Source organism: Canis lupus, chromosome 28 (assembly GCF_048164855.1).
Source record: "Canis lupus baileyi chromosome 28, mCanLup2.hap1, whole genome shotgun sequence".
Classification (NCBI taxonomy): Eukaryota; Metazoa; Chordata; class Mammalia; order Carnivora; family Canidae; genus Canis; species Canis lupus.
Window position 1 is genome coordinate 40,630,628 of NC_132865.1, and position 72,089 is coordinate 40,702,716.

The window sequence follows — 72,089 nt, forward strand, 5'->3', positions numbered from 1 at the left end:
ACTCCAGTTGGTGGGAGCCAGTTTTAATGAGCAAAGGGAACTTACATATGAGGCTTGTCTTGGACAGCTGCGAGATGAGTGGATGTCTTTTTTTTATAATAAATTTATTTTTTATTGGAGTTCAATTTGTCAACATACAGAATAGCACCCAGTGCTCACCCCGTCAAGTGCCCCCCTCAGTGCCCATCACCCATTCACCCCTACCCCCCCCCGCCCTCCTCCCCTTCCACCACCCCTAGTTCATTTCCCAGAGTTAGGAGTCTTTATGTTCTGTCTCCCTTTCTGATATTTCCTAACCATTTCTTCTTCCTTCCCTTATATTCCCTTTAACTATTATTTATATTCCCCAAATGAATGAGAACATATAATGTTTGTCCTTCTCCGATTGACTTACTTCGATGAGTGGATGCCTGCCCCAGCTGTCCAACCCTTTAAAGTTTATACGACCTTAACTGGGCTTAGTGAGGTATACTGTTCAGATAGCCTCCATACTACATCATTGTCTCAGGGCTGTGTCCTTCGGGCAGTTTCTGGGGTGGAAAGGCAAGTAGAATGCAAATTACAAGGATGGTGGAAGGGTAAGGGGTGTCCAAATTGCCCAGGGTCCAGCTCATAGGTCAACCAGCAGTCACGTCCCATCAATGACTTCCCCATAGACTGTCATCCCTACCAGCTTTTGATAAATCTCCTCACTCTTGTCAGTGAAGGTCATGAGGGGGCCCATACTTCCAACATTAATCAACAGTATCAAGGGGGCTCTCTTGCTCCCCACTGGGTGCTGCCAGTTGAGGCCAGATGGTGAATCAGGGCTGTGGGCCCACTGTGCAGTAACAGGGAGCTCCTCTCCTCCCATGTGTCAAAAAAGTCTAGTAGACAGCCTGGATTCCCACATACACCTGGCAGTGATGAAGAAGCACTCCATCACCACCTCTTGTAATGGTGTTAGAGGAGTCTGCTAAAAAAAAAAAAAAAAAATCTAAATAAGAACCAGTATTTCATAATGTAATACTCAAAATGCCCAGGGTTTGATCAAAAATCACTTGTAATACCAAGAACCAGAAAAATCCTAAACTGAATGAGAAAATTTTAAAAAGTCAACAAATGTCAACACTGAGATGAAGCAGATGTTGAAATTATCTGACAAGGATTTCTAAGCAGTCATTATAAAAATGCTTCAGTGAGCAATTTACACCATGCTTCAAACAAGTTTTTAAAAAACATACTCTCAACAAAGATAGAAGATATAAAGTAGTATCAAATGAAAATTTTAGAACTAGAAGTTACAATAAGCAAAATTAAAAGCTCAGATGTGAGTTCAGCAGTAGGATGAGGGGGACAGAGGAAAGCATCAGTAAACTTGAACATAGAACAATAGAAACTATCCTTCATGAACAACAGAGAGAAAATAGATGAAAAAAATGGATATAGTCTCAAGAATCTGTTGGACTATAACAAAAGGTCTAGATTTGGCTTATTTGAAAGGAAAAGGAGGATTCAGTAGGCTTTCCTTCTCTTGAGTTTTCTAAATGATGATTGATAATTAAAGCAAAAACTAGTACCACACACCTATCAAAACAACTAAAATAACATAAGCGTAATAATGTTAAATTTTGGAGAGGATATAAAAACTGAATCACTCATGTATTACCTGTGGAAATGTAAAATGGTATAGCCAGTCTGGAAAACAGATTTTTAATTTCTCATAAAACCAAATAACTACCATATGACCCAGCAATTTCACTTGAGCACTTACTCTCAAGAAATGAAAAGTCATGCTCACACACACAAAAATATGTACACCAATGTTTTTTTGCTGGTTTATTTTTAATACCGCTACCTGGAAAGGTGCCCTTCAGTGAGTGAATGGTTAGACAAACTGATAGATTTGTAGCTGAGGTTTTAAGCTTCATCAATAAAAGAAATGAGCTATTGACACATGCAGCAACTTAGATGAATCTCAAATCAATAATGATGAGTGAAAAAATAACACCCAATCTCAAAAGTTTATATTGCATATATACTATATGATTCCATTTATCTATAATTCTCTCAATGACAAAATTACAGAGATGGAAATAAGTTATTGGTTGCTTACTAACCTAGAAATTTTAAAACTTTGTATGAACACTTTCCAACATAAAAAGTAAATGCTTTAAATATTAATTTCCTGTAATTTCTGTAAAAGTTTATTCCATTTTTAGGAACCTTTGGGTGAGCATGGTATATTTTAGGAATTATACTTTTGGGAAGAATGCAAAACAATTAGTTTTTAAAAGAAGATCATTATTAAAATTTAAAATACATCATATAAATCCTTGTGCAAAAAAAAGTAATAAAAACAAATTCAATAATAAAACTTGTAAGTGTATTTTTCATTTTTTCCTCCTTTAAAGTTACTTTAAATATCACTGTTGTCTACTTTCTTAAAGTTTAAAGCCTTAGTGGTTATTTTTAACTTCAACATACTACTTATTCTTCCCTCTACCATTCCACAATCCAGAAACTTCATTAGCAGGCATTCAGGGACTCATTCCCTCAGCTCTGCAGGAGAACGAGTGTGATTTCCAGTCTGTGCAAGAGTCATAGATAGAATGTTCTGAACTCATGTGAAATAAAAATTTGGAAGACTGAAGTCTAGTTGAGTACCTGTCATGTGGTGAACAGACAGTAAATAACTATTGAATAAATAAAAGAAATATTTCCACTGGAATGTGTTTAGCAAAGTCAACACACATCTCCATTGTGTGTAATCTTCTTAATCTACAATGATAGAATTCATGTCCATGTCCTGCGATTTTTGAAAATTAAGTGATTTTATAAGCCAGTTTTCTATATGTATTTTGACAGCCATAGTACTATCACAGAATCACAGAAAAAAATTAAGATGATAAGTACAATAGGCATTTTATGTGACAGAAGTGCGCAGATAAAGAAAAATTATCATTCTTTTGGATTGTACTTATCTCTAACAGAGGCAATAAGTGACTTAAGAATTGAAAAACAAGAATTGCAAGAAGTGCATGTAATAAAAAATAGCAGTTATTGAAAAAAATAAAAATTAAGAAAGAGCACAAAAATTAACATATTTCTGTCATTAACCTTTGAGGATGCAGAAGAAAACTATCTATAAAAGTAGAAAATCCTTCCAAATTCCAGCTCTTTCTTCAATCTTTGAAGCTGATTGATTATGCATGTTCACCTCCAACGCCTTGTCACTTGAAATTACTTCTTTATATCAAATTATTTTGGTTCAAGAATTACGCACATACTCTCTCAGGCCAATTGACCTTTTCATATCTAAAATTGCAACCGTAGCAAACCATAGGCTTATTTCCCCGAGTTTGGGGAGAAGGACAGTTGCAGCTTTTGCCGGTGTAATAAAGAATTAAGAATTACTCTAGATATCATATACAATTTACCAGGAGCCCTTATTAAAGAATGAGATTTCTAAGCCTCAGCTCAGGACCATTGATTTAGGATTTCTGGAGATCCATCTGGAGATTCATCTGGAGAACCTAAGAACCATGTGGAGATCCCAAGTTCCTAAGAACACTGAGTTTTCAGAATTGCAGGGCTTCAGCTTTGCTAAAAAAGTATCTTCTCTAGGCAACAATCAAGGCTGTCACAGAGGTCGCACTATTATAATGCACCTCCAACCATTCTCCCTGTATCTGTCATTTTCATTACTTAGCACTAGAGAAGTTACTATTGCCATTAGAGGAAACACAAAGTGCTTCACCTAAGCACTGTAAATAATGAATTACAATAATTAGCTGGAGAGAGATTTTTCTTGAAATTTAATATTTTCTGGAATTTTGAAAGAACAAGGACTATGGAATAGTGTTAAAAGGTAGTTTTCAAAAGGAAAATATTTGTCGGTTCAATTGGAATTAATTGGTCAGTTACAGATTGGTTACACTGTTTAAGATATGTGTAAGAAAAATTAATTAACCTCCACATTACCCCAAATTTCTGTTTCAATCCTACTCTGCTGCTTTGAATGAAGCCTGCTTTGCTTTCAGTTTGGGACCCTGCTTCTGGAGTCCAGGATGCTGAGCAGATTGAGCTCCTATATTTGCCATCAAGCACACTCAAATGTACTTCTATCTTAGGGACCTCAGAGAATGTCAGCCAGATGGGAGGAAGCTAAAAGGATGCTTTCTGCACAATAGAAAGAATAAAATTGTGTCCTTCCAGAATATTAAGCAGTAATAGCAGTAACAGGAAATAAATGAATATGTGAAATCCATCTAAGATGATTAAGAAAAAGCAACATGAATCAGTTTATGAGCTTTGTCTGTCTTCTCTCTTCATGGTAAAATTCATCTTGAAATTTGAAGATAGCTCTCTTTAGAGCTTTTTAAGACTGTATAAATATTTTCAAAGGTAGTTTATCTGAAAATAAAATGTTGGTCATTCTTCCTTACAAAGGAATTTCAAAATTCTAATGTTTGTAGTCATTTAACATATAAATCTTATTTCCATTAACTGTTCATTCATTGATTAGAAAAACTCTGCTAGGAATGATAAAAAGATAAAACATTTATGAAGCTCACATTCCAGCTGGCCGTTAACCAAATAATTACTATAATGCAAAAGATTTAACATATTTTGGGTTTACAACCTGGACCCAAATAAATTTCAATCTATCTAGTTAAAAATGATAAAGCAAAACCTTTATATCTGACCAATTTATATAAAGCTATAACAAAAAAATACAAGTCATTTTTCCCGAATAGCTGCAATACATACTTGGTTAGAATGAATTTAATTAAAATGTACTAAAATGTTGAATGAAATTTGTTTGAAGCACAGTATTAGAATCACATACTTTTCTCCCTCTCTGCTTTTTGGAAGCCAGATACTTACACTGAAATGGGAGAACATTTTTTAGACACCCAAGCTGAAATGCATTCCTTCTAAACTATTAAGGAAGGAGAGTAACTATGCAGCACTCTCTTTCACTAGTTTTTGTTTTGTTTTTATGAAATAGTTATAAGATTTTTTAAGTGAAACTCATAAAGAATCTTTAAAATAATAGCCATTTGTTTATCTATTTGGTGTAAGAAGTAGGGTAGAAATGATGCAATAAAACTGACCTGGTATTCAGAAAATTATATCAGAGACAGGAGATGTTCATGTGGCTGTGCCCTACAGAACTCCAGGCATTCACAAGAGCTGTGGGAGATGTCCAGCAACTTTACATGCATGCTGCTATGCGGTGTGATTTTGGACAATTCGTAGGTCACCCTGAGCGACTTTAAGAAAAAAGTACACAGCCCCAAAACTGACCAGACCATCTCTCATCCCCATTTTAGTTGGAAAGAAACACAGCAGATAATCTGACCCCTATATAGAATATATCAAATTCTTCTCTTGAAAATAGTGCAACAGGAAACTAGATATACCACATAGAGTGTGGTAAATTGTACTGCCTATTTTTTCTGCCTAGAGTGCTTTTCACAAAACTGGCTGCTTCCCCTTTTTAGGATTCAGTCCCAAATCCACTTTTTAGTAAGGCTTTCCTTAAGTATACCAATTAAAGAAGCCCTCCCTCACCTCTGTCCCACCTCCATCACTCTCCAACAAAAGTACATCATTTCCTTTACAGTGCTCACCGCTGTTGGAAAAGGTTGTCTTTGTTGATTTAGTGTTTACCCTTCTTTGCCAAAGCTTAACACTTCTTGAGAGAGGGGCCAGCTCCAGCTAAAGAACCATTGTCATTCTTTTGACAAATATTTGTTGATATGTCAGAAGCTGGGTATAAAATGTTGAGTAGAGCAGACATAATCCTTGCCCTCGTGTAGTTTATGCTGCAGTTGGAAAAGCATACTATAGTGCAGCAGAGAAAACTAATACTTAAACAAATGTAAAATTATAAGTGTGATAAGAGCTAGAAAGGAGATAAATAGGAGCTATGAGAGCCTATAATGAAAAATTTAATTTATTAAGTAGATCGAAGAAGTTTTCTCTGAGGAAGAGACTTTTGAGCCAAGATTTTAGAGATGAGTAGATGTTAATTAAGTGAAGACAGTACAAGCTGAGGGAACAGACTGTGGAAAGACTATGTGGCAGGAAAGAAGCTGACACATATGAGAAACTGAAGGAGAGCTGACATAGCTGGAACACTGGAAGCTTTGGATAGTGATATACAAGAATAGATTATGGAGATCTGCATGGGCTAGAATATGTGGGGATTTGTATGAATCGTGACTATAATCTGAGCATGATGGAACTATTGAATATTGTGCATGTGCTAGTGTATGGAGGATGTGTGTTCACAGGAGAGTATAATCAGATCATGTTTTGTTAAGATGATTGTGATTGATCTGTAGAGGACACTCAATTGGAGAGATCTAAAAAAGGGTGCAGGTAGACCACTTAGGATGCCATGGCCATTTTTCTCAGGAGAAATGATAAAAGCCTGGGCTCAGGTAAGTGCTGGTGGGAAAGAAAATAAGTAGGTGGATGCAAAAAATAAAAAGAATAAAATCAGAAGGACTCGGTGTTGGCTTGGTTATAATTATCATGGATAATGAACTTGTTTGAACGGATGAATGGGTTGCCATTCTCTGAGAAAGAAGAAGCAACAAGGAAATATTGTGAGCTATTTGACCATGAGCTGGGCTTTGGCATGTTCATTTGGAGGATGGCATTGGGAGGATGGATAAATTATGACTACATTTTTTGAATTTCTATGAGTGAGAAGTTTAGTTACTCTATTCAACTTAATTATTTTCCATCATTACTTTTTAATAGGCAAATGGTATTCCTGAATTTTATTTCCTACAACCCAAACTTCTGCATAATGTATGAAGCACCAAGTAGTCCTAAAATCAAGCTAGAGGACTTTAACTCTAGTGAGAATTGATGAACTGGTTGTGGTTATTTTATCTGTAAAAAATGTGGGTTAATAACTTGGAACCTGCTATCAAAATCATACGTCAAAAAATCATCGGAACCTTAACATATAATTTCATAGAACTTGAGCAGAAATATTAAAAACCTAGTTGCATTTAATACAGACATCCAACCAAGTCAAATAATATTTCATAATTTCAAATTAGAATAACTATAGCAAATCTCAAGTCATATGGAGTTATGACACTCCTGTGATACATTCAGCCTCCACTATTTATTATCTAACCAGTAGGCAACAAAGACAGGTAGGGGATGTTTGAACTAAAATAATATACTTATGCTATTATCTATGTGTGAAGTACTTTTTAAACACAGCCCCAAACTAAACTGTAGGAAAATTATGTTAAAAGCAATTAACTAGAATTTATCTGGAAGGCATTTTGTTCTCTTTACTTATATCATCCTCATTCTATACAAACTCTGAGATAGCACACAGGAATCCTTTCAATCTTTAAAAAATTCACTTTACTATTACTTTTCTGAAAGATTCCTTACATATTTTTTTCAGAATCCCTATCTATCATCTATCTATCTATCTATCTATCTATCTATCTATCTATCATCTTTCTAATCTTCCAACCATCCCTCCATCCGTCCATCTATTCTCACATCTGTATTGTATACTAGCCACTCTAATATATTTGACTAAAAATCTCATGTAAAATCCAAGTACTTTAAAAAATAATAACTTTTTGCAACAGTAACACTAAACTACTATAAAACCAGTATTTTTGACACATTAAAAATATACAAATACATAGGCAAATGATGTAATTTAATAAATGCTATCTTTCTGAGTAAACAAAGTGAATATCAACTTGATAACCTATTTGGGAAAATTCATCAAATAACCTAAACAAGCAATATGTTTACACATATACCTAGTGGCTAAGAAAAAAGGAATTTGTTTATAATCTTAAAGTCTCACAACTTACCATATTTGTTTTGTCATTTTTTTCTTACTTTAGAAAAAAAAATGAGTGTTCTATCACTAATTTAATCTTTATACTGAAGCCAAATGATAGTCCAAAAATTTAATCAGCCTCTATAAATTATAAAAAAATATAAATGCAAGCAACCACCAGAAAAGTAGTAACATGAAATAATGATGTGCTATTGAGTGGGCCAACATGATATATGAGTCCCTTCATTGACAGCCAAGTGTTAGAGAAACACAAATATGTATGTCTCATTTGGAAACAGTAGTAAATAGTCAGTTGTGCTCATCATTGCAAATGGTCATTCCTAATATTTTCTTATGGTTATGCAGTTGGGTTAGAATACAGTCTTACTAACAACTGTGTGTGCTATCCTGGATGTTTAATGCAACAATAGTCACATAAGACTAGTGACATTGATCTGCGAGAATTCACCATCCCTAATTTCTAATGCCTCACATCTTACATTGAAAAATATTTGCTAGTAGTATACAGAAAAGTTTTAACTGAAAGTCATTTAATATTATCTACCCTGTATTGAGGAAAGTAGGGAATATTCTAGCCAAGGTAGGAAATATTCACATTCACAAAATGTGTCCAGTGCTTCTTTTTTTAAAAAAGATTTTATTTATTTATTCATGAGAGACACACACAGAGAGAGGTAGAGACACAGGCAGAGAGAGAAGCAGGCTCCAGGTAGGGAGCCCGATGTGGGAATCGATCCCGCGTCTCCAAGATCAGGCCTTGGGCTGAAGGCAGCTCTAAACCGCTGAGCCACCGGGGCTGCTCTTTTTGTCATAATGTTTATTATTCTCTAATTATACACAAAAACATCATATTAGAAAATTTGAAAAGATACAGAAAAAATATAAAGAAGAAAATTAAAATCACCTATAATTCCATCTCCAGAAATAGTTACTGTTGCCATTTTGAAATATTTCTTCTCAATCTATTATTATAAACATATATATATAACACAACTAAAATCACACCATATATAGATCATTCCACATTGTTAAATATTATTTAAAATCATGCATTGTAAAGTGTACACAATAACAAATTAATTGCACGTACAGCAATATATTTTTAACAAGCAATATGTTTATGGGGGTGTTTTATATTTCCAATGTTCATGATTAAAAATACAATTTTTGCCACTGTTGTCTACATTTCTGAATTCAATTCCCTTTAAACCATTGTTAGGCATCAATTTTTCCTTTCTAAGGCATAATAAATTATTCAACAGACATTTAGAGAGTCTAAATTTTTTTGAAAATATAAAGACTTTTGAAAAGTTTTTGAAAAATAATGTGGATAGGGAAAAAGCTACTTCATACAAATCATTACATTTGAAGACTTATTACTTTAAAAAGGTACATGTTTTCAAAGGCATACTTTTCCAATATTCTCCACGTTGCTGATACCACTCACAGCAATAGTCTGTATAATGAGGAAAATGCCTAATCTTTTGCTGTATGGGTGGCTGCAGAGATACTATCTCATAAATAGGATCTCCAGCAGGTTTCTGTCTTCTTATAATGAAGAAAAGTCATCTGGAATAGCTTAGTACTGAAAGGTGTGGTTCACAAATATAGCACCTCGGCAGGTGGAATCCTCTTGATTATCAGAGTCAGCTATTAACACTGTATAAAATAGTCATTACAACAATATTCATTGAATTTCCATACACAGATAGCGGAGAAATACTTAGCTATAAGGTAAGTTGTCTTTATAGTCAGAGTAAAGTGGAAAAATGAGTGAAACAGTTACCTAGATAATTCAAATTAATATACTTGATAGCATATAGGATACATGTTTTCAACAATTAACTCCACTTTGATCTTTTCTCTTTGATTTTTGAAAATATCAATATTTATTAATTCTATTTCAAATTTATTATATGTAAAAAATTCATAAAAGCCCTTATGTTTTATTAAGATCTATGAAATCCATTATTATTTACTCTTTGTATTACATTTGGTCATTAGTAGTGTCTAAAAAACTAAAATAAGTATTTTAGAAACCATTAGAATAACAACTGTACTATTCAGTGTGTTAGGATTCAAAATATGTAGAAACACTTGTATGCAAACCCACCAGTTCAATCTTCTGTGTAGTAATTGGCACCATATAGAAGCCAGTCAAAGTCAGCAGTGGAACTGAAATAAGTTGTCCAGGACAGGGACTAAATAATTGTTTTCTGTTTGTTTTTGTTAAGGTGGTATCTGATAGTTTTGTCCATTGGAAAATCACTATTTTCCCTTGTAATGAATAAGTATTTGGGGGGAGACACTCTGAGAAGAACTCATTTCTCATACTTGTCCCCATTTATTTTAGCACCCAATGATAATCCTTGCCTGAAACAATCATTACTGTAATATATGTCAAGTAGTAATTCTCTTTTTCCATCTACATTTATTAATTCCTTCTACATTTATTAATTAGAGTACTACAATAAAGAGCTTTCCCTTCTCTCTCATTTGTTTGTTCATTTACTTATTTATATCAATAATGATTAACAGATTTTATTTGCTCCAATGGGCAATTATCTGTTACTATCATTATTTTGTTGCTGAAATTGTCCCAGATTTGGCCAACTGGGTCGTATGTCATTTTGACATATCTCCTCACTTTTTGAGCATTTCTTTCTTTCTTTCTCTTTCACACCATAAGATTGTCCAAGTTCTTTTTTTTTTCTTTTCCTTCCCTGTTCTGGAGCCAACTATTTCATGTTTCCTTTTATTAGAGTAGATATTTTTGTTTCCTGAAAGTACCATAAAAACAAATTTAGAACCTTGCCTCTGACTCTCAGTCTGTTTTATCACTAAACAATGACAAAAATTGTCATGTGACTTTTCAGTTTCTCTTCAGTGGCAGAATTAGAAAAAGTGTTCACAAATTGACTGATGGTTAACAAAACAGGTGAGCAAATATCTTCTCCATCTCAATCCCTTAAGTATGCTTTATATTAAAGCCTTCATCACCATCAAGAAATAACTATTTTTTATCCCTAATGGTTAACATAGTAATTGCTACCTATATTGTTTCATTCTGGTAAGGAAATATCTTTTTTTTTAAAATATCTTTATCAGAGAAAAACTAAAACATACCCACTAGCAGACAGATCTTTTCTTCTTACATCTGAAGGCACAGGTTCAGAATGGAAAAAGGATTTAAACCACCAGCTAGATTCTGCCACATTTAGTAACCCTATCAAATAAAAGTCATATTACTCTCTTCTCAAACACATTTGGAAGACTAGAAACAAAGAAAATATTAAGAGTGATGCTGATAAGAAATAAACCAAATACCTTGTTGGGATTTGTCATCAGGTATGACATTAACAGAATCTGTTAAAGAGCTAACTGAAGATATACTGGTCTCTGAAGGAAACAAATGATAATCAATAAACAAATAAATAATTGGCAAACAAACACAGACATATTATTTATGCATAAACTTCCAAGTGGCAAAGTAGCATGGTTTGAAATTATTTACTCCTGGATCATGACTTCATGAATCAAAAAATGGATTAAACTGTCAATTAAAAAGTCTTCTGGAAAAAGGCATATTCCATGTTACTTTTTTTAAGTTTAAGATAGTTTTTTTAAAAGATGTTATTTATTTATTCATGAAAGACACAGAGAGAGAGGCAGAGACATAGAGGGAGAAGCAGGCTCCCCACAGGGAGCCCAATGCGGGACTCAGTCCCCAGACCTGGGATCACACCCTGAGCCGAAGGCAGACGCTGCTTATGATACACCTAGTTGGCAGTAGCACCCAGGTATTCCAAATAGTCATCTTTTTTCTCTTGTCTGCATAGACTTCTTCTCATTGGCTGTCTTCTGTTTTTGCTGCATTATCTCAGAGTCCTTTGTTTTCTCTAAGAGGTAGTTGAGGTAGTTATCCCCTTTTATTTTTCTCTTCCTAATTTCCGAGGATTTCTTCATGTTTTATGGCAGGAAAGTTCTTGCTGATTTCTGCAGGCCTTACTGACCACTAGACCATGCCTGGGAGAGAGATACTTGGAAGAGCAATGGTCACCTAGCACACTCTTACATTTTCTATTAAAAAGATATATTTCTTTTCATGGTGGATGATTCTTTCTCTCTCTCTCCATAGATAGATGTAGAACTTAAAATATAAATGTCACCAAATTCAAAATCTTAGTAAGTACAAAATCAAGAATAAATTTTATTGTACTACATTAGAAATATTACATGTGCATATATTTAAATGTTCTACAAAAGCTACAAGTTTAGAAGGAAAGGAATTTAAATAATAAAAATTTTATTTGTTTTATCATACGTATATTTTAAACCTATAAGTCTTTTAAATGATCTAAATATAAAAATAACTTCTATGGATATAACACTAAGTAAATGCAAATAGTTTAACAATTTTATAAAAATAATAAGTTAATAGACACGTCCAACTTTTACCTACAAACAATCCCTGAAATTAGAATTTTCTATATGTGGGCATATTTTCAATAAACGATAATTTGTTTCTGAAATGATTGTTTCATTCTATGAAATTTCCAAATTTTCCTTAAGAATCAGTAATTTTCTATTCAGCTATGAATACTCAGAAGTGGATAAATAAATAAAAATAAAACCGGCCAAATAGAAGCTGACCTATTATCCATAGCAGAAAATGGAAATGAAATAATCCTTGAAGCAGTCATATCATCCTTTCTTTTCTAAGAAACAGTCTTTTCTTCATGTAAAATTGTCAGCTTTTAATATATCCTATTAAATGCAAGATACATGAAATTAAAACATAATTATGAAATATAAGATTATTTTCACTTATTTACAAGTGTTGATGGTTTCATTAATATGATATAATATGGCATACTTAAAACAAAGAGATGAGCCCTGACAATATTGATTCAGAGAGGTCTGAATGATCTCTAGTCCTATTTTCTTCACTGTTACAACTGTCAACTTTCCTCCCTTAAGCTCTGACCAGGACATGATAGGTATGTCAATAATATCCCACCAACATCACCTCAAATCACATTCTCTAGGAATATCCTCCAGTGATGTTATAACTTACTTCGATAATACTGATTTTTGGCTAGCAGGCAACCAATGGAAGGTACTGATGCCATGGATTTCCCTGTGAACAAGCGCCCGACTATGAACAGCAATCTAGAAACACTGACACAAAACAGATGCTGTTAATCACATGGAGTGTCCTTTTCTTTTTTCCATACCTTTTTTTTTGGCAAAGCAACATAGTCTACCATGTATTAAATATCTGATAAAAAAAAATGAAAAGCTTACACAAAATTGTGATCATATATTCTACAATAAATAAAAAAAATGCAATTAATGTGGTTTTTGTTTGGAAAAGCAAGAAAAAACATATATATGTATACTTATATGTATATGTACAAATATATACGGATATGTGTGTGTATATACATATGTATGTATATGTGTGTGTGTGTGTGTGTGTGTATATAAAACTATCCAAGTACAGACAATGCCCACAACTTGTTCCATCTGAAACAAATCTAAAGTTCAGTCAAAATAGTGTTAACACAGCCATGATATAGTCACTCACCTTTTTGTTTTCTCCAATCTGTTCTTTTAAAATAAACATGTTCTAAGGTTTCCTGAGAAAGCACACACTTGAAGGGTGGACGTGACCCAGCAGGGACAGCAGGCAGGCCAGGAGCACTCTGCAGTGAATGTGGGCTTGCTTTGGGACCCCTGAGCACACCTTATATTTAGAAGGCTGAAACCTGAGCTTTGGGCACAGCACCGAGGGAGGTGAAGGCCTCTGCCTGTCTGCCCTTCCCTGGGCCAGACGCCAAGCAGGGCTGCGGCAGCAGGGACAGACTGTCAGGTCAGAGCTTGGACTCTGGTTTGTGCAGAGTGGAGGGTGACACCCACGCATCCCCCCTCAGCCTTCTCTATGTTCTCCCGCTCTGGGGACGCACCGTGCTAGGCTCCTTGGGAGAAGGGGTCACTGCAGGCCAGCTCACAGAACTGCTCATGCCCCAGACACAGTGATACAAAGCAGAGCCACAGGAAGAGCTCACAAGGAGGAGCTCAGTGAATTAGGAAGTCCTGTGGGAAAGGACATGCGCTGCAGGAATTTATGGACGGTGAATCAGAATTTCCAGGGAGAATGATAAAAGACAGATGGCAATCATGGGTAATGAGGGGAAATTAGTGACTGTATGACATTGTATCGATATTACTTATTGAGTCAAAAGCTCGATTTATATTCTCATTTTAGTAACATCCCTTCTGTGAGCTGTTTGCCATTTCCTGCAGTTTGTCATGAATCAAATTGTGGCTCACCTTATTGAGGGGGTGGGAGGATTCTCAATTTATTGTTTCAATTTATTTAGTGGCTATTGGTTTTACAAGCTTAAAACACAAAATTATTCATGTCATCTATGTTCAAAACATTGATTTTAGTATGCCATCATGGTTCTTTCTGACCATCTAGTCTACCTGATTATGGCTCCTGTAAGTTGCAAGTTCTGTTTACTTACACTTTTTCTTTTTGTCTTGATTAGTTTTGCTAGGGGTTTCCCTATTACACTAGATCTGTCAAAGAACTACTCTTCTGTTTCTTGATTTTATATTTCATTATTTTCTGTCTTGCTTTTATTCTTCTTCCTTTTACTCACTTTAGGGTTATTCTTATTGTCATTTATTTCAAAATATTTTTGTTAACTCCAATTATGACATTTTTTGAATGTTTGATTTAAAAGTGCTTTTCTTTTTCCAAATATATACATTTAAAAAATATTTTTTAGTTTATTTCTAAGCCCATTGTATTGTCAAGAGAGAATGTTTCATTTTTATTCATTCTTTGAGATAGTTTTTGAAAATAGCTTTCTGTGTATTTGAAACTCAGTTTGTGACCAAACTGAGCTTTCCAGGGCACAAGGGCTAACATTGCCAAGGCATACATCCCAATAGCTGCTGACTTTCCTAGACAATTCCTCTAAAAAGTGGGAACCCAAATCCAGTCTGCCTTCCAACAAGCAGTTGGTTTAGTTCTGCACTGAGGAAGTTGTTCCCATTCCCTGAGAAGGGAGAGCTGCTAGAACGAAATACATGTTCACCATAAAAACCCTCACCCTGTTTGCCTCTTACAGGAATAGTGAGAGTCTGGGCCAGGAATGTTTTCTCTCATTGACCCTTTGCTCACAAACTTTCCCAACAAATCCTATTTCTCAATCCATAACCATGCAATATGTACGCACTGTCCTGACAGCTATTGGACTCTGGGAAGCCATGCAGAAGGCATCAGGCTTAGAATGTGGCAGGAACTAATTAAACGAGCAGGGAAGCATCTGCTCAGGTCACACCTAGGCAGAATAGGAGAGGCCTTCTGTCAGCTATGACCAACTCTCCGATCCAAAGTGCCCAGTGGAACTGACCTTGTTGGTTAAGTCCAGGTCATGTGCTCACATCAGGCTCCATAGAGACAACATATCCTTGCATCAAAAACTGCTAACCATACTTCAGGAACTATTCTTTCTTTCCTTTTTAATATTTATTGGGCATAGTCCACCCAACTGGGAACTACATTTCTCAACCTCTCTTGCGGCTAGGAATCAGTGTGGGCCAGTGAAATGTGAGAATTGAGTGGTTCATCCTCAGGGTCATCTCTTTAAAGATCAATTCGCTTGCCCTGGACTTCTTGCACAGAGGTAAAGGTCATAACGCAAAGCCTGGTGCGACTGTTCTTACATCAGAATGAAATAAAATTCTCTTTTTAGTCATTGTATCCTGTTACTATTATTCAACTTATACTACATCCTGACCATTAAAAGCACTCTAACTTCTGTAGTGAGTGGTACAGAGTGCCAGATCCCCCAAAATAAGATGTGTCCTCAGATGCTGGACTGCCAGGTATCCAATGGACTGCCATTGTCCCTATTCCTAACATGCAACTGGTATTGAACAGTTTTAGGCACTTTCTTCCACTATGGCAATCTCACCCCACCACCTGCTCTTATTACATGTTTACCTGACCTACAAGTCTCTCTACCCTTTTCCCTGATCCTTTGAAGCAAAGGAGAATTAAGTTCAGTGACTTCTTTATGTCTGGGTAACTGCCAGGTGGAATAATGAGTCAGTTGCCAGTCATACAAATAGTCAAACATAAAAAAAAAAAAAAGTCCCAGTCTTTATCCTCCTCACCTTTGGGCCACATTCTCCCTAATCAGGCTCCAAACATTAGTCACAGTGCAAAAACACTGATCACTTATTAATAAACACTGATCTTGATTCTTGAGGTTCCTACCATCTGCAAAGCCACTGGGCAGGTGAGTGGTAGCCAAATCTGTGAGGGCAGGAACCAGTTCCTTCCACAGTGCTAACTCAGAGACAGGAGAAGATGGCTGTCTTTCTTGGTGCAAAGACCATTTCTCAGTGGGCAATGTCTTCAGGATTCTTAGTTGCTAGCTTCCAAACTGCTGTCAGCATTTTCTTTTTTGTGACAAGGCATCTAAATGAACATAATAACTGACAGAACTCCCCAAGGCTCAGCACCCTACATTCATCAGGCCTGGCATGGCACAATATGGAGAACTTATGAGGAGATTCAGGACAATTGCTTTGTCTTCCTAAATGGAGATACTTAGGTGAGCAAATACACTGGAAGTAATAAATATGCTAGAGCCAAAAGGATTTCATTTCAATTTTCTCTTATTTTTATGATTTGAGACATAGATAAATATTCATAATTATCTAAGTCAGTGTTTCCGTCTTGTGAATCCTATGCCTGCTGAGTTAGGTAGTTGGCTGTCAGCAATGATCAGTATAACAACTTCTTGGAGCCGAGTGAAACAGTTTGGAGACATAAACACACTTTCTCTTTCATGTCTCCCACAGCATCTGTAAGATGGAAAAAAATCATGGGATTATTATTTTTTTTAATTTTAGATTGCTTTTAGATATCAGATCAAAATCCTAAGCATCGCTTTTCTTTGCCTTAATCTAATTACTTTCATTTCCCACAAATTCCAAATCTAAATATGAGTCTGCTTATTTTGATATGCAAAAAGATCCTAATCTGAATGCTTGGAGTACCTTTTGATCTGACTGAGGTGTTTTAGTCTCTGTTCTTAGGAAAACAGATACATCTGCACACAGTTTTCTGGAGACCTCTCCTCCCCAAAAAACAAAAGAATGGAAGGGGAGTAGTGAGAAGAGGTGACCTGTGACCTTGCAGGCTGATTTCATGAAGAAAATAGGGTAGTGCATCTACATTGCTCCTAACTGAGGTAAGGCACCGGGTCTTTGCCCCTATATATCAAGTGAGTCTTTGAATGGGCATGCCAGTGGAAGGGTGAGTACATTCAGCTGACAGAGATCCTTGGAGAACATCTGCAACCTGCCAGCCAGCAAGAAGTCATGATTGTTGGGGATGAGCACCTTTCTCCTAAAGGGAATCTAGGCAGCACAGCCGGGTCCCCAGAGGCCACCCCTAACATTGCTTGAATCAAGTGCTTTCCAGTTTAAGTTCATCCTGTTTGGGGCTTCTTTTACTGTGAAAACTTACAAGAGAAAGGTGAGTGGAATGAATTGTAATTCCCACCAGGGAAACTAGACTTATGTCACATCAGGGAGCTATGCTCCCATCCTTTACTGTGCATCCTGTGTTTCCCTTACTCTTGGCTTGTGCCTCTGCTAGTCCAAGTGATCTGCCTGGAAGACTGATCCAGATCTTCATCTTTGAGTTTAATGAGCCACTCTTCATTATGCCCTTCTTAAGCTGAGGAAGTTTGTGTGGGGATGGCACATTCCCCAGAAAGACCTATTTTTATGACTGGCCCTTCTTGGCTGGCTCCTGAGAACTGAGCTCCTGGAACGTTCTGTCTCATAAGAGTGTTTTTGCATTTCTTTGGCCTTGAGCCAAACTGCACCAGTTGTTTGGAGGATTTATTCTAATAATGTGATTTATGAGGGTCTGGGGTTTCAGTAACTGAAGAAAGTCATGCAGGGACTATATGTGACTGGCTCTCAATAAAAACCCTGGATTTAGTATGTACCAAGTGAAACTATGAGAAGGAACACCTAGAAGCTTATGCCTGGTTTCTCCAGACTTATCCCAACCAGGGGAATTTTTGGAAGTCCATCATTACCTACAGAATCTAGCTGGTTTCTATAGAGATCAGGCAACTAGACTAAATAGGTATATGATGGTGACCATCACTTATACATTCTTCATAGCTTTAGAAGTAGAATTAATATCAACCATTCCTCCCAAGATACTGTTTTAAAATTTTGCTCTCTTAGGCATGGTGTGTGGGGAGCCAGTTTTGGAGGCTTCCACTGGCTTTTCCTACTAGTCAATCCTATACCACAGGATAATGACCAATATGGTGTTTCTGTCAACCAAGGAAATGGCCATTAGGTCCAGTGAACAGAGGAATGTGATCCAGACCTGGGTCAGGGCTACATTCATGACCTGAGTTCTATAGCTTTCACTCTAATAAGGATGTCATGAATGATGTTTCTGATTCCTGGGAATCAATTTTAATATAGTCCTTTGCTTAGAAGTCTTCAAAATGCCTATGTGTTTCCAATTATTTTCAAATATATACTCCACGATGTTACAGAATCCTAACTCATGGGAACCCAGCCCTCCTTAGAACAATGAATTCCAGGTATGATAACTGTCTAGGGTCCATAGGAATCAGGAGTATTTATTGACGAGCTGCTGTTACGATCATTGATTTTGCCTTAATTGTATAAATTAAGCAATGTTCTTGATACTGCTTACCTATATTGGACCTAGGACCACCATGTTCTACAAGCCATCTCACTGTAGATAAGACTCCCTTTGTGGCTACTCTGACCTTACCACCTATTCTGATTGTATTCGCTGTATTCTGATTGTATTCCGTGAATAGAATTTGCTGTTGTATTCACTGAGCTTCAAATGGTCAAGTGCTATCACCTGATCTCCTTTTGGGGATCTTGTTACCACCATTGCAATTAGGAAGACAATTATATAAGAACACCTTTTATTCTGAGTCTTGAACTATAGAGAAAAGTCCTCACTGCACTTCTTAGTGAAGCTGGTGATCCTCTCTCCCATGCATTCCTTCTCATTTTGTGAAGACAGATTATCTCCTGGGAAATGTAGTCAGTTGGGTCTTCTGGCCTTAAGTTGGATAGCCACTCTAGCATGACCATTTCTATCTCAACCATCTTCCACAGCAATTCTTGAATTTCTCTTTTACTTTGTAGGGGCCATTGTTGCTTCCAAGAATCATCCTGACAATATATTAGCATTGCATGGTGGCCTTGCCAGGGTGTTATATCCTGTATCATTGGAAATGTCACCTTTATTAATAAACTTTCCCATTAGCCAACTTCATAATTGGTATTTCCTGACCCAGCACCATAAAGACCTAGTTACATTTGTATTCGCCCATGTACATGTTAGAAAATCCTGCAGCTCCTCTGTACTTACTTTTCACCTTAGCTGGTCTAACTGCCTCATCTAGCTAACATAAATGACCATAGTTATTTATCCAATTACTAGAATAAGAGGTAGGGAGAGATCTTGATGGGGTATGTAGTATCTTGCAAGCCAGAGGCCTATGTATCACCTTCACAAAAAAAGAGTGACTCTGATTTTAACAAAGAAGTGTTGGCCATTTCCATAGACACAGAGTTTTGGGATATCTTGGCAGTCAATATTTTTTAGTGCATTGGTTCAGCTATCCCTATAACAACTCTCAGTATTTAGTTTCATTCCAACTAGATCCCTGAGCTTGGAGAAGCAGACTTGCCAGGGTTGAGAATTCAACTTTCTTTGAACTCTAACCCCCTTCTAATTAAGCCTTTGAGACTAACCCTCTGTTTTTTGTATCTTTTAGTTGTAGGAGATGATAGTCCTTTTATATGCTGCCAAGGAGCCCTTTGACTTTCATCATTTACCTTACTTCAGTTAGGGGCATCTGGGTGGCTCAGTTGGTTGAACATCAGACTCTTGGTTTTGGCTCAGGTCATGATCTCAGGGTCATGAGATGCAGCCCTGCAAGGAGTCCCTCATCAGGCCCTGTACTCAGTGGGGAATCTGCTTGAGATTCTTTCCCTCTGCCCCACTTGCACACAAGTTCTCTCTCTCTCTCTCTCTCTCTCTCTCTCTCTCTCTCTCTCCCCCTTATATCAGTTAATAATCACTCTCCTCCTTTCACAGATTTTCTGCACTGTATCAGCAATATCCAGCTACAGGCAGCTCATCCTATGGCCCTATAAACTGCTACTTCCTCTGACCCTCTCAACACCTGAGATGTTGTAAATGCTAGTGCATTCCCTTCTACCATTATCCTATCCCAGTTCACCATTGGTAAACATTTTAACAGTTGTCCTGTGTATTCTTTTGCTAGGGCTACTGTAACAAAGTATTAGAGACTGGGTGGCTTAAACAACAAAAAATTATCTTCTCACAACTGTAGAGTTAGAAGTCTAAGACCAAGGTGTCAGGTTACTTGATTCTTCTGAGGCCTGTCTTCTTGACCTGTAGATGGCTGTCTTCTCTCTGTATCCTCATATGTACTTCTGTATGTGTCTGTGTTCTGATCATATCTCTTATATGAATCCAATCATATTATATTAGGGGCCCATGCTAATGACCACATTTGAACTTGGTTACCTCTTTAAAAAGCCTATCTCCAGGAACTAGGAGGTACTAGGGATTAGAGCTCCAATTTGGGGGAAACACAGTCCATCCTGTAGCAATCAACTGAGAGCATGCACCATTGGCACGCCATCTATCACCAAGGACAGGGTCCACATTGATAGCTGAAGGGTGATCCAGCTCCGAAATCTCAGCTCTGCTGTCATACCATCTTTGGCTGGGTTCCCTGGAAAGCAGACTCTGAGATGCATTTGGGGAGGCTTATGGGGCATGCCAGAGGGAAGCCTTAAGCAGCATCTGTTCAAACCATCTAGCTCTTCACCAATTACATTATAATATCACTCAGACAACTTATTAAATAGAAGTAAGATCTCAAATACCAATTGTAAATAAAAGGTAAAAATTTTGATTTTGGCCATGAACCATGCATTTAATTGAATGTCCTGAATTATATCAATTTTTATCTATCTTTACTCATAAATATAAGCATTGCTATTGCTGGAATGTAATATACATAGTTTCTACATAAAATTTCACACACTGCTGTCATCTTTTCACTGATCTTTCAACTAAACTTACACAAAACAATCTCTTCTCTGAATTAAAATCAGAAAAAAAAAGTGAGCTTTAGAGGTAGAGATACATGATGCATTTTTAATAACCTCTTGTAATTATCAAAGAGCCCAATTCAACCCAATATGTTGTAAGCATTAGATTGTACATTATTTATCTGAAATAAAAACTTTAAATGGGGTTGGTGTAAAAGTAAAAGAGTGAGACAGAAACTATAGCCTACTTGTCTGCAGTGTTTTCTTTCAAGTTAAAGTACAGAGAGATGGAGACTCTAATCTTGTGAAATGTGTCCATTTCTTTTCTTTTTTTTTAAAAGATGTATGTACTTCAAGGTATATTTTTTATGATAAATTTATTTTTTATTGGTGTTCAACTTGCCAACATACAGAATAACACCCAGTGCTCACCCCGTCAAGTGCCCCCCTCAGTGCCCGTCACCCATTCACCCCCACCCATGCCCTCCTCTCCTTCCACCACCCCTAGTTCCTTTCCCAGAGTTAGGAGTCTTTATGTTCTGTCTCCCTTTCTGATATTTCCGACCCATTTCTTCTCCCTTCCCTTATATTCCCTTTCACTATTATTTATATTCCCCAAATGAATGAGAACATATAATGTTTGTCCTTCTCGGATTGACTCATTTCACTCAGCATAATACCCTCCAGTTCTATCCACGTTGAAGCAAATGGTGGATATTTGTCATTTCTAATGGCTGAGTAATATTCCATTGTATACATAAACCACATCTTCTTTATCCATTCATCTTTCAGTGGACACCGAGGCTCCTTCCACAGTTTGGCTATTGTGGACATTGCTGCTAGAAACATCGGGGTGCAGGTGTCCCGGCGTTTCATTGCATCTGTATCTTTGTGGTAAATCCCCAACAGTGCAATTGCTGGGTCGTAGGGCGGCAGAATTAATATTGTGAAAATGTCAATGTTACCCAGGGCAATATACACGTTTAATGCAATCCCTATCAAAATACCATGGACTTTCTTCAGAGAGTTAGAACAAATTATTTTAAGATTTGTGTGGGATCAGAAAAGACCCCAAATAGCCAGGGGAATTTTAAAAAAGAAAACCATAGCTGGGGGCATCACAATGCTAGATTTCAGGTTGTACTACAAAGCTGTGGTCATCAAGACAGTGTGGTACTGGCACAAAAACAGACACATAGATCAATGGAACAGAATAGAGAACCCAGAAGTGAACCCTCAACTTTATGGTCAACTAATATTCGATAAAGGAGGAAAGACTATCCACTGGAAGAAAGACAGTTTCTTCAATAAATGGTGCTGGGAAAATTGGACATCCACATGCAGAAGAATGAAACTAGACCACTCTCTTTCACCATACACAAAGATAAACTCAAAATGGATGAAAGATCTAAATGTGAGACAAGATTCCATCAAAATCCTAGAGGAGAACACAGGCAACACCCTTTTTGAACTCGGCCACAGTAACTTCTTGCAAAATACATCCATGAAGGCAAAAGAAACAAAAGCAAAAATGAACTATTGGGACTTCATCAAGATAAGAAGCTTTTGCACAGCAAAGGATACAGTCAACAAAACTAAAAGACAACCTACAGAATGGGAGAAGATATTTGCAAATGACGTATCAGATAAAGGGCTAGTTTCCAAGATCTATAAAGAACTTATAAAACTCAACACCAAAGAAACAAACAATCCAATCATGAAATGGGCAAAAGACATGAAGAGAAATCTCACAGAGGAAGACCTAGACATGGCCAACAAGCACATGAGAAAATGCTCCACATCACTTGCCATCAGGGATATACAAATCCAAACCACCATGAGATACCACCTCACACCAGTGAGAATGGGGAACATTAACAAGGCAGGAAACCATAAATGTTGGAGAGGATGCGGAGAAAAGGGAACCCTCTTACACTGTGGGTGGGAATGTGAACTGGTGCAGCCACTCTGGAAAACTGTGTGGAGGTTCCTCAAAGAGTTAAAAATAGACCTGCCCTACCACCCAGCAAATGTGTCCATTTCTAATGGCGCCATAAGAGCAGTTGTTCAGTCCACATCATTATTTTGACTCTACAGTATTTCTCAAATATAGTCTGAAAGCAAAAGAAACATCCCTGATATTACATTGTTACAGTCCAATCAGTGGAGATGATTTTACACACAGTCACCCAGAAAGAGGATCCTTTAGAAAAGAATTTGTAAGAGGTGGAGGTAACATTCTGGTGCTGAGGGAGAGGCAGGGAGAGAGTCTCAGCATGGAGCTGACCTAGTACATTTCCTGGAGTAACATTTCTAAGGTTAAAATTTCTTTGAGGCTCTTGATTACATAAATAAACCAATCATCAAAATTAATTAATCAATTAATTAATTAATTAATAAACCAATCATTTTTTCTGGTTCTGTTTTCTTATGGCGAAGAAATCTCTCTAACAAGAAATCTTTGTAGCTAAAGTAATTTTTTAGATATCCCATTGCAAGCAATGCGCTAACTGTAAAATATGGATCTAAGGGAAATAAAGTGCTTCAATCTTTGTCATATTAGTATTCAGACTGCATTTAAGCTGTAATTAAAACACATTTTTCTTTGCATATTTAATATGCTCAGTAAGATTGATTATTTACCTTGAGCAAGCTGATCTTTTACTTTTTGGTTTCTAAGATGGCACTTGGAATGCTTTCACTGTTTTCATCTCTCACATATTCCAAATGAGGACCCTCAAGCAACAGAAGAATATCTGAACACTGAGTTTGAGTAACACATCATAGAATCACAAATTGTAATAAATGATGTATAATATACTATTTAATTATAAATTGATAATCTTTTCAGTAAGACTACCTTTCACAGAATTAGGAAAAAATATAATTCAGATTTCAGGATTGAAAGAAGTTCTTTTTTTTTTTTTTTTTTTAAGATTTCTCAGTTTATTTACATATATATGTTGTCACACTAGGGAGCCAGCTGCACTTCAGGAGTCCCCAGCTCCCTTCATCCAGCCAACACCCAAAACCTGCACAGAAGACTGAGCCCTAAATAAACAATGCTTAGGACTCAAATGCCAATCTTGAAGGTTATAACAATTCATTTAGCAAAAACAGAGGACTAGAGGCCAGTGCCCATGAGACATCCTTGCCCCATTGTAAACATTGACAACCAGGCCACTGGAGCCTGGAAAAGTGTGCAAACATGAAGGTACCACACTGTGCGACCAGAGGACTGGGGACACAGCTGGCAACAATACCCGTGAAGTCCTAAGGGCTTACACCCGCTGGAGCCTGGCAAGTGCCAGGGGCAGAATCAAGGCAGCTACCCAAAGCCTGAGGGCTCACATGAGCTGGCAGCGGCGCTCTTGCCCATAGGAATTCTCTACCCGGGCAATCTCCTGTTCCAGGTTGAACTTTAAGTTAATCACATAAAGCAAGACAAATATCATTGTATTTAATCCCCACAATATATAATTTTCATTTATACCTGTTGGTAAAGAGGGCTAATGAAATTCAGAAACTAATCCATTTGGTCTGGATTTTGTCTAAATGTGCTGGGGTAAGCAAGACAGCAAATAACTACCCTGTGTCTTTATTTCTTCTTGCGAAAATAGAGCTATTAAAATTTAAATATCTTTCAAAGTATTATATATAGGAATCTTTAAATTATTGTATGCATTTATAAAGCATGACACATTATACCACTTGTTAACAATTTAACCCAATTAGTGTTCTCCTTTTACTTTTAAATTAATCTCTACTTTTACATTAGACATCTGTGAAAGATCATGAACTATTTGCAGCCTCTTTTAGCAAATCCCCAGAGGGATATATCTCCTGGAGTTGGGTTACTGGAGTTTATAATTATATTAGAGGACATGAATGGCTTCCTTCAGCGCACTTCATTAAAACTAACTTCCCTTGATCACTAAAACACAGTTTGCCTTTGTAGCAGCTTTTCTTGGTGAATGTAGCCCTTTTGTGAAGCATCCTACACTGAAATTTGAGATTTGATTTAGAATTAACAGAATTAGCATATCTTCCACGGTGTTTATGCTATCAACATATCATAATAATGACTTCAAATCCACTGATATTATTTTATAAAATTAATCTGGAAAAGGTTTAGAGTACATATAATAGAATCCACTCTTTCATACCTAATAAGAATACTCTGAAAGAGTTTGTTTTAACTTTTAATTAATTAAATTTTTCAGACAAGGGATGGAGTGTTTATGATTTTTCAATGAATATTTATGAAAGTTCATTGTCCAAAATTCACAAGTCTTCATTCAGTCTCATAAAAGAGTTTATGGATATTTCATCAAAAACCAAGATCACAAAATGAACCATTTTGTAATTCTTTCAAGAGCCACAATAAAGAACATCCATGAATTAAAATCATGCATATGTAGGCAAGCATTAGTTTTTTGTTTTTGTTTTATTCCTTCAGAACATATATTACAAATGCCTACTGAGGATCAACAGTGCTTGAGATACCATTATCATTTTAGAAATAGTACTAATGGCTTCATAGCTCCCACATTTTGTCAAAATCTTTCAAAAAAGTTGAGGGAAAAAGACAAAATTCTCATAATGAGTTTAAAGACAATAACTACCATATCCTGAAACAGTAGTAGTGAACTAATATATAATCTAGAAATCATGGATCTGTGCATCATTAGATGACAGACTAAGATTAGAACAAATTTTCCAACATGTAGTTTAATGTAATAGTTATTTATAGAGTGGTTGCTATGTGGCAGGCATTATGCTGATATTTTTATCTCTAAGAATGCTGTAGACTAAGAATATCAGCATTTAATGGAATGTCATATCCCTATCTACAATAGAATGGGAAGGTAAGGATTGAAATCCTAAGTAAATTTTGAAATAGACATCTGCTATTTACCATTCATGGGCATTAGTCATTTGTTTGTTTGCTTTTGTTTTGCTTCATGGACCTTGTTCTACAAACATGGTGAAAGCCAATATTCTACCTGTAAATTCTCAATACCCACTGAATATTTGAGTTCCTTACCACACAGATACTAATGATCATCAATCCATTCATTCATTTAAAGGTATTTTTTGAGTGTATACTATATATCAAGACCTATTATCATTCAGATACCTAAAGTTAATAAGACGAGGTCCTTGATCTCCTAGACTCTAGTTAGTACATAAATTAGTGATATAATCTCCAATAGGAAAACATGCCACAAATCAAATAAACCAAGCAGAAAGAGTGTTGGGGGAAAACCAATTTAGATATGGTCATGAGAAACAGCCTCTCTGAGGAGGGTCCCTTCAGGTGAACTCTAAATGAAGAAGCAAATTCATACATTACATCAGTTTGAGCAAAATTCCAGACAACAAGAACAGGTACGAATGCTCTGAGGAAAGGCAGATCTCAGAAACAGAAAGAAAAACCATTGTGGATTTAATTGGATGAATGAGATGGAGAAAAGGAAGGGAAGTAATAGGAAATGCAGTCAGAGAGGTGAGTGGAGACCAGGTCATATGTGGACTTACAAGAACATTGATTTTGTTTTTGTGAACACAATGGGGGGTTATTTATAGGTTTTCAATAGAAGCATGATATATCTGATTTTTGCATCTAAAAAGCTGTTCTATGGAATAAAGATGTAAGTTGTCAAAGTAGAAGAAAGTAGTAAGTTAGGAAGTTATTGTAAATGTCTAAGAGAAAGAAAATATGAGTTTGGACAAACAAAAATGATTGTGTTGGAGCTCAGATTTCATATTTTAATGGTGGAACTGATAAAAATATGCTTATTAGCATAAGGAATAAAAGATTAAAAACAAAACAAAAACAACTTCAAGGTCTTAGCAACTGAACAACTGATGATGTCATTGACTGAAATAGAGTAGATTACAAGTTGAGTCTGATGTCTTGTGTGTCAGGGCATAGAGACTAAAGGCTCTTATTTGATAAATTCAAAATGCCTGTTTGACAATCAAGTGGAGATGAACACAGTTATCTGGAATTCAGAATAGAGTCCAGGACTGGAGTTGCAATTCTGGGTGTTCCAATCCTGGGTATTACTAATGTAACATGGTAGTTAACACCAAGAGCCTGCATGAGATGATCTAGTGATACGGTATACAGAGACATGAAGGGAACGTGGAGGGCTGAGCCCATGACAGGCTAAACCAATGCTTAGAAATCAAGCAGAAGAGCAGGAGCCAGCACAAGAAATGGAGTCTGAGTAAAAAGTACAGAAGATTTTACAAATTTGGCATCTGAGGAGTAAAGTAAGATCAAGGTGGTGAGGAGTAAGCACTGTCAATTACTTCAAAACAGAATCCATTAATTTGCAATATGGAAGCCACTGATAACTCTGACAGACTATCTAGGTGAAATATGATGAGAGCTTTCAGTAACCGAAACAACAGAATAGCAATGAGGATGGACAGGAAGGAAATAACATGAAGGTTATTTATAAAATAGAACTCAGAAGCCAATTGACCATAGAGTCAAGGATGATTTGCAGAATGAGACCACAGTGCTATTCCCTAAACAAACAAAGAAAAAGACACAAGGAATCTCATTTCAGGAAAATTTTATATGTTTAGTTTTAAACATATTTATATTGAGGTTCAATTTATATTGAAGCATACATGGAGCTGTGAAGAAACTGGAAAACGGCCTCAAGCCAGGGTTAAAAGATATACACAAAAAAATAGAACATTAAGGAACACCAACACCAATGTTGCAAGATTGTATTGGACAAAATGAGCCTGCCCTAGAAAATCAGAAAGAAGAAGGCTGAGAGAATTAATTGACTTATATGTGATATATGCTTCTTGAATGGTGATAAATATTTTAAGTTCCCTTAAAGTTTCCCAAACTTCTTCATTCTGGCTCCAAATATGTGCCTGAAGAACAGGTAGATTGATCTATAGTTCCTTCTGCTGTGGTAAAAAGAGAAAGAAAAGGCAGAACTTCTAGAAGGGTATTAATATATACCTTCTTCTCAAAAATCAGTTTCTTTTCGAACACAGAATTCCAACAAATATTGGTTATTTGAGCATGAAGGAACTATAAGTTCGATGTAGTGGAAAAGAGATAGATCCTGAAAAACTCATCTGAGGTTGAATTCTGATTTTCCCTCTGGTAGAGTCATTGGCAATTGACTCGTTCTCCTTATCTGTGGAGTGAGGATCATTAAACTTCACTAGGTTCCTGTAAATTTTACTTCCAACAATGTAGATGACAGTTCTACCATAGTAGTTGGTGCACAAATGCTTAAGAAGTACTAATTCACTTCCTGTCCCTAGGAGGGTATTTTGAAGAACATTCACTTCTATTAAATCTAAGCTTCAAGAACATAATTATGTTTTCTTTTTTTTTTTAAGATTTTATTTATTCATGAGAGACACAGAGAAAGGGAGAGAGAGGCAGAAATCCAGACAGAGGGAGAAGCAGGCTCCATGCAGGGAGCCTGATGTGGGACTCCATCCCGGGATCACACCCTGGGCCAAAGGTAGGCACTAAACCACTGAGGCACCCAGGGATCCCCTATAATTATGTTTTCAAACTTATTTTAAAATTTCAATAGTTTTAGTTGGGGGAAAGTTGAAATAACATGTTGTTTTTATTATTTATATTTTCACTACTTTTTATTGAGGTAAAATGTACATAAAGTGGAAGACACATGTCTTAAGTGTATAATTGGGTGGGTTTTGATAAATGTATACACCTGTGTAAGCACCATTCCAGGCAAGGCATATAACACTTCATCACCCCTATACTCCCCAAATGGCCATTGCTCAGAATTACATCACCATTAGTTATGTCTGTTTTGAATTTCATATAAGTGGAAATATACATAAAGCATTCTTTTGTGAATGTTTTTATCACTCACTATATATATATATATATATACACACACATATACATACATACACTCACACACATAGATATATAATCCATGTTGTTGCATGTATACTTTTTTTGCTTTTTATTGATGAGTAGATATTCCATTAAATTAGTTAATCAACTTATTTATCCATTCTTTTGTTGACAGATGTTTGGGTCGTTTTTGTTTTTTTAGCCTTGTAAAGTTGCTATGAACATTCATTTACAAGTCTTTTTGTAGGGGCACCTGGGTGGCTCAGTGGTTGAGCATCTGCCTTTGGCTCAGATCATGATTCCAGTCCTGAGACTGAGTCCCACATCAGGCTCCCTGCAGAGGAGCCTACTTCTCCTCCCTCTGCTTCGCTCTCTGCCTCTCTCTGTGTGTCTCTTATGAATAAATAAGTAAAATCTTAAAAACAACAACAACAACAACCAGGTCTTTATGTAGACAAGTGTTTTCATTTCTCTTGGGTAGATACTTAGGGATAGAATTACTAGGTCATGGGATGGTATATGCCTCCTATCTACCCTGGTATTAATTGTCAGGGTTTTATTGTTATCCATTCTGTTGGATATGAAGTAGTATCTAATTATTCTTTTAACTTGTATTTCCATAATAATTGATGATGTTGGGCACCTTTTCATGTGTCACTTGGCCATTCAAATATTTTCTTTTGTGATGTATTTAAGTTTTTGCCCATTTTATTTATTATTTTTTAATTATTTATTTATTTATTTATTTATGATAGTCACAGAGAGAGAGAGAGAGGCAGAGACACAAGCAGAGGGAGAAGCAGGCTCCATGCACCGGGAGCCCGACGTGGGATTCGATCCCGGGTCTCCAGGATCGTGCCCTGAGCCAAAGACAGGCGCCAAACCACTGCGCCACCCAGGGATCCCAGTTTTTGCCCATTTTAGACAAACTATTTGTCTTTAATTACTGATTAATGATTGTCCTTAATTATTGTAGGAGGTCTTTATTCTAAATACGTATCTTCTATGTGAATATTTGTTTACTATATGTGTGCTCCCTTTTCATTTTCTTCATGATGTCTTCTGATGGACTAAAGTTTTTAATTTTGTCGAAGGATAATCAAAAATTTTAAAAATTATGTGTATGGGATCCCTGGGTGGCTCAGTGATTTAGCGCCTGCCTTTGGCCCAGGGCATGATCCTGAAGCCCTGGGATCAAGTTCTACATTGGGCTCCCTGCATGGAGCCTGCTTCTTCTTCTGCCTCTGTCTCTGTCTCTGTCTCTCTCTCTCTCTCTCTCTCTGTGTCTCTCATGAATAAATAAATAAAATATTTAAAAATAAATAAATAAATAAATAAATAAATAAATAAATAAATAAATAAATATAAATTATGTGTAGTGCCTTTGGAATTTTCACTAAAGAAATTTTTGCCTATCCCAAGTTTGCAAAGATAATTTTATGCAGATGTTTTATGCTTTTAAATTTCATGTTTTATGTATTATCCATCTAAAACTATTTTATATTAAGTAGTAATATTAAACAAATGTGTTTTCATATATTCTGGGTTTTTTTCAGTGGTTAAATTTTTAAATGTCTTATAAGCAGGTGATGTTTATGACTAAGTGTGCAATTTGGGGTTGGAAATATGATCTCCCTTAGAAGCAGACACGTTTCTAATCCTACCAGTTTGACTAGTTACCTTGTAAACTGAGATGTGACTCAATTAGAAAATATTGCACTGTCTGTAAAACTAAAAAAAAAAAAAAAAAGGAACCTGTGTTTCACATTAGCACTCATCAAAAATTGTAGCAACAATAATATGAGTAAAGTACTTCAAGGTTTTCAGAAGATCACATGAATATATATAAATAATAATTAGTATTTAATAATTGTATCTTAAGGGCTCTTTCTTTGAATTTGTTTACAATGTCTGAGGAAATACAAATTCAGTACCAGAATTCAGAGAAAACCATTTGATGATCTGAAATATATAAAACAATATACAGACCAATTCTTGTTATTTTACACCGTAATGGAAACATAACCAGGACTTCAAATTATTTTTATACTAACTTTTCAAAAGGTAATGATTTCTAACATTGAAAAGTGAGAGGAAGTCTATTTTATATTATTCTATAATGGAAAATACTATTCCTCTAAATTAAAATAAGAAAATGACAAATTTAAGTGGTCTGACCATAGTCATTTTGCAATATGCTCCCCATAGTCATAGTTAATAAATTGTGCCAGTTTTATTATACTTATTTCTAAATACCCTGTATATTGAGCAAATATCTGTCAATTTGACATTGGTCTGCATATGCACAATTAAAACAATGGCTTTTTCCTGCTGTCTACCTAATTTTATACACATTCTTGGTGCTAGTTTTCTACTAAATTCTATCATCATCTATCTATCTATCTATCTATCTATCTATCTATCTATCTATCCACCTCTGTACCTACATGTCTGTCTCAAGCAAACATGAGGCCAGAAGTCAATCCTCCTACTTGCTCTGACCTGATACGAATGGCTTGCCCACACTAGGGTGCAAAGAGAAACTGTGAGCAGGCAAGGGGCACCAGGCTACACCCCAGGGCACTACATCTGATTCTCTTGACAACCACACAATGCCTGCCAAATTTCTGTTTTTCCTAATCTAGTGGATCCACATGACCACACTTGTTGCTCCTGAAGCAAAAGAAGAGCTACTCTGTCCAAGTGTCCTCTCCTGCTGCCAAGACTCAGGGACTCCAGATGCTTACTCTTTGGCTCCAAGGCTATCAATGACTGAAAATGAAGGCACTGTCTCTGTCCACTGCTCCAGAACCAGTAGCACCCAGAATTTTCAGCATATTCTGGATGATTGCAGCAAAATTGCACTTTTAATTTTCTGTACTTTTAAATATGGTCTTCCTATCATGATGCATGCATGGTTCTATAGGTGCTCAGCCTGAGGAGAACCAGCACTTCCATTTGCCCTGACTGCTATCCTAACCCAAACAGGAAAGTATCTTCCTTTCCTTTCCTTAGGATTTGTCTGCCCCAGAAATTTTTGTCAACACCTGTATGTAGAAAGGGCACTGGAGGACCAATGTCACCAGGTACACAGGTTGTGATTGTGGCCAGGAAACTTCCTGGGACTCAAAGAATAGCCTGCCCATATACATATCTCTAGAAATTGGGTATTAGCTCTCTCCTTCCAAACCTGCTGGCCTGGTCCTCGTTCCCTGGCTTTCTGCACCCCCTATCCAAGCCCCAGCTGCTAATCCCAGTCTCAAAATTTCTGCTTTTGCAACATCTGTGAATGCTCTTCTGGCACAGAGAAGCCCAACTTGTGATGGAAATGAGGAGAGTAAAGAGCTTTGCAGGGGAAATAATGTCAGCAGGATGAATTTTACCTCTCAGATTGATTTTTCAATGAGGAAGATTAGAAACCCCCAGAGCATGTGCCATTGTCAAATCACTTCAATATACAATTTACTGAATTTGTTGTGTTAATTCAAATAGAAAAAGATTAGTAAAGTTATACTTCTAAAACACTTCTAATTCAATGTAATTATGCTTCATCCCTTCAAATATATTAAATACTTTCTTCAATTATAATTCCTTAAAATAGTGAGATAGGATTATTGGCTGGAACAGTCATTCAAGGCCTAATTACCTTAAAAGATAAAATCCTGGTGACACAGAACTGCTGATTTGCTCACACCAACTTACCTGGTACAGGTTTTCAGTGACCATACCTGTGGTGGCTTCTGCCTCAGGACTCACACAGGTTAGCTAAATATTTATATAAGTGAGAATAAATCATATACAATAACCATGAATACCACATAGTGATTTCTCATAAAACTTTAGCTCCTCCTCATTAAACTCAAACTGAAAGGTCTAATAGAATCACTCTTATCTGGTCAGAAGTCTCCTGGTGAAGGCCTACTGCCTCTGGGTTCCTCACACACTCTTTTTGTTTCTTGCCCACTATCACTCTCTCAAATTCTCAGTCTCTCATATCTGAAGGTAAACATTTCATCTCAGTATAGGCTTTCCCAATTCAGAGCTATAGCTTCTTTGAAATATTCTTTTTAAAAAGGGCCCTATGAACATAGGGGCCAGATAATTCTGTGTTGAGGGTGGAAGGTTGGTCTTCTCATTGCATAAAGTAACAGCACCCACATGAGCTCCATCATCCTATTACTTTCTGGCACCATCATGAGGGATGGCAGTGAGTGCCCACCCTCCTGCGTAACCTGTGCAAGCAAGGGGCTGCTTGGAGGGGGTTCCTAACCAACAGGTGATAGTAACCTGTAGGCCAGTGTCTCTGTCTCTGTCTCAGTGTTGATCACTCTGTTTAAAAATACTTGCCTTGGGCTTATCATCTTGTACCACTATAATTCTCCTAAAGTAAGTAGCTCAGAAGAGCATCACTATAGATTTTACAACCACTATTAGTTGGACTACATTCTGCTAAAGCAACCCATTACTAAAATCCCAATTCATGAAGTGATACTCATCCAACTGAACAATGATGATTGACCTAATATCTTATGGCCAGAAGACATGAAACTTATCATCTCTCAATATCATAAGTCAAATAGGATATAGATTCTAAAACAATTTTTCTTTTCTATTTCTTACCATTTTAGATGCTTGGATGAGATTGCTTGGTGGCTAAGTCATTGAATGCCCTAGCTAGACAGTTATATACTACAGTATATAATAGAAATATATTTTTGTTACTAGTCTTGTCATTTAAATTGAGATACTCACATGTATTCACATGCACACAGAAACACGTACACACTCCTATGCATGAATGATGAGAAAGAACCCTAGGGAACTCTGCATCCAGCCACATCCCATATCCAGGTGGCTTTATCTCAGCCACTGGAAAGATGATAGCTATGATTATTATGTTTTTTCTCTGACCATAATCCAAATTTAGCCAGATACTAAGGCAGCTGAATGGCTCATTCATCATGATCAAATTGAAAAACATAGTGGAAAGGTGGCTTTTTTATCCTCAAATATCTAGCTCTCTTTCCAAGTGGCCTCACTTATTCATACTTATGTAAATGAGATGTATATGGGGATGTATTTGGAAATTCACAATACAGTTCCAAATTTAGAGATGTTGACAAGCCAAAAAAAGTATTCCAACTACAAAAACACTCTTAAGACTAGAAACTGTTTAGTTTAAAAAATACCTGGGTTCCCTAGGGCAAAAATATCTACCCTATTATGTAATAAAAATATGTTTCAGCCTATTAAAAGAAGATAAACTTACAAATAAGAGAGGATATATTTAAGAGAAGATAGAAAAGGTTGTGATATGAATGATTGCTAACAGGTAGACATGGAAGCATAGAAAGAAAACGTTGCACATTAGTTCAGTGCTAAGATACTTGTGTTGACACAGGTGATGTAAGTGTGACAGATGAAATTGTCTATAGTGGGAAACTGTTCATGTCTCTTCACGTGCTTTATCTTCCACCCCATTTAGAGGGGGCTGGAGGATATTAGGGCACAATTTACTTACCAGGCTACTTTAGAATCTTTTTCAGGACTTTCTTTGTGTGGGGAAGGATCGAGTTTGGTTTGTTTCTCTTTGAATCTAAGAATTATAGGGGTCAGTTTGAATACACCTTTCAAACACAGCTATCTTTTTCAAAGATGATTTTCAAAACCTGTTCACAGCCATCTTTTTCAAAGATGATTTTCAAAACCTGTTTTCAACAGGCACCACCTTTTCACACTGGTCAGGTTTGGATCCTTTACTGGGTTTTCCTAGGTCTGCTTCTTATGGAGTTCTGAGGGAGTCACTCTCCTCTGGGTATTAGCAAAGCACTCACATAAAAGGATGACGTCCATTCCATCAGTCTCAGAAGAAAAGCAGGCTTACTTTGTCAAACCAAAAGGCTGGCTGGTTATTCTAAATGAAGCCCATCTGCTGAGACATTTTGAAAGCCCAAAGTTTCCCCCACAAATTTCCCCCTGGTTGAGGTCCTCATTATAGAGGGCTGCTGGTGGACTTGTGGAGAAAGCATACTTCTATTGTTAATATCAACAACTTTTACTTTATACAGATGCACTGGGAGTATTTCATCATATTCGAAAAGTTAATAAGCCAAAACAAGCTTTTGATAATGTAGCTCTCAAAGCTGGAATTTCTCCTTTTCTTTCTGTCTAAGCCAGCACAGTGTTTATTCACTTGACTATAAGCCCTATAGCCTTATATTTATCATGGACTAAGCATAGAGATATGGTGCATTTTGCTATGCCTTTGCTTTCAAGATAATCTGTGCACATGGCAAGGTTCAAATATCATTATCCAAGAAGCAAATAAAAGGAAATTTGGAATCACATGGCAAGCAAACTGATGAGCATCTTCTGTACAGGAGGATTTGTACTAGAGACAGTGTGGGAGAGACAGCAGAGCAGCAGCATTGGTGTCAGAACAGGATTTGAATCCTGGTTCTACCACTTGCGATGATAAGCGCAATGCTTTATCTCTTGAATCCCAGCTATCTGCAACTATAACATACTGACTTTAAGCCATATAAATTACCTACTCAATGCTGGTATGAAACTTTATTTCTTATTCTCCTTTCTTAGAAGGTGCAGATGCAAGGAAATATAGCAGCCCCTGGGATGAAGGAAAGCTGCAATTCCTAAGGAAAGAGAACACAAAAATTGAGTTTATAAAATGAAAAGCAGTAAAAGGTCAGTTACATAAGAGTTGGAAATTAGAATTATTCAAATTCCAATCGCAACCTAAGGCATATAATCATGCCTTTGGTGAGAAGATTAATTTAGTATTATAGACCCCCTGGGAAAAAAATATTTACATGTGCTTACCTGCCTTCTGGGTATAGATATATGTTTACCTAGTGCTTCACATTTGAGTTCATCAGCACCTGCTTCTTGATATTTGGTACATTCTGAATCTTCTATGAGGTCTCAGGAATGCTAAATTTAGAAAATATATCTTATGACTAAATACTCACCCACTGCCCAGAAGGAAATTGTTGAGGGTGAGACCCTTTCAACTTCCTCCTCCCATTTCTACCTTTCTTATGGCCCAGACCCATAACTACAAAGAAAGGCTCATTGCCATCACAGCTCAGTGAAGAGCAAAAGCATTCCCAATGTAGAAAACACAGGACAAATGGCTTTCTTGGTCACATGCTGTGGTGAGAAAGATAACATCAGGCTGTTGGGACTGCAGAGACTGTGTCACCATGGGCCTGCCGGCCAGACTCACAGTGGAAACAGAGACAGTGGTGACATGCACATGTCCTATTTCTCCTCTAGGTTTTATGAATGTGGGGTGTGGGGTGTCCACTGTCTGAGTATTATTACCTTCGTGATTAGTTTGAACTATACAAATTACCGCTATTTGGTCACTTTTGACCTATAAAAATGACTTTTTGTGTGATCCAGTCTGATAGCTCCTACTTAGACTTTCAGCCTCAGCTCAGACTTCAGCTGTCCAGGTATCCACCTCTAATGGGCCAGCTGGGTTACTCATCCCTCCTCTGCATTTTCAGTGCATCCTAGAAGCTGGTCATTGAACTTACTTCCCTACATTAGAATTATTGGTGCTTCAGACTTCCTCATTCTTAGATCACTGGGCATGATACCAGGGTGCTAGCTTCAAAAAGACAGGTCTAAAGAGAGGATCATGCACTATTTCAAAATAAGTGGTTTCAAAACTGCTAAAAGCTGGTTCAACATTAGTTCTCACCAAGACTAAGGAGCTAAAATGACACAAATAATGCATGCACCTAGATTGTCATGCACATAATACATACACATGTAAACATATATAGTTTTCTTAAGTAATTTTCAGGTTAAAATTTTAATAATCTTGCACTTTATGAGTAAAAGTTATCTATAACTAGCAGCTTCATTAATTAGAGAGAGGGAAGGGGAGCATTTAAACATGTCCTTAGACCTAATCACAATTTTCCTAGAACCTAACAACCTGTTCCACATGATTGAGGCCCAAATCTTCAGAAATAACTTCCCTTTACAAAACTATTTAAAATAGACTAATGCTGTGATGTAAAATCAGATGTAAAATCAAACTCACCTCCCTGAATTTCCTGGGTTAATAGAGTATGGGTTTCTGCAAACACCCTCTTGTTTTTTTACCCACTTAGCTAATAATCTAAGGTAAAAGGCACTATGCCCTCTTTATACAACAACTGATTTCCAGAAAGAATGTTTAGTAGAAGTAAAGAAGAGACATGGGCCAGCCAAATGCCACGTGTCCATTTGGGGAGTAATTACACCAAATTTTCTACTGCTGGTCTGAGGATAGAAACTGGTCTGCAACGGGGTCCCCCTTAGACATAGGTTCTTAGGGCTTGAATATATGCTATCTATTGATCAATGATAGCTTGGGACTTGGGATCTTCTGGGGTTCTGAACTCTGGGATGAGTCCATGGCTTCAAAACAAGAGTGTTTACTGTCCCCCCAAAACCCCAAAACACTAATGTGGAAAGGTATATGCACCCTGATGTTTATTGTGGTAATATTTACAATAGCCAGAATATGGAAGTAACCTAAGTGTATTTTTATAAATGAATAGCTAAATAAGATATCACACATATACACACACACACACACAAGCACGCACACACACACACATGCACACACACAGGAATATTACTTAGCTATTAAAAAAATGAGATCTTGCCATTTGCCACAACATGGATATGTCTATAGGGCATTATGCTAAGTGAAATAAATCAGACTAAGAAAGATAAATGCCATACAATTCCAATTACATGTAGAATCTAAAAAATAAAACAAACCTTCAAACAAACAAAAAACATAACTAAAATCGTAAGTACAGAGAACTGGTGGTTGCCAGAGCCAAGGGGATTGGAGAGAAAGTAGAAAAGCTGAAGGGGATCAATTTGTATAAACTTCCAGTTAAATAAATAAATCATAAGGATGAAAACTACAGCATAGGGAATATAGTCAATAATATTGTAACAACATTGTGACATGGTAACTACACTTTCTGTCATGAGCATAGTGTAATGCATACAATTATTGAATCACTATGTTGTACAGTTGAAATGAATATAACATTGTATGTCATCTATACTCCAAACTTTTTTAAAGTGGGTGTTATTTAAAATTTGGAGCCAAAAGCTAAGTCTTTGAGTGAGACTTCTTGGTATGAATCCTGGGCTAACTGTTTAATAGTTTGTAGCATTAGGCAAGTTATTTAAACTTTTGTGGCTTAGATCTTTCATCTGTAAACTCAAGAGACCAATAATAATACTGTATAAGGATAAGGGGCATATTTCCTGTCAAGAGTCTAACCTTGACAAAAGTAGGAGCACAATTACTGAAAGCTATATTTAATGAAAAAAGCATTTAATAAATTTGGAGTATAATTGGGATGTTGGTCTACTCCCTTTGTATAATGCTAGTTAATAGAAATTAATGACAGCAGGTGTTATTATTGACATAGAAATGTAGAAAAAATGTTAAAAATTATTTTCTGCTACAATGAAATTTAATACTTTCATAAAGAATAGTATATTCTTCATATAATAATAAAAATACACATTTTTCTTTTAGTTTTGAAGTGACTTTTGCTGATATCTCCTATGTCTCCTGGACTTAAATTTATCTACACTGATTTCTTCACCCACATAATTAAGCCTTTCTCCAGGAATAAAAAATAATAAGAATAGCATTCATTGGCTACATATTTCACACATATTTAAATCCTCATGATAAGCTAGGAGGTCCATGCCATTGTTACTATCACTTGATGATGACATAGGCATGAGGTGGTGAGTCTTCTTGTTGCATAGCTCATGGGTAACCTGAGCAACAATATGCTCATCGCATGTACTACAAAGGATCTTCCACTCATCTCAATCACAGCACCACCTATTCTGCACCGTCTGCCTTATGTTGTCTGATTTCTTCATCTGCATCTGTTAGGTAATAAGGAGAACAAAAGTTTTTAAAGATACCTCACAGAGAACCATCCTGCAAACCAAGGAATTTTATTCTGGTGACAATGTGGTAAAATATGGTTTGACCAGGAAGTCCCATTGTTGGAATTTGACTTCTCCACACTCCCTCTAACTGTATTTCAAATGCTCATCCTTAAAATTCACTGTGGACCTTGATGAAACATGTAGGTGTAAGGCCTTATGTTCTAAGAGGAAAAGGGAAGTCACAAACAAAGAAAACTTTAGGACAGAACATCTTAGGTTACTCCCTCAGTCCCTTTCTACTCATCCTAAGACTACATATGTAGATATTTATAATTTCTTTGCCCTTCCTGAACCTGAACCTTTTGTCTATGTTTGGCAACTTCCCACCTATGGTATTGTTAGGATATAGCATCCATTTCCCATGATGGAAGCAAAAAAGATAGGTAATTACTTTCCCAACTCCCCTTGCATCCAGAGCAAGGGTAAGTAGTCTCAATCTAGCAAGTGTGGCAAGACCAGTGAAACATCTATTCTGGGAGTTGCAGAATCAAGGTAAAAGTAACTTCCAGTTTTAAACCAAACTGTGGCAATAATAATTAATGCCATCAATAGAGATACACTGGCTTCAGCATCTACTGGTCAACAATAGTGATGCTGCCATTGAACTGATTCTGTGGTGTGATTTTAATTGTGACTTTGACAGTCAAGTCATCTTTTATCCTACCCCATTATGCTTCATTATCTACACCTCATTCCCCATATCTATGTCTCCACTATATGAATTATATATTATATATATAATATATATATTCTTCCCATCATAAAGTAGAATCTAATTTTCCATTCCTTGAATCTGATCTGGCATTCTGACTTGCTTAGGCAAAAATAATATTTAGAAATTAGGAAATTATCACTTTGCAGACAGATTTATTTGCAAGAAGCTTTACAAGTTTTCCACTAAATATTTTAGAATTATTTCCAACCATCATCTCAATGGGTCTTGGCAACTACCCTGGAGCAGTCATGCAATCCAGAGGTGAGCCTCCCAATCAGGCAACCTAGACATGGAAATTGACTGTGGTCTAGTGGAAACTAGGAAGTCCATCAACATTAGCCTAGCACAAATTTTCATGCCACTAAATCATGAACCAGATATCTGGCTCTTGTTTTAAGGCACTATGTTTTAGGATGATTTATTACACAACATAAGCTAATATAGTTGACCTTAGTTGACCTCTATTATTTACACCTAAAAATCTTGACTATCCTGTGTTCTGTGAGACCAATAAACAATACTTTGAAGTGGCTATCAGCAGAGGAAATAACCTCAGGAAACTTTCCTATAGCTCACTAGCTCATCAGTAAGCTTTTTGAGGGCAATATTGTTCATTTCTAGCAAAGAAGATAGCACTTGACAGGTGTTCAACAAGAATAGATGCATACATACAAAATGGATCCTAATGGTTTGAAATAATCAATTGTCTGACAAATACAAAGAATCAGCTATAGATTAAGATTAATCCAGTGTATTTAATGTCATTCAATTTTCAATATTATAAAAATAAAATTATAGTTATCAATTATTGCCTACATCCTCAGATGAGGTAGTATTGTTTTCCTTGCCTTTTTATTTATTTTTCTTTTCTTTGATAAAGTTGATATTTATAAAGATATTCAGCCAATTATATTCATTAGTGGAATCCATATTTGTGAATGCATTTATTCACTAAATTTATCTGCAACACCCAAATCAATAGTCATGGCACTTTTATGGTCATTTACGAATGTGTGTAGAGGTGCAAATCATTTGAGTTACCTGATGTGTGCCTTCCCAATGAGGTCAAACAAGGTGATTCTCTGCCTTCTTGTTTCAAATTTCATACTCCAAATAAGTGTCTTCTTCATGGTCTATTAAAATGTTCTGTTTTGTTTTGTTTTGCATTTTTGTGCTTTTAATTTTCCTGTTTAAAATATTCCCTGTGCATAGTGCTGAAGTGTTTTCTAGTGTCCCTCAGGACAAGGCTGTGGTATGCTTAGGAAGAAAATATATGTGATACATAAGCTTTGTTTAGGCATGAGTTATGGTGTTGTTGGCTGTGATTTCAATGATAATAAATCAACAATATACATTAAATAAGTTTTTATTAAAAAAAATATTTTATTTATTTATTTACAAGACAAGCAGAGAGCATGAGCAGGGAGGGAAGTCAAAAGGGAAGAGGCAAAGGGAGAAGAAGACTTCCCACTGAGCAGGGAGCCTGATGCAGGTCTTGATCCTAGGACATGAGCCAAAGGCAGGTGCTAAACTGACTGAGCCACCCAGGAACCCCATTAAATTATCTTTATCTATACAAAGTTATAAGGATCAAGGCAGTTTGGTACTGGCACAAAAACAGACACACAGATAAAGGGAACAGAACAGAGAACCCAGAAATGGAACCTCAACTATGGTCAACTAACCTTCATCAAAGCAAGAAAGACTATCCACTGGAACAAAGACAGTCTCTTCAAGAAATGATGTTGAGAAAATTGGACAGCCACATGCAGAAGAGTAAAACTGGACCAATTCCTTACACCATGCACAAAAATAAACCCAAATGGATGAAAGACCTAAATGTGAGACAGAAATCGATCAAAATCCTGGAAGAGAACACAGGCAGCAATCTCTGTGACCTTACCTACAGTACCTTCTTACTAGACACATCTCCAAAGTGAAACAAAGCAAAAATGAATTATTGGGACTTCATCAAGATGAAAAACTTTTGCATAGAAAAGTAAACAGTGGACAAAACCAAAAGACAGCCAACAAAAATGAGAGAAGATATTTTCAAATGTCTTCTCAGATAAAGGGCTAGTATCCAAAATCTATAAAAACCTTATCAAACTCAACACCCAAACAACAAATAATCCATTCAAGAAATGGGCCAAAGACATGAACAGACATTTCTCCAAAGAGGACATACAAATGTCCAACAGACACGTGAAAAAATGCTCCACATCACTCAGTATCAGAGAAATACAAATCAAAACTACAATGAGACACCATCTCACAATGGTCAGAATGGCTAAAATTAATGGGACAGGAAACAACAGATGTTGGTGAAGATGTAGAGAAAAAGGAACTCTTTCACACTGTTGAGGGGAATGCAAACTGGTGCAGCCACTCTGGAAAACACCCTGGTGGTTACTCAAAGAGTTGAAGATAGATACCCTATGACCTAGCAAATGCACTGCTAGGTATTTACTCCAATAATACAAATGTGGTGATCTGAAGGGGCACCTATATACAATGTTTATAGCAGCAATGTCCACAATAGCCAAACTATGGAAAGAACTGATCGACAGATGAATGGATAAAGAAGATGTGGTGTGGTACATGTATGCAATGGAATACTACTCAACCATCAGAAAAGAAAAATGAAATCTTGCTATTTGGAACAATGTGGTTGGGACTAGAGAGCATTATGCTAAGCAAAATAAGTCAATCAGCGAAAGACACTTATCATATGATCTCACTCATACATAGAATTTAAGAAACAAAACAGAAGATCATAGGCGAAAAGAGGGAAAAAATAAAATAAGATGAAATCAGAGAGGGAGACAAACCATAAGAGGCTCGTAATCATAGGAAACAAACTGAGGGTTGCTGGAGGGGGGGAGGGTTGGGGAAAGGGGTAACTAGGTGGTGGACATTAAGGAAGGCATGTGATGTAATGAGCACTGGATATTATATAAGACTGTTGAATCACTGACCTCTACCTTTGAAACTAACAATACATTATAGCTAATTCACTGAATTTAGATTTTAAAAATTAGAAAATAAAAAATAGACGGGAACATATAAAACAAGTTGATGTATCAACCAGTTGATAAAATGTTGTGACTAGAGTCTTGCAGGAACCTGACCCTGTATTTCCCCTAAAAACAATGCTTTGTCTCCACTAAATTAGTGTTTGTGGTAATTAGAACATAACTAGAACACAACTATGTGTTTAGAACATAACTACTTCAAATAATGAGAATTTACTGTCTACTATTTAATCAGTCATTACGATGTCTAAACAACTAGCCACTTAGTGCCTTTAGATCCATTCTAACGCAGGCTGAAAAGTTGTATGTTAAATTGGATTCCAGGATCCAGATCAAAAGATCTAGAAAAAATCTTAGTCGTCATCTTGTCTTAATTTCTTATTTACAGATGAGAATCCTGAGGCCCAGAAAAGTGGCATGGCTATGGTCACACAGTGCAAAAGCCCCTTATGGGCATCTCTTTAATAGTTCAGATTTCTAGTACTTGTCTACCTGACCATACAGCCTGGCCATTGGCTACTGCCCATAAGTTGGTAAAAACCTAACCATAAGGGTTTTATCATTGTTCAATTCTTTCATCACTAGTAGGAAAACAACATGCAATTCAACTTATGGAGTTAATTTAGTTTTACACTCTTTAATCAGAGTCTTTCCATCCACTGGTCTTTTTAAAAAGATTTTAATTATTTATTTGAGAGAGAAAGAAAGAGAGAGAGAGTGCACATATGAGTGGGGGACAGGGGCAGAAGTAGAAGCAGACTCTCCGCTGAGCAGGGAGCCCAATGTGGGGCTCAATCCCAGGACCCCAGGATCATGACCTGAGCCACAGGCAGAAGCTTAATTGACTGAGCCACCCAGGTGCTCCCACACACACACACATACCCTGATCTTAATGCAAACAGAATGCTGCTCATTCACCTTGGAACTGCCTTTAGTAAACAAACACCTCGTTGTTGTTCAACTGAGAGCCATTCACAGCGCATTCAATTCTGGCAATTCCTCAAGTAGCTCTAATGTTGGTCCTAGAGGGAAAATAGCTGCCTGCTCTTGGATGTGGTGGATACCTCCTTGCATTTCCCTGGCAGTGTGCTTCTGTATGAACCGTTTCCATTGTGTTATGGAATTCTTCTGAGTACTGCCTTCTGTATTAGAATGTTTCTCTGACATCTCCCAACAAGACATTAAAGTTATCTCAGGTCTCACAATTATTTTATGAGTCATCAAAGCAGTCTCCATTAAATCCAGTTATTGTTTCTCAAATGATGTATACACAGCAGCATCTGGGAATTTTCTCATTCAAAACCCAACAGCTGCTGCTGGGAAGCATTCATGGGTTTTCACCATAAGCAGCTCTAGTCTGCATGAGAACGCAGCAGACAATTCCAAAATCATATCTGAATGGGGGTCAAGATGGCTTGAGACAGCTACCATTTTTTTGTAATTCAGACATGGCCTGAAATATAGGCCCCCCACTGAAATACAACTTTCTTTCAGGTAATCTTAAAGATAGGAACTAACATTCTGTTAATTTGTATTCCCAAATGTTGAAAATGTGTTCTCCAAAATCCAACAAACAAATGCTGGGCTTCTTGTTTGGTCCTGGGGGTAGTTAGTTAATAGCAGTTTATTTTTTGTCACTTGTGGAATATCCTGGGTGGCTCCTGCCCAGATTATTCCTAAGAATGTTGCCATTTGGATAGGTCCTTGCACCTTTGCTGGTTGCAGTAACTACTTAGTTCCAGTTGACCATGCATATCATCATTGTATTCAAATCAGTCCTGGTTTGTTCTTCAGTTTCCGGTACTGTCATGCTATCACCAATATGGCATATTATTGCACTTGAGACCTGCATGAAACTCAAATCCCTTTTGACCAATTTATGACAGCAAACTGCTAAATTGAGATAACACTATGGCACACAATACAATAGTGTCCCCTTATTATGGGGGCTATAATCCTAGACCTCCAATAGAGCCCTGAAACCATGCATAGTACCAAACAAATATATATATATATATATATACTAGTTTCTTCTTGTACATACATATATATGATAAAGTTTAACTTATAAATTAGGCACAGTAAGAAATTAACAAGAACTAGTAATAAAATAAAACAATTATAATAATATAGTGAAACTTAAGTGATTGTGGTCTTCCCTCCATCTCCCAAAAAAACTTATTATACTGTACTCACTCTTCACCTTATGATGATGTAAGAGGATAAAAGGCCTATGTGATGAGATAAGGTGAGGTATAGGCATATGATGTAGCATTAAGCTACCATTGACCTTCTTTTTTTTTTTTTTAAATTTTTATTTATTTATGATAGTCACAGAGAGAGAGAGAGAGAGAGAGGCAGAGACACAGGCAGAGGGAGAAGCAGGCTTCACGCACCGGGAGCCCGACGTGGGATTCGATCCCGGGTCTCCAGGATCGCGCCCTGGGCCAAAGGCAGGCGCCAAACCGCTGCGCCACCCAGGGATCCCTACCATTGACCTTCTGACAATGTGTCAGAAAGAGGATCATCTGCTTCTGAATCTCAGTTGATCTAAGGTACCTGAAACTGTGGAAAGCAAAACCATGGATATAGGCCGACTACTGTAAAAGTAAACTACTGTCTTTCCCGTGTGAAGGTAAACTGTAGTTGTCCCTTTCCTGAGGCTGAGATAGAGAAGGAAGCACTTATGTGGTCAATCACTAAGTACCAGCCTCTGTTAGCCAGTTATGTTTTCTGTATTGTTGAGACCACATCCGAAGCTGTTGCAGCTGTGAGTGGTACAATTTCATTTCAGCCCTGATAGTCTGTTGTTAGTCTCCATGAACCATCATCTTTACCATAGGCCACACAAGACAACAAATTCATTGAGACCACTATTTTCAGCTTCTAATATATCATTAATTGTTAATTTCTGTTTGCCCACCAGGTATTCTAGAATTCTTCAAGTTAACCACGTATGTGGGCTTCGGAGCAGTTTTCCATTTAGCATGCCCAATTAAAACTGGCCTGAGGGTGGGCTCACATGCCTTCTGTTTTACAATATTAGGTAGGAGAAGCAACCCAGACAGACATCATATCCACCTCAATAATATATTATTGCTAAAAAAAGATATGACCACCTCACACAAAATCTGTTCAAAAATCCCAATTTTAACCCAAATATTCACCTTAATCCCATCAACTATTGCATCTCTATTTATTCTCAGTATAACCTTTGCCCACTGAGACTTCAAAATCACAGTGCATCGGGCTTCTGTGTGAAAGAGCTCTAGAAAAATCTCTTCTCCCCACCCTAGCTATTCTATCCACACATGTGCACATGGCTTTAGGCCTCTACATAGGTCTTTATCTTGATTCATTGGCTTAATCGTCACACCAGTTGATTTCTGTTCAGGTTTCATATTGGAATCCTTGCCGTCCTACTTATAAATTGTTCCAAACTGAAGTAAATAGCAAAAATTACTCTGGACTCTTTAATGTCAGGGGACAAAAAGGGGGTCCCATTGGCCCTCCCAATATTTGATAGTGCCATATCAACACTTAGTTTCAGTTCCACTGATGTTTGCTTTATTCATCCCATTTCTCAAGAACTATCTAAAGAATTCCACCCTCAGTCTCTTTACTCTCCCCTTCATCTCTCCTTATTTTCTTGCTAATTGCCTTAATGTTCTGGGTATCAGTATGACCTATGTGAGAAATCTGAGATAACAAATTTTGGAAGGCTTCTAGAAATGTTAGATTTTGCAGCAGTAAGTTACATGGGGTATCTATGCAAAAGGGGCTGCCTTAATCATGCATTTACCCTAACTTCAGTAATGGGTGTATTCAGTCATCATAAAACAAATTAAACCAACAAAATGCAGAGGCTGTATCATGCTGTATCACTGGTGACTACATAACCATCCAGAAATCAAAGTTTCCTCATCCTTGATCTTTTCATCCTTTCTCTTCTCAAATCACATGTCTCTATAAGCCAGGGCCATTCTTGCAAATCCCACTTCACTGACACAAACTACAATTTTGACACAATTATATATGTGGCTTTGCCCCATGCACCAAGTAATTATGAAACACCAGTTTAGTGTCGTAGGATTCAACTCAATTCTGGAATTACCTGGAGATAGCATTAGGTTCCACAGGTTAAGGGGCTCAGTCCTACAAACCGCCCCCCCATTGCCCAGTGTAGATGTCAATCACAGGTCCATGTTTTCACACATGCTCCTCACATACTCCAACAGTCTCCTTCTTGGGTTTAATTAATTTGCTTAATCACCTCACAGAACTCAGAGAAATATTTTAATTATCAGATTATCCAGCTTATTATAAAAGGGCAAAACTCAGGAACAGCCAGATGGAAGAGATGCAGAGGGAAAGGTATGTGGCAAGGGGCACAGAGCTTCCATGCTATCTGAAGGCTACACTCTCCCTAATTTCCACATATTCACTATCTGGAAACTCTCCAACCCCATCCTTTTGGGGTTTTTATGGAAGCTTCATTACATGGGCATGATTGATTAAAAAATTGGCCATTGTTATTTGCTTCGACCTCCATCCTTTCTTTTCTCTCTGAAGGTGGGCTGGGTATGGAATTGAAGGTTCCACCCTCTAATCTCAAGGCCATCCCTTGACAACCTGCTCCCATACTTAGGTATTTTCCAAAGGTCACCTCATCGACATAACAAAAGACACTTTTTATCCCTCACCTCACTCAGGAAATTTTAAGGGTTTTATGAACCCTGCACCAGAAACTAGACAAAGATCAAATACATATTTTTTATTATAAAAAAAATCACACACCTTAATAAATTACTTTTGTAAAGTATAGGTGAAAAAAAAGACAAATTCTAGTAAAGAATAGCCAGCCTCTTACAAAACGTCAGAATTGGTTTAGCTGTCCTGAGTTATTTTCCTAGAAACAATTTTAAGAATCAATGAATATAGGGCAGAAAAGAGGCTTTCATTATGAAGTAGAGGAAGATCCACGAAAATGGTTCTAGTCTTCAAAGATTTGCATTATCAGATAAAATGTACTGTATAGAGAACATGCCATAGGAGTGCATGGGTGTCTCAGTGGTTGAGGGTCTGCCTTTGGTTCAGGTTGTGATCCCGGGGTCTTGGGATCGAGTTCTGCATCAGGCTCCCCACAAGGAGCCTGGTTCTCCCTCTGCCTATGTCTCTGCCTTTCTCTGTGTCTTTCATGAATAAATAAATAAAATCTTTAAAAAAGAGAGAGGATATGCCTAAAAGTGTTATTCATGAATGTAACCAATACTGCTACCTTTAAAGTAGCATAATACCTTACGTATAAAGGCACACAAATACTAAATGCCTTTGAAACTGCCTAGAAAACATCAAGAAAATGATAGGCAAAATTTCACCTAATGGTTACTTGGTACAATGGTACAGAGAAAATCCTGTACAGATGGTGCACAGATGGTGGACATATGACCATTGATTCATTATTATTTATACCTTACCAGTTTGTTATAAACATTTGTTTGTAAATTTTCAAAATTTCATTCATTTTTTAAAAAAGAGTTTAGTGAATGAAAAAACTTTAAGAGGGTACCCAATGCTTTAGTATCTTGCTGATACTCTGGCTTTTTTAGTTTTAGATAAGTAATTTTTAAAATAATGGATATTTTTATTTATTTTTATTTAATTTTTGTTGGAGTTCAATTTGCCAACATATAGCATAACACCAAGTGCTCATCCAGCCAAATGCCCCCCTCAGTGCCCATCACACAGTCACCCCAACCCCCCGCCCACCTCCCTTTCCACTACCCCTTGTTCCTTTCCCAGAATTAAGGTCTCTCATGTTTTGTCACCCTCACTGATATTTTCACTCATTTTCTCTCCTTTCCCTTTATTCCCTTTCGCTAACTTTTATATTCCCCAAATGAATGAGACCATGTTTGTCCTTCTCTGAAGGGACTTATTTCACTCAGCATAATACCTTCCAGTTCCATCCACGTCAAAGCAAATGGTGGGTATTTGTCATGTCTAATGGCTGAGTAATATTCCATTGTATACATAGACCACATCTTCTTTATCCATCCATCTTTCGATGGACACCGAGGCTCCTTCCACAGTTTGGCTTTATGGACATTGCTGCTATAAACACTGGGGAGCAGGTGTTCTGGCATTTCACTACATCTGTATCTTTGGAGTAAATCCCCAGCAGTACAATTGCTGGGTCATAAGGAAATCCTATTTTTAACTCTTTGAGGAACTTCCACACAGTTTTCCAGAGTGGCTGCACCAATTCACATTCCCCCCAACAGTGCAAGAGGGTTCCCCTTTCTCCATCCTCTCCAACATTGGTTGTTTCCTGCCTTGTTAATGTTCCCCATTCTCACAGGTGTGAGGTGGTATCACATTGTGGTTTTGATTTGTATTTCCCTGAGGGCTGGCAATGTGGAGCATTTTCTCATGTGCTTGATGGCCATATCTATGGCTTCCTCTGTGAGATTTCTGTTCATGTCTTTTGCCCATTTCATAACTGGATAGTTTGTTTCTTTGCTGTTGAGTTTAATAAGTTCTTTATAGATCTTGGATACTAGCCCTTTATCTGATACGTCATTTTCAGCTATCATTTCCCATTCTGTAGGCTGTTTTCTGGTTTTGTTAACTGTTTCTTTTGCTGTGCAGAAGCTTTTTATCCTACTTAAGTACCAATAATTCATTTTTGCTTTTGTTTCTCTTGCCTTCATGGATATATCCTGCAAGAAGTTGTTGTGGCCAAATTCAAAAAGGGTGTTGCCTGTGTTCTCCTCTAGGATTTTGATGGAATCTTGTCTCACATTTAGATCTTTCATCCATTTTGAGTTTATCTTTGTGTCTGGTGTAAGAGAATGGTCTAGTTTCATTCTTCTGCATGTGGATGTCCAATTTTCTCAGCACCATTTATTGAGGAGACTGTCTTTTCTCCAGTGGATAGTCTTTTCTCCTTTGTTGAATATTAGCTGACCCTAAAGTTGAGGGTCCACTTCTGGGTTCTCTATTCTGTTTCACTGATCTATGTGTCTGTTTTTGTGCCGGTACCACACTGTCTTGATGACCACAGCTTTGTAGTACAACCTGAAATCTGGCATTGTGATGCCCCAGATATGGTTTTCTTTTTTAATGTCCCCCTGGCTATTCGGGGTCTTTTCTGATTCCACACAAATCTTAAGATGATTTATTCCGACTCTCTGAAGAAAGTCCGTGGTATTTTGATAGGGATTGCATTAAATGTGTAAATTGCCCTGAGTAGCATTGACATTTTCACAATATTAATCCTTCCAATCCATGAGCATGGAATATTTTTCCATCTCTTTGTGTTTTCTTCAATTTCTTTCAGAAGTGTTCTGTGGTTCTTAGGGTATATGTCTTTTACCTCTTTGGTTCAGTTTGTTCTTAAGTATCTTATGCTTTGGGGTACAATTGTAAATGGGATTGACTCCTTAATTTCTCCTTCTTCAGTCTCATTGTTAGTGTATAGAAATGCCACTGATTTCTGTGCATTGATTTTGTGTCCTGCCACACTGCCGAATCACTGTATGAGCTCTAACAATCTTGGGATGGAGTCTTTTGAGTTTTCTATGTACAATATAATGTCATCTGTGAAGAGAGAGTGTTTGACTTCTTCTTTGCAAATTTGAATGCCTTTTATTTCTTTTTGTTGCCTGATTGCTGAGGCTACGACTTCTAGTACTATGTTGAATAGCAGTGGTGAGAGTGGATATCCCTGTCATGTTCCTGAGCTTAGGGGAAAGGCTCCCAGCCCAGTGTTTCTCCATTGAGAATGATATTTGCTGTGGGCTTTTCATAGATGGCTTTTAAGATGCTGAGGAATTTTCCCTCTATCCCTACACTCTGAAGAGTTCTGATCAGGAATGGATGCTGTATTTTGTCAAATGCTTTCTCTGCATCTAATGAGAGGATCATATGGTTCTTGGTTTTTCTCTTGCTGATATGATGAATCACATTGATTGTTTTACGAGTGTTGAACCAGCCTTGTGTCCCGGGGATAAATCCTACTTGGTCATGGTGAATAATTTTCTTAATGTGCTGTTGGATCCTATTGGCTAGTATCTTGTTGAGAATTTTTGCATCCATGTTCATCAGGGATATGGGTCTGTAATTCTCCTTTTTGGTGGGGTCTTTGGTTTTGGAATTAAGGTGATGCTGGCCTCATAGAACGAATTTGGAAGTACTCCATCTCTTTCTATCTTTCCAAACAGCTTTAGGAGAATAGGTATGGTTTCTTCTTTAAACGTTTGATAGAATTCCCCAGGGAAGCCATCTGGCCTTGGACTTCTGTGTCTTGGGAGGTTTTTGATGACTGCTTCAATTTCCTCCCTGGTTATTGGCCTGTTCAGGTTTTCTATTTCTTCCAGTTCCAGTTTTGGTAGTTTGTGGTTTTCCAGAAATGCGCCCATTTCTTCTAGATTGCCTAATTATTGACATATAGCTGCTCATAGTAAGTTTTAAAATCGTTTGTATTTCCTTGATATTGGTGGTGATCTCTCCTTTCTCATTCATGATTTTATTAATTTGAGTCTTTTCTCTCTTCTTTTTAATAAGGCTGCCTAATGGTTTATCTGTCTTAATTCTTTCAAAAAAACCGAACGGCTGATTTTGTTGATCTGTTCCAGAGTTCTTCTGGTCTCTATTTCATTGAGTTTGCTGGAGTTTTTATTATCTGTCTTCTGCTGGGTGACGGTTTTATTCGCTGTTCCTTCTCCAGCTCCTTTAGGTCCAAGGTTACCTTGTGTATTTGAGTTCTTTCCAGTTTTTGGAAGGATGTTTGTATTGCAATGTATTTCCCCCTCAGGATTGCTTTTGCTGTATCCCAAAGACTTTGAATGGTTGTATCTTCATTCTCATTAGTTTCCATGAATCTTTTAAAGTCTTCTCTAATTTCCTGGTTGACCCTTTCATCTTTTAGCAGGATGGTCTTTAACCTCCACGTGTTTGAAATCCTTCCAAACTTCTTGTAGTTTAGTTCTAGTTTCAAAATATTATGGTCTGAAAATATGCAGGGGACGATCCCAATCTTTTGGTATCATTTGTGACCCAGTATGTGGTCTATTCTGGCGAAAGTTCCATGTGCACTTGAGAAGAATGTGTATTCAGTTGCGTTTGGATGTAAAGTTCTGTAAATATCTGTGAAATCCATCTGGCCCAGTGTATCATTTAAAGCTCTTGTTTCAAAAAAAAAAAAAATAATAAAGTTCTTGTTTCTTGGAGATTTTGTGCTTAGAATATCTATCGATTGTAGAAAGCACTGTGTTCAAGTCTCCAAGTATAGGTGTATTATATCTAAGTATGTCTTAACTTTGGTTATTAATTGATTGATATACTTGGCAGCTCCCACATTCGGGGCATAAATATTCATGATTGTTAGGTCCTCTTGTTGGATAGATCCTTTAAGTATGATATAGTGTCCCTCTTCACCTCTTATTACAGTCTTTGAGATACACTTTAATTTATCTGATATGAGGATGGCTACCCCTGCTTTCTTTCAGGACCATTTGAATGGTAAATGGTTCTCCAACCTTTTATTTTCAGGCTGTAGGTGTCCTTACATCTAAAATGAGTCTCTTGTAGACAGCAAATAGATGGGTTCTGCTTTTTTATCCAGTCTGAAACCCTGCGCCTTTTGATGGGATCATTAAGCCCATTCACGTTCAGAGTTACTATTGAAAGATATGAATCCTATTCAGTCCCTGTTTCTGTGGATTGTTTCCTTGGACTTCCTCTTTCTTTACAGAGTCCCCCTTAATATTTCTTGCAGAGCTGGTTTGGAGGTCACATACACTTTCAGTTTCTGCCTATCTTGGAAGCTCTTTATCTCTCCATCTTTTCTGAATGAGAGCCTTGCTGGATAAAGTATTCTTGGCTGCATGTTCTTCTCATTTAGGACCCTGAATATATCCTGCCAGCCCTTTCTGGCCTGCCAGTTCTCTGTGGAGAAGTCTGCTGTTAACCTAATACTTCTCCTCATAAAGTTTAGGGATCTCTTGTCTCTTGCTGCTTTAAGGATCTTCTCTTTATCTTTGGAATTTGCAAGTTTCACTATTAAATGTCGGGGTGTTGAATGGTTTTTATTGATTTTAGTTGGGGGGGTGGGGAATCTTTCTATCTCCTGGATCTGAATGCCTGTTTCCCTTCCCAAGTTAGGGAAGTTCTCAGCTATGATTTGTTCAAATACACTTTCTGGTCCTCTGTCCCTTTTGGCATCCTCTGGAACCCCAATTTAAACGTAGATTTTTCCTTCTGAGGCTGTCATTTATTTCCCTTAACCTATCCTCGTGATATTTTAATTGTTTTTCTCTTTTTTCCTCAGCCTCCTTCCTTGCCATCTTCTTGTCTTCTATGTCACTCACTCGTTCTTCTATCTTGTTAACCCTCATCGTTAGGACCTCCAGTTTGGATTGCATCTCATTTAATTGAGTTTTAATTTTGGCCTGATTAGATCTAAATTCTGCAGTCATGAATTCTCTTGAATCCTTATGCTTTTTTCCAGAGTCACCAGTAGTTTTATATTGTGCTTCTGAATTGGCTTTCTGACATTGAATTGTAATCCAAATTTCGTAACTCTGTGTAACAGAGTATTGTTTCTGTGATTATTTCTTTTGTGGTGAGTTTTTCCTTTTAGTCAGTTTGCTCAGTGCAGACTGGCTAAAAACAAGTTGTACTGGAAAAAGGAGAAAAAGGGAAAAAAGGGGGGGACAAACAAAAAACAAAGACGGTTTCCTCTGATTCTATATACTGTAAGTTCCTAGACTTCCCTTGGATCTTTCCAGGGCTGCTGGGTCAATAACTTGGTCTTGCCCTTCCAGCTGGTTTTCTGGGGGAGGGGCCTGCTGTGCTGATTCTCAGGTGTGTGCACCTGGGGGAGCTGTCCCACTCCCTGCCAGGTGCACAACTCAGTGGGAGCTGTTAACCCTGTGAGGCTCCTGCTCCCTGGTTGCCCCACTCAGACCCAGGCACAAGGTGACACCAGGAGGAACAACAATAGTGGCGGCAGCCAGCTCTCCAACCCTGGAGACAGCCCCCACAGTAACTACCGCAGTCTCCCAGTCTGCGGGGTCCTGGATGCTCTGGGGGCAGGGGTCAGTCATCTGCACATCCCGGGAGGCTGAGCTGCAGGAGCGTCCTTGCTGCCCTGTGCCCTCCCGGACTCCGCCTTTCCCTGGATCTTGGGCTGTGTCCCCTGGTGCCTGTGCTCCAGGGCCTGCATCATTGGAATCCCGCTCTCAGGGCCACGCAGTCCTCTCCATGAAGCCGCCACCTGAGCTACCGCCTGAGCTGCTCCCAGACCCGCCAGTCGCACGCTCTACCCCTTTAGGGAGCTCGACCTGTGGCGTGTGGTGCACTCTCCCCCAGAGTACAGTTCCTCTGTTAGTGACCCTGGAAGCCTAGGGGCACCCCCACTCTCCTGGGATCCTGCCCGAGCTCCCTGAGAGTGCCTTTCCATCTGGGAAGATTGGTAAAGTTCCTGCTTCTCCAGAACTGGGCTTTCCTGTCCTGGAGGCTCTCCCCATCCCCCTTAGCCTGGCTCCTTGGGAGAGCCGCTCCCCCTTGGATGCTTTTTTATTTGTTTATTTTTTTCCCTCTCCCTACCTGATAGAAGCGTGAATTCTTCTCACTGTAGCATTCCAGCTGTTCTCTCTTTAAATCTCAGGCTGAATTCGTAGGTTTTCAGGATAATTTGAAAGTTATCTAGGTTAGTTGGTGGGGATGGGTGACTTGGGGATCCTACTCCTCTGCCGTCTTGCCCCATCTCTTGATATTTTTATTTTTATTAACTCTCAAATCGCATGTCACATAGAAGTGCACAAATTTAGCAACTTTTAAACTCAATAAAACTAAACTATAAATACAAGTGACTTGTTCAGGGTCACTTAACTAGAAAGTTTCTGAAGTCAACTTAGGTTGTGTTAGTTATAGGTCACTGAATATTCTTGAGTATTAATCACCGTGAACTTCACTGAATTTCAACACTCTCCATATGAGTGATTAACCTGGCCAGCAACTCCAGCTGTCCATGCATGAAACATGAGGTGAGGAATTTTATCTTTATATCTATTCTTGAGCCAAAATAGTCACCTGTGTATACAAGTGTTTAGATTAATGGAGTAAAGATATCTTAGTTTTAAAAAGCTATTTTTCAGTACTTTGCCTTTAGTGTCCATAAAGAGCCATGAGCTTTATGAAGAGTTATTCAAGGCTGAATTACCTTTGGTTGTTTTTAATCCCAAATCACTTTGCCAACAATTTTATTTTACTTCCCAGTGATAAATCATTCCTCTGTATTCAGTTACAGAATGAGATTTTACTGGGCTCTTTGAATGAATTTAGAACAGTGCAGTGCTAGTTCAGTGTATTTCAATAAACTTCACCTGAGTCTAGACCAACAAAAGACAAGACTGCAAATGGCAAAATAAAATATGTACATCTATTTGGAGTTTTAGATATTGCAGTCTGGGAGACATAGAGTCAACTGAAGTCAAAAGCATGCTCCTGAAAGACAAAGGATGCTAGAGCTTTTAAAGAGGAAAAGGGAATCTATATAAGTTGTTTTGAACAAAATGTGATTGGTGCTGTTAGCTATAATTATACTATCTATACATGATTGGTTGCTAGGGCTAATGCTGGGCAGAAAGTCCATTTCTGCCTATTCTAATTTGTAGCAGATGCTTTGGCTTTTACCTAAGTTCAGCATTCTGAGAATTTGAGCAGGAGACAAGGTGCTCAAGCCCTACCCTTTCAATGTCTTCCTGGCTCCATTCTAAATACCTCCTTGAGCAATGTTTACTCCATTTTACTCTCTCCATTATCATAAGTTAATAACTTATTTTGTTATTTTAATTTTCTTTTAAAAATTAAAGTTTACCAGCAAGGAAGGGAAATAAAAGTGATATTGAAAGAGATTCTTAGGTTTGTTGGTGGCACTTGTTTCCAGAGGCTGCCTTCTTCTCTAACCTTCTTTAGACTTCCTTTCTTTGTACACATCATCCCTTATAGTACTTAAGCAAGGAATCTAGTTATTTAAAAAATAAGGGAGTTGGTTAATTTTTAAAATACTCTAGGGTCTCTGATCGAGAGCACGCACAGTCCACAACAGGCAGAATCAGTGTAGACAACTGCATTAAAAGGAAAACTGACTCAGACATAAGGGCAGGGCAAAAGCAACACACATAGGATAGTCTCCTGAAGTGCCAGGTTCTGGTGAACAGAGGATACTGCACTGCAGAACACCCCAGGACCCCCTCTTCATAAAGTCACTACTTTCAAACATGTAAGACACAACTAACTTTCTTAATACAGAGAAGCAGACACAGAAAGTCAGACAAAATGAGGAGAGAGAGAAATTTATCCCAGATGAAAGAACAGGACAAGGCCACATCCAGAGATCTAAGTGAAACAGATAGAAGTAACATGATTGATAGAGAATTTAAAGCATTGATCATTAGGATATCCACTGGACTTGAGACAAGTATGAAAGACATGAGTGACACCCTTAACACAGAGGTAAGGAATAACATAGTAAAGAAAATGGGCTCCAGAGGCCAGAGTAATGAAAAGTAATCAAGCTGAACAAAAAGGAGAAAAAGAATTACACAAAACAAAAATAGACTTAGGGAATTCAGTAACTCCATTAAACATAATGACATTCATAGTATAGGAGTCCCAGAAGAAGAAGAGAGGAAAGGGGGCTAAAAATTTATTTGAAGAAATATTAACTGAAAACTTTCTTCATCTGGGAAGTAAACAGATATCCAGATCCAGGAGGCACAGAAATATCCCACCAAAATCAAGAAAAACATACCCACACCAAAACATATTAAAAATCTTAGAAGCAGCAAGAAAAAGAAGTCACTAACTTATAAGGGAAAAGCCATAAGGCTACCAGGAGATTTTTCAACAGAACTTTTCAAGCAAGAAGGGAATGTTCAAAGTGCTGAATGGGGAAAATCTGAATCCAAAAATACCATCAAGGCTATCTTTCAGAATAGAAGGAAACATAAAGAATTTCCCAGACAAACAAAAACTAAAGGACTTTGTAACCACTAAACCAAACTTGTAAGAAATATTATAGAGCACACTTTGAATGGAATGGAAGGACCAAAAGTGACAGTAAAAGGTTAAGAAACACAGAAGCAATAAAAATGAATATTTCTGTAAAAAATCAGTCAAGGGAAAAAAGGGGATATAAAATATAATAACATACACCTAAAATGTAGGGAGGAGAAGAGAATTCAAACTTGAACTACCATCAATTTAATATAGACTGCTATATGCAGAAGGTTATATACAAACCTGATGGATCAAAAGCCACTAACATACATGCAAAGAATAAAGGGAAAGAAACCCAAACATATCACTAAAGAAAATCAGGAAAACATGAAAGAGAGAGAGATAAGAAAGGATCAGTTAAATCTACAGAAAAAAACAGTAAAACAAGTAATAAAATAGCAATAAATACATTTATATGTAATTACTTTGAATGTAAATGGACTCAAAGCCCCATCAAAAGCCATAGGATGACAGAATGAATAAAACAAGATGCATTGATATGTTTTCTACAAGACACTCATTTTAAACCTAAAGCCACTTGCAAACTGAAAGGGAAAGAATGAAGAAACATCTATCACGCAAATGGATGTCAAAAGAAAGCCAGAGTAACAATACTTATATTGGACAAGACTTTAAAACAAAGGTTGTAACAAGAGACAAAGAAGGGTGCTATATAATAATTTAAAGGACAATACAACAAGAAGATACAACAATTGTAAATAATTATGCACCCAACTTGGAGCACCTTTCAAAGACATAAAAAACAATTACTAAAAATATATAGAAGAACTAATAAATAATAATATAATAATAATAGTAGGGGACTTTTACACTGCATGCACATCAATGGACATATCCTCTAAATAGAATATCAACAAGGGAGCAATGGCTTTGAATGACACACTGGAACAGATTGATTTAACAGATATATGTAGAACATTCCATCCTTAGCAGAATACACATTCTTTTTGAGTGCACACAGAACATTCTCCAGAATAGATCACATATCAGGCCACCAAACCTGCCTCAACAAATTCAAGAAGATTGAAGTCATACCTTGTATCTTTTCTGACCACAATGCTATGAAACAGGAAGTCAACCACAAGAAAAAATCTGGAAAGACCACAAATACGTGGAGGGTAAATAACACACTACTAAACAATGTATGGGTCAATCAGGAAATAAAAGAAGAAATAGGGCAGCCCAGGTGGCTCAGCAGTTTAGCGCCTGCCTTCAGCCCAGGGCCTGATCCTGGAGACCCATGATCGAGTCCCACATCAAGCTCCCTGTATGGAGCCTGCTTCTCCCTCTGCCTGTGTCTTTGCCTCTCTCTCTCTCTGTGTGTCTCTCATGAATAAATAAATAAAATCTTTAAAAAAAGGGAAGAGATAAAAATGTACATGGAAACAAATGAAAATGAAAACACAATAGTCCAAAACCTCTGGGATGCAGCGAAAACAGTTGTAAGAGAGAAGTTTATAGCAACACAGTCCCACCTCAAGAAACAAGAAAAATCTCAAATAAACAACTTAACCTTATACCTAAAGTATCTAAAACAATAATAATAAACAAAACCCAAAACCAGCAGAAGGAAGGAAATGGTAAAGATTAGAGCAGAAATAAATGATAAAGAAACTAAAAAACAACAAAAAAATGAAACGAGGAACTTGTCCTTTGAAAAAAATCAATAAAATTGATAAACCTGTAGCCAAACTTGTCAAGAGAAAAAAAGAGAAAGGATTTAAATAAATAAAGGTACAAATGAGAGAGGAGAAATAAAGCCACTACCAGAGAAATATAATCATAATATTATGAAAAACTATATACCAAGAGATTGGACAACCTGGGAGAAATGGATAAATTCCTAGAAACATATAAACTACCAAATCTGAAGCAAGAAGAAATAGAAAATTTGAACAAACTGATAACCAGCAAAGAAATTGAATCAGATATAATATAAAAAAAAAAAACTCCCAACAAACAAAAGTCCAGGACCAGATATACAGCTTTATAGGCAAGTTCTACCAAACTTCTAAAAAGGAATTAATACCCATTCTTCTTAAACTATTTCAAAAAATAGAAAAGGAAGGGAAATTTCCAAATTCATTCCAGCATTACCCTGATACCAAAACCAGATAAAGACAAAAAAGAGTACTATCAGCCAATATTCCTGATGAACATAGATGCAAAAATTCTCAACACAGCTCCTTTCTTGATATGTCTTCTGAGGCAAGGGAAACAAAAGCAAAACAAACTATTACAGCTACATCAAAATAAAAAGCTTCTGCCCAAAGAAGGAAATAATCAACAAAACTAAAAGACAACCTACTGAATGGGAGAAGATGTTTACAAATGACATATCTGATAAAGTGTTAGTATCCACAATATATAAAGAACTTATACAGTTCAACATTGTCCAAAAATAATCCAATTTAAAAATGAGAAGAATACATGAAGAGACATTTCTCCAAAGACATTCAGATGGCCTACAGACACATGAAAAGATGCTTATCATTACTCATCAGAGAAATGCAAATCAAAACCACAATGACCTATCACCTCACACCTGGTAGAATGGTTAAAATCTACAACACAGGAAATGACAGATTGTTGGTCAGGATGTGGAGGAAAAGGAACTCTTATGTACTTTAGTGGGAATGCAAAATGGTGCAGCTACTGTTGAAAACATTATAAAGTTTCCTCAAAAGGTTAAAAATGGAACTACCTTACTCTGCAGCAATTGCACTACCAGATGTTTATCCAAAGAATACAAGAATATTAACTCAAAGGGATACATGCACCCCTATTTTATAGCAGCATTATTTACAATAGCCAAGATTTGGAAGAAGCCTATATCCACTAATTGATGAGGGGATAAAGAAGAATGGTATATATATATATAAATGTACGTGGAAACAAATGAAATACACACACATACACACACACAATGGAATATTATTCAGTAATAAAAAAGAATGAAATCTTGCCATTTACAATGATATGAATGGAGTTAAAGATATACTGCTAAGTGAAATAAATCAGTCAGGGAAAGTCAAATGCCATATGATTTCACTCATATGTGGGATTTAAGAAATAAAACAAACAAGAAAAGAGAATAAATGGGGGGGGGGGTGAAACCAAGAAACAGACTAAGTATAGAGAACAAACTGATGGTCATCAGCAGGAAGGCAGGACAGGTAAAATAGGTGATGGAGATTAAGGACTGCACTTGTTATGATGAACACAGGCTGATGTATGGATGTGTTGAATCACTAAAATGTGCAACTGAAACTATTACACTGTATGTTAACTAACTGGAAATAAAAACAACAAAAAAGAAGACAGACCCTAGGGTCTGAAACCAAAACCATGTAATCAGAGACACCCTTCAAATATGAGTTTTTGCTCCCATGCTTAATTTTTCTGTAACTTCAGGTTTATTAGGAAATCTCTGTAATAAAGTTTTTAATTTTATATCTAATAAGCATATGATATATTTCCATTTATAATTGATATTGTCAGACATGAATTCATGCACAACTCACCATTGTATATGGAAATTTAGCAGTGATAGTAGAATTAACAGAAAATGTGATCGCTCTTGTTTATTACATTTAAAATTTATGGCTTATTCATCTAGTTACATACACAGTAGAATATAGTTACATACACAATAGAATATACTGTGCATATAAACCATATTTCAGATATTTAAGAATGGTCTGTGATCTCATTTGTAGAACCAACTCTGTTCCTTTAGAAGTTGTTTTTTGAGGGGCCTGAGTGGTTCAGTCAGTTAAGCATCTGCCTTCCGCTCAGGTCGTGATCTCTGGGCCCTGGAATAGAGCCCCGCATCAGTCTCCCTGCTCAATGAGGAATCTGCTTCTCCCTCTCCCTCTGCCTGCCATTCCCCCTGCTTGTATTCTGGGCTCTCTCTCGTGCTCTCTGCTCTCTCTCTCATGCTCTCTCTCTCTCTCAGATAAATAAATAAAATCTAAAAAGAAGAAGAAGAAGAAAAGAAGAAGAAGAAGAAGAGGAGGAGGAGGAGGAAGAGGAAGAGGAGAAGGGGCACCTGAGTGGGTCAGTGGTTGAGCATCTGCCTTTGGCTCAGGGCATGATCCCTGGGTCCTGGGATCGAATCCCACATCAGGCTCCCTGCATGGAGCCTGCTTCTCCCTCTGCCTGTGTCTCTGCCTCTCTCTGTGCGTCTCTCGTGATTAAATAAATAAAATCTTAAAAAAATAGAAGCTGTTTTGGCAAAGACAGTGAAGGTGTACAATGGTCCTGCATGGATATCAGCCTGACATGCAGAGATGGGTGGCGTGGCTCCTAACCTCACCTTGTATCTGACCTTGACTCACTCTGGTAATAGATATAATTAGCTTCATAGGTTTTGGGATTTTTGCTTTTGTTACATTTAGCATTTGTTCTGTTATGTTCTCACAAACTCTTTTTTGTTTTGTTTTGTTTTAGAAATGAAACTACTGTTCCATCAAATGTTGAATTCCCAGGATACTATTATTTATAAGAAGAAATAAAAGAAAGAAAATAAGAGGTCTTATTCCATGTTCCCAGCTGCTCTGCTGATACCCAGCATGTTGGCAGTAGACAAGCCAGGTGACATAAGCTTAAAACACTGTCCAAAAACATTATCCCTGGGACTCCTGGGTGGCTCAGTGGTTGAGTGTCTGCCTTTGGCTCAGGGTATGATCCTGGAGTTTCGGGACTGAGTCCCACATCAGGCTCCCCTCAAGGAGCCTGCTTCTCCCTCTGCCTGTGCCTCTGCCTCTCTGTGTCTCTCATGAATAAATAAATAAATTAAAAAAAAACAAAACATTATCACTGCCCAATGTTGAAAATGCTTAAGCTACTCTACAATTGTCCAAAGATCAAATGCCCCCCACAAACTCTCTCTCATTTTTTACCTTTTGCCTACAATGAGTAGGGTGTACATCATCCCAGTACCCGTAGCCAACTTTGTCTTCAGGGACAGAGCGCATTCTGCGTTCTTATGAATCCCCAGAGACCTAACAGAGATGAAGTTTTGCTATTCCTGGAGGCAATGGGGAGCTGGGTCAAGGGCTGTCTCTGAGACCAAGGTCCACTGCTTAGAAGCTGTAAGACCTTGGCAACTGCTTAGCCTATCTACTCCTCAATCTCTTCATTTGTAAAGAGAAATACCAAAAAGGTTGCTAGAGAATTTCATTAGATAAATCATATAAAGCATTTAAGGCACCGTCTGAGTAAGTATTCAATAAATTATTTAATAAATAACTCAATTTATTAAAATTACTCAATTTATTGGGTAAGCACTCAATAAATGCTCACCATAAATATAATTATTACTAACATTAACATTATCTATTGCCATATTCTTTATATGCTGCCTATTATATTTACAATTTGAATTCACGATTTATAGTCTTTTCTCCTCCCTCCCAGGCTTTAACAAATGGCTGGCAATGCCATACAATCTATCTAAATGCCTAATCAATCTCACAGAGCTGATCAGTTGCAACCAAATGAACATATTCTGGAAAGAAATGTGTAGGTGTGAGATGATAATGATTCTGTAAAAAGAAAATAATTTATAATCTCAGAGTAGGAAAGGCCTTTCCAACTTTGCCTCAAAATCTACAAGCCATAACAGAAAAAAATAATAATAAATTGATAAATTCTACTAAGTCAAATAAAAATTTTTGCAAGGTATAAGACATCGAAGAAAACTCAAAAGATACACGACAAACTGAGAAAAGTACATTAGCAACTCAATCATAAAATTCTACTCTCCTTTATATACAGTTTATTACAGAAAAGACCAAGTCCATAGGGGAAAAAAAGAAAGAAGGAAAGGAAAGGAAAGGAAAGGAAAGGAAAGGAAAGGAAAGGAAAGGAAAGGAAAGGAAAGGAAAGGAAAGGAAAGGAAAGGAAAAAAGAAAGGAAAGGAAGATGAAACAAAGAATTCAGAAACCAAAGAATACAAATGTTTCCTAAACCAAAGAATTCTCAACTCAATCCCAATAGGTAAATTCTAATTAAAGCTACCAAAAAAAAAAAAAAAAAAAACTATCTCTTGCCCATCAGATTTGCAGTGTTTGAGGTTTGATGATGTATTCTATTGAGGGCACCTTTGAGTATTGTTAGTGGGCTGGATATTTGTACAACCCCTATGGAAGGAAACCTGGCACTATATATTAACTGAAAAATGCATATTCCTTTGTCCCAATAATCTTACTTCTCAGTATTTAACTCACATGTATGTGCAAAAATAAAAATTGACACACTTTAAAATTTATTCATTGTAGCATTTTAAGAAAGCAGAAAACTAAAACTTAATCTGCGTCTATGAATAAGGCACTGTGGAAGTAAATTGTGATCAAGCCACATAATTATAAAAATATCATGTTGCTGATAAATAAAAGGAGAACATCTCTATTTAATAATATGGAAAGCATTCAAGATATATAGAGTGGAAAAAAGCAAAGTTTTCTAAATGATGTATGGTAGCTCATCACTTGTTTAAAATACTTGGGGGAATACTACATATTAGTGTTTTTATATGCATAAAACTGCTCTGTATAGTTACACGAGACACCAAGAACTCTGGCTGGAGGGCTCTTGTCAGAGACCCTGCAGTGGATGAAGGTCAGCTGGGTTCTTGGTAGGTTCAGGTATTAAGGCTAACGACTAGTCTGAACAGTGGGTATCATGCATGGGAGCTGGCAAATATTGTGAATACTGTTACCAAGCTAGGGGCAAAAGGTGCTGATGACAGAAAAGAACTAGAAGGTTACCACCTCATCCTCCTGGCCCAGAGGAGAGCACCCAGCTTGAAGCACTAAGCAGCTGTGCACCCCCCATTCTTGCATCAATTCCTCCTAGCTCAGCCCTGGTGATGTGCCCACAGCCTGAACCAGCTTTGGTGGGAATATTTACACCACAGAAACAGCAAAAACCACAAATCAGGGCTCTTTCTTTTCTAAAAGCTGGTAGCTCAACATTTAGCAGTACAGCACTGGAAAGAGCTACCTCACAGGGTAACAACCACAACACAGCATAGATGAGACTTGAAAGGATATTTTATCACTCCCATCTCTCCAGTCTTTCTGCTGAGCTAAGCTGCCTATTGCTGCAGAAGTCCAATCTAAAGAATGAAAGGGATTCTACGTGTAATGATTGCAAAGTAACAATGCTTTGCCAAGGTGATCAAGCAGGAACTGAAGATACCAGTCAATGCCCAAACCACAAAACCTGGAAGGATAGAGGTGGGAGAAAGGGTCCTGGTGCAGGCAAACTGGAGAGCTCTGGAGCCCAGGGGTCCTCTCTAATGAAGGGACTGAAGGGATATTTATGTCCATTTGGCTTTAAAGTTACAGTTCAACAAAGACTTGATTGCTGGGGTCAGACCCAAGAACAACAGTATTACAAGATGTATCTGTCTGCCCCTAAATTTTATAGCATTGCAAGAATTTCCTAGTGGCCAACGTTTCTGCGTGTGCTGTCATTTCGGTGACTGACTTGGATTATTACATTTCTTCATGAGAGCCAAACAGCCTGAATCCTTTACACACTGTCATTGAAAACAGTCTCTAAATCATGAACCCAGGACATTACCAATAACTCCCCGGGACAGCTGCTATATAAGTTGCAAAGCTACTACACAGATATTCAGGTTCAATTGAAAAGGAAGTTCAATATCTTAAGAAAATTTGCTGTTTGTTATAATATCACACTAAAACTTCAAAGAAAATTATAAGTTAGCCAGAGGGCGATGTATGGTAAGTGATTTTATTACTTTAACATCAAGATGAAACAGACTTCAACTTATACTGCTAATATTTAGGCCATGTATACAAAATGAGGTGTTTCATTAAAGTAATTATCCAAATAATTTCTACCCAAGTCTCCAGTAATGTCATCTGGGATTACTCAGAAGTGATCTTTTAGAGCACTGATCTCCAAACTGATTTCTGAAATATATTGAGCATATGCTCCCAGTATATATAAGATTATTCATAAATTATACATGTTCAATGCTGCAGATTATATGCATTATTAAAGATATGCAAAATATAACCGTAAGTGGGTGCTTGTGTAAAATGCACACTCAAACCGTAAGATAAGATTTGGGGTACATATTAAAGGAAGCTGGGCAAATGCATTTTCATACCTTGGGTGGGGATGCCTGGGTGGCTCAATAGTTAAGCATCTACCTTTGGTTCAGGTCGTGATCCTGGGGTCCTGGGATCGAATCCATATTAGGGTCCCCTCAGGGGACCTGCTTCTCCCTCTACCTATGTCTCTGCCTCTCTTTGTGTCTCTCATGAAAAAATAAATAAAATCTCTAAAAAAAAAATACCCTGGGTGGTTCTTATATCCTGCTGTGGGAGGCAATGTGGAGTCTGGGTATTTATTACATATTATGTTTGGCCCTTTAGTGACTTCTCATTTTGTAGTCATAATCATTTGTGCGAAGAACTAAATCACTCAAATTTTTTGCTACAAGAAGGAAATATTTTAAAAGAATTTCTTTCTCCCAATATTTATGTTTGTTATCTGTAATCTTTTCATTAGGAAAAAAGGAGAAAAGAAACTCAATGAAACATTTAAGCAAAAAACATTTTATTTTAGCTTCTGTAACTAAAGAAAAAATTCATTTATTTTCTTTGGCTTTGCTTCTTGAAAATATAAGGTATTTTGTTAAAATTTCTTTAAAACAAAAATCCTTTCCAAATGAAAAGCATTTATTCAACACAGAAGAGACAAAAAGCCACCAAGTCTTAAATAAAATAAATAAATGTTCCCTGGGAGATATAGTATATGACTAAATCATCCAAAAGAGATTCTATATATGTTTAAATCATCTTATATTAAGTTACATAATTCCAGATAAGTTGTAAAATGAATGATTTCTTAGTTTTGGCAAGTTGTGACATATTGTAATGTGTCCAATCTCAATATAAGCTCTTTTATTTGAACATATGCATTTCATAAAACATGTTTAAGTCTCTATGTTTCAATATCTACTTTTTGAACTTTTTAGCTATATAGGCATATCCTTTGAAATGTTCAACTTAAAAAAATCGGTACTTTAATCTTTTATTAAATTGAGAGAAATGAGTCTGAGAAAGTAAAAGGGAAATCTTAAATATTCTTTATGTATTGAAAATATCTTTCACATGGTAAAAAAATCATCAGCAAAAATAATTGTTTTTCTCTCTGATGTCTCTGATTAGTAAAGATAAATGGAAAGAAAGAAAGAAAGAAAGAAAGAAAGAAAGAGAAAGAAAGAAAGAAAGAAAAAAGAAGGGGCATTAGACCAAACTTTCAACCATTGAAGTAGACTATTTAAATATTTAAAGAGACTAAGATCTTCAAAATAATTCTTTAAAAAACATTTCTTCAACTCTTAAGATGAGAGGGTTTGTTGTACTTAATTAACTAGTTTTCTACAGCTAGTCTGCTAGTTTTAATTCTGACTTTTTTCTTAAAAGAATTGCACATTTTATTGGGCTTCGTGGAAACTCATACTAATGTGGGAACTTTAAATATTAATGTATACAGTCTATAATACTTTACATGGTTATAATATTAAATTGTTTTAATATAAGCATTGATTATATTGGTAAACTTTTCTAAGAAAACTACAAAATTCACAGGTCATAAAAGAAAATTTTCATAAATTTGTCCATTCAAAATGTAAAAATAAAGCTCTGTATCTCATAAAGAATATTAATTAAAAATAATTTCAGCCAACTTACTATGTGTTTATTATGTCTTTATGATAGTTATAGTATTTATTATATATGATGTGCTAAGCAAATATTAAATTATTTAATCTTCACAAACAGAAGTGCAACAAGGTTAAAAATGAAATGAGTTAAAGCTCATTAAGGACATTCACACTTAAAAAAATAACAAAATCTTCAATCTATGAGATTAGCAATCCTGCAAATTGACATTACACAGTATTAAGGTAGAAAGATAGAAAGAATACATTTGCTTATACATATATCACCATTTTGGAGGAAACTATGACAATAACCATAAAGTATTTACATGCATATTTCTTTGGTCCAGCAATTCCAAGTTCAGGATTTTGTAAGACTGTTGTCATTACCTATATGTAGCGAAATAAATGAATGATGAAAATAATGAAAGGGAAAAAAATCCACATTTTGTGTCCCTCAGTAAGGAACTGAATAAGTAAATGGTGGTATGCTCACAGAATTGAATTCTACGCAACTACCAAAAAATGAAATTCTATATCTCTTGCTATGAAAATTTCTGAATTATATTGTGTTTCATACACTACATAAAAACTAAAGTGCAGAACTGTGTGCTGCCAGGCCCAGGAGCCCAGGATCATGCTGTGTCCCAAGCATGGACACAGACACTGTGTGGCTTGGGCCTCAGCCCTCTACATGGGACCAGTGGTGAGGCATGGAAGGCACATTCATTTTTCACATCAGCTTCTGCATTGTTTGAAATTTCACTATTGACTTGTGTGATTGTGATAAAACAAAACAATAAGGATTGCTAAAATGCTGAGGGGTATCTGCTCTGTGAGTGTCCTGCCTCCCCTCCACTGTGGTTGGACTCAGGTCATGGTTGTGCTGTTTGGCCCCGTGGCTGAAGTGAACTGTATCGAGAATGGATACTTGATTCTACCTGACAAATTCAAACAAATTCTCTCCTCCAAGGAATTTGTGAGACTAAAGGAGAGCAACTGGTGAGTTATTTCAACTGAGCTGTAAGTTGGGTGAAAATAGCCATATTATTTCCTGTGCATGAAAAGAAGCAAGCTAACTGGAAAGAAGATGGAACAGAGAGACAAGTTAAAATAGATGATGAGGGAGAAAGAGGGAGGGAGAGAGAAAGGAGACAAAGGAAGGGAGGAAAGGAGAGAGAACCAGATGTAAGAGCAGAGGGCAGGCATCCCAGACAGAAGGACAGCAGCCCCAGTCAGCAGGAGGGAGATATTCTCATTTCTAAATCCTCATTTACCATGTGTCCAATTCCTCAAGCCTGACTCCCTTTCTTTTCTGTTGGGTTCCTTTTTATCCTTTTAAATTGTTTGTTTAGACTAACTCAGGTGCATTTCTGTTTTTTGCAACCCATATCTCTGACTAAACATGCAGCATTGCCTTTCTGATACTTTCCTGAAGATTGCCAACTGCAGCTTGTTTGTCCCCAGCCCTTATTTCTATTACAAAGCTTATACTCCATCCTCTATCTATTGTCTTAAATGCATTATTTACCAAGGAACCTGAATTCAAGAAACTGATAAGTCATCTTTCTCCTCAAAACATACTCCCTGGGCAGCCCAGGTGGCTCAGTGGTTTAACGCCACCTTCAGCTCAGGGCCTGATCCTGGAAACCCAGGATCGAGTCCCACATCAGGCTCCCTCCATGAAGCCTGCTTCTCCCACTGCCTGTGTCTCTGCCTCTCTCTCTGTTTCTCAAGAATAAATCAGTAAAATCTTAAAAAAAAAAAAAAAAAAAAAAAACATACTCCCCATATAAAATCCCCCATGTACTGAAGGAATGCCATAATCTTACCCTAATCTAAACCTCAGTCATGTCTGGGACTTTGCATGGCCTTGTTTTCTTCAATATATGGGGACTCAAGGAGATGCCTGAACGGCTCAGTGATTGAATGTCTGCCTTCAGCTTAGTGGGTGATTCTGAGGTCCTGGGATTGAGTCCCACATCAGGCTCCGTATAAGGGAGCCTGCTTCTCCCTCTACCTGTGTCTGCCTCTCTCTGTGTCTTTCATGAATAAATAAATAAATAAAATCTTTAAAAAATATATGGGGACTCAAGATATAACTGATTTTGCTTTTCACCATCTCCTCTACCTCAGTTGATCTCAAGTAGATTATTGAAAAGTCTTCTGGTTGTCACAATGATTCAATCTCCTATCCCCTAGATAAAGCTTCTTAAAAGGATATACTGACCATTTTCTCAAAAACTTTATTATATTATTATGATTGATTACCTGTAATGAGTCAAGCCTTACTTGGTTGTTAGGGACAAATCAGAGAACAAAACATCAAAAATCTTTTTGAAAATGAATACTGATAGAAGATACTCCATTTTATTAAAGCTGAGATGTCTTTTATTAGATACAACAAAGAAAAAATAAATGATAACAACTAAAATGCTATGGGTTATAAGCTCATCCTGAGCATCCTGATTTCAAAGCTGTTAAAATATGAAAAAATATTAAATTGATTAAATAGGGATGCCTGGGTGGCTCAGCAGTTGAGCACCTCCCTTTGGCCCAGGTCATGATCTTGGAGTCCTGGGATCAAGTCCCACATTGGGCTCTCTGCATGGAGCCTGCTTCTCTCTCTACCTATGTCTCTGCCTCTCTCCCTCTCTGTGTCTTTCATGAATAAATAAATAAAATCTTAAAAATAAATAAATAAATGTATTAATATATTTTGTGCAAGAAAGTGATAAGTAGATAGATATGAAAGACAAATTAAATAAAGCAGAAGGTAGATAAGTGTCCAGGTAGAGTCATGGTGAGTCCTGAAAGAGAGGCAGAAAGTTGAATGAAGACAAGGAAATGTTTTATCTATGTGGATCAGTGTGTGAACACTGAAGAGAAAAATTCCTGGCATTTTCCAGAAGAAATAGTGTGTGCAAGGGCCCTGAAGCTGCAGAGTAAAATGTTCTTAAGAAGCAGTACATCAGTAGGCTGAGCAGAATGCTCAGGGAGAGGAGACAGGAATAGTCAGAGAATGAAGAGTGTAATTACATGGCGCGGAGAACTGTAAATTAAAGAAAGACTTGAGTGTTTCCTTTGAGTGAGGCAGAAGCTACATGATTTTGACTCAACTTTTCACTTCACCAAGTTAACCCTGGCTGAAAGGAAACAAGGGCAGTTAGAGGCCAGTTGCAATAATCCCAGTGGAAACTGACAGTGGCTTGTACTGAGAGTGGTCAGATGAAATTTCCACTAAAAAGTGGAAAAATTTCCACTAAAAGTGAAATGGGAAGGAATATGACACAAGGAGAATCTTGGGAAGCACTTACCAGACTCTCAGGTGTGGCCAGGCAGGATAACTTTGCAATGCCTGTAGGATATCCAATTGAATCTATAAGTAAGGCAGTTGGATAAGGCAGTCTAGAAGTCAAGGGAGAGATCCTGAATGGTGATACAATTCTGGAAGTCATTAGTGTGTAGGAGGCATTTCAAGCCAGAAGACCAGATGAGTCTCTTAGGAGTGAGCAGAGATAGGGATACAACAGAGCAGAGTCAAGGACTGAGATCAGTGGCAGTGTGGGGATTGGAGAGTAGGAAGATGGGTAGAAGCCAGCAAAGGAAATTCAGAGGGGCCAGAGAGGCTAGAGAAAAAGGTGGAGGTGAAGGGAGGGAAAGAAGGAAAGAAAACAGGGTATGGGAGGTGAGAAGGTGGGAAGAGAAGAAGTGCAGGGAAGGGGAAGGGAGGGAAGACAAGAAAAGGGTTAGGAAAAGAAGGAAAAATAAAATAAAATAAAAATCAAATACAATCTGAAAACAAAACCAAAAGTAAAAACAAATTAAAAAATGGGTAAATGTGATACTCTGGGAGCCAAATGGAAAAGGTTTTTCAAGAAGGAGAAAGGGCATTTTTGTGGCTCAGTCAGGTGAGCCTCTGATTTATGATTTCAGCTCATGTCATGATCCCAGTATTATGAGATTGAACCCCATCATGGCTCTGTGCTGGATGTGGAGTATGCTTAGGATTCTCTCTCTCCCTCTCCCTCTGCCCCTGGGGGATGGGAGATGGGGGGGGTGGTGGGGGATGATCACTTTGCTAAATGTTACTTATTGGTCACCAGGATGGGGACTGGGAATTAAGGATTGATTTAATGATGCATAGGTCATTACTGAACTTCATAAGAACAATTTCCAGAGTCCCTACCAGAGTGGATATTACAAGAAATCAGAGACTATTAGTATGTACAACTCATCTCAGAAGTGTTTCCATAAAGTGAAAAAAACAAATGGGATAGCACCAATAGGGAAAAAGTGGTTCTTTTGAGATGAGAGAAATTTAGCATATTGTTATAGTGATGAGAATGATCTGATAAACAGGGAAAAGCTGATCATGCAGGGTAATTAGTGAGGATGACTAAAGATACACTGATAAGCAGGAAGGAAGGATTTGGGATCTAGTACACAAGTAAAGCATTTGTTCTGGTCTAAAAGGGGAAGAAGTTCATCCATAGCTACAGGAAACCAGATATATCACTGGGGCAAAGGTAGAGTCCACTCCTGTGTCTGTGCCAATATTCATGGCTCACCCATGGAAATCACCAGAAATCCAATGATACTTTCTAACCAGCTTCCAAGTGACTCCTAGCTTAACACTGGCCACTCTTCCTGGTTGTGCTAAACCATTGAGTTACAAATTCATTCACTCAACAACACGACCTTGAATGCCCTTAGCCAGGAACTATTGCAGCCAATCAGGATACTGTAGTACAGCAAGCATGGGGGGCAAGAGACACATAATAAACAATCAACATGATGTGATCTGCTAGAATGGAATAAAATGAAGAAAACTAGATAAGATAGAGGGATCAAGAGTGCTGTGTCATCTTTGTCTAGAATCTTTTTTTCCTAATTCTTTCTCTATCTCCTGAAATCCTAATAATCTCTAAAGTTTGAAAATAAAAATTTACTCCTCCATGATGAAACTTACTGAATTTTCCACACACCCCCAAAATGCGATTCGTCTCTGCAGTCAATCCCCAAATCACACCTCAGCTATTCACAACCAACCCCTATAGGCTATGCTGTGTGTTTTTATTCAAATTCTCTTTGTAAATATTTTATTTTCCATACTAGGCAATCAAACACATGTGGTCAGAAACTATGTATAGATTTTTGATCCCCAGGAAAATAATTACCTGTTTTGCCAAGTTATACTTTACTGCAGTTTTGAGGAATGAAGTCCCTATATATGAGGACAATTTTAGAAGAATAGAATATTGTTATCTATATTCACTCTACTCTGCATTACATCTTTAGTGCTTTTTTACAACTTATACCAAGTTTGTGAACTTTAACATTTGTCTTTATTCCTCCAACTCTTGTAACCATCGTTTTATTATTTTTATGAATTCGACTTTTTTAGATTCCATATAGTACTTGTCTTTCCCTATCTGATTTAGGTCACTTAGCATAATGTGCTCAAGTTCTATCCATATTCTTGTAAATAGCAGGATGCCTTTTTTCCTCATGGCTTAATAATATTCCATTAAATATATGTACCACATCTTCTTTATCCATTCATACCACTGATGGACAGTTGGGTTGTTTCC

General features: G+C 37.1%; 1 protein-coding gene and 1 long non-coding RNA gene across 12 annotated transcripts; both read right to left on the bottom strand.

Annotated features, from left to right (window-relative positions):
* Nucleotides 1-8,462: 8,462 nt before the first annotated feature.
* Nucleotides 8,463-13,931, bottom strand: PPDPFL (pancreatic progenitor cell differentiation and proliferation factor like). 10 transcript variants are annotated; one of them, XM_072804674.1, is made up of 5 exons: nucleotides 13,437-13,931; nucleotides 12,924-13,027; nucleotides 11,174-11,245; nucleotides 10,973-11,072; nucleotides 8,463-8,673 (listed from the first exon to the last, which is right to left on the bottom strand). In XM_072804674.1, the coding sequence occupies exons 2-5, from the start codon at nucleotides 12,976-12,978 to the stop codon at nucleotides 8,667-8,669; spliced, it is 234 nt and encodes a 77-aa protein (XP_072660775.1). In that variant the 5' UTR covers nucleotides 12,979-13,027; nucleotides 13,437-13,931; the 3' UTR covers nucleotides 8,463-8,666. The 10 variants fall into 10 exon arrangements, 3 of the variants coding, with proteins under 3 accessions (XP_072660775.1, XP_072660774.1, XP_072660773.1); XM_072804673.1 differs by having other exon boundaries at nucleotides 8,463-9,505; nucleotides 13,437-13,925; XR_012020212.1 differs by adding an exon at nucleotides 12,500-12,613 and having other exon boundaries at nucleotides 8,463-11,245.
* A 2,624-nt stretch (nucleotides 13,932-16,555) lies between these two features.
* On the bottom strand, nucleotides 16,556-43,791 carry LOC140620028 (uncharacterized). 2 transcript variants are annotated; one of them, XR_012019776.1, is made up of 5 exons: nucleotides 43,614-43,791; nucleotides 35,769-35,879; nucleotides 35,483-35,581; nucleotides 23,690-23,802; nucleotides 16,556-16,738 (listed from the first exon to the last, which is right to left on the bottom strand). It is a non-coding gene; the product is annotated as an uncharacterized lncRNA (long non-coding RNA). The 2 variants fall into 2 exon arrangements; XR_012019775.1 differs by having other exon boundaries at nucleotides 35,479-35,581.
* Nucleotides 43,792-72,089: the final 28,298 nt, after the last annotated feature.

What these genes read in the sequence shown, in the direction of transcription:
- PPDPFL (XM_072804672.1), bottom strand. Translation starts at nt 12,978, where the DNA reads ATGGCATCAGTACCTTCCATTGGTTGCCTGCTAGCCAAAAATCAGTAT. An exon ending in CAAAAATCAGTATTATCGAA is followed by an intron (nt 11,246 to 12,923) that starts GTAAGTTATAAC and finishes TGTTTCCTTCAG; the next exon opens with AGACCAGTATATCTTCAGTT. An exon ending in TGATGACAAATCCCAACAAG is followed by an intron (nt 11,073 to 11,173) that starts GTATTTGGTTTA and finishes TTTATTTGATAG; the next exon opens with GGTTACTAAATGTGGCAGAA.